Source organism: Atractosteus spatula, chromosome 10 (assembly GCF_055471065.1).
Source record: "Atractosteus spatula isolate fAtrSpa1 chromosome 10, fAtrSpa1.hap1, whole genome shotgun sequence".
NCBI classification, from domain to species: domain Eukaryota; kingdom Metazoa; phylum Chordata; class Actinopteri; order Semionotiformes; family Lepisosteidae; genus Atractosteus; species Atractosteus spatula.
Genome location: NC_142715.1, coordinates 20,630,790 through 20,691,231, shown reverse-complemented (window position 1 = coordinate 20,691,231; position 60,442 = coordinate 20,630,790). Strand labels below are relative to the sequence as shown.

Genomic DNA, 60,442 nt, shown 5'->3' with positions numbered 1-60,442 from the left:
CTTCGTGGTCGACTTCCTTCTCTTCAGACGGAGGTGGCATGAAATCTGTCTCGTTTCAAGGAGTATTGGACACGATGCTCCCCCTGCTATATCCCCGCCAACTGGTGGCACGCCGACGACGAGGGCTCTCGGCCTCAATCCGTCAACCACAAACTCTCCGGGATGAAAGAGAAGGACAGACTCTGTTCGTTCGTTTCGGTGGGGAGGAGGGAAAAAAACAAAAGCTAAAGATTTTTTTTAAAAACATTTTATTGATGCTTAACAAAAGAACAAAAATTACAATACAGATTAATGTCAAGGGTTTATTTAGTGCCCCCCCCCCCCCATCTTATGATCATCACAGGACCTTAAAATAATACAGGGTCATGCAGACGATCTGAGGACTCAGGTGGAGATAATGTGAAAGTTTTCCACAGTCCAGTCTGGGGTCCCTCAGCTTCAGTCCAGTCCAGTTTGGGGCCCCGCATCTTCAGTCCAGTCTGGGGCCCCTCAGCTTCAGTCCAGTGCAGTCTGAGGCCCCTCAGCTTCAGTCCAGTCCAGTCTGGTGTCCCTCAGCTCCAGTCCAATCCAGTCTGGTGTCTCTCAGCTCCAGTCCAGTCCAGTCTGGGGCCCCTCAGCTCCAGTCCAGTCCAGTCTGGGGCCCCTCAGCTCCAGTGCAGTCAAGACTGGGGTCCCTCAGCTTCGGTCCATCACAGTCTGGGGTCCCTCAGCTTCGGTCCAGCACAGACTGGGGTCCCTCAGCTTCGGTCCAGACTGGGGTCCCTCAGCTTTGGTCCAGTCCAGTCTGGGGTCCCTCAGCTCCAGTGCAGTCTAGTCTGATGTCCCTCAGCTCCGGTCCAGCACAGTCTGGGGCCCCTCAGCTTCGGTCCAGCACAAACTGGGGCCCCTCAGCTCCAGTCCAGTCCAGTCTGGTGTCCCTCAGCTCCAGTGCAGCCCAGTCTGGGGTCCCTCAGCTTCAGTCCAGCACAGTCTGGGGTCTCGCGGCTTCGGTCCAGCACAGACTGGGGTCCCTCGGCTTCGGTCCAGTCCAGTCTGGTGTCCCTTGGCTCCAGTCCAGTCCAGTCTAGTTCAGTCCAGTCCAGATCTTAGCTGGCACAGAACCAGGAAAGGAACCTGGAAAGAATATTGTTATTGCAGGTGTGAGGGACACAGACACAGACGTCACCATGACATCAAACTGCAAGAGGAGACTCCTCCTTGAATCACAGACACGACCGGGCGGCGCCCCCCTGTCTGCTCACCTGCACCTCCTCTTCTTCTTCTTGTCCTTCCCAGCAGCCTGCTCCTCCTCTCCCTCGCTCTTCCTCTCCTGACCCACGGTCTCCGCCGCCTCCATCGGCTCGTCCTGATCATCTGTCTCCACCGACACGCAGCTCAGGGAGTTTAAAAAGACGCACCAGCGCTTCTGAAGCAGAGACAGGAGAGTCACGTTAAGAGTCAGACTGGACACTCCAGGACATGAACACTGCACTGAGAGAGAGAGAGGGGTTCATACAGACACATGACTGGACACTCCAGTACATGAACACTGCACTAAGAGAGAGAGAGGGGTTCATACACACACACACTGACTGGACACTCCAGTACATGAACACTGCACTGAGAGAGAGAGGGGTTCATACAGACACACTGACTGGACACTCCAGTACATGAACACTGACCTGAGAGAGAGAGGGGTTCAACAGACACACTGACTGGACACTCCAGTACATGAACACTGCACTGAGAGAGAGAGGGGTTCATACAGACACACTGACTGGACACTGGATAGGAGTAAAGAGATGATCAGAGCATTACCCACCTTTTTTTTCTTCTGTCTCACAGGAGGTGGTGATTGGACCTCCTCCAGCTGGAGTCCGTGGAGGGAGAGAGGGGGCAGGAGAGGGACAGCACAGGGAGAGAGAGACAGGTGAGTCAAGTGTCCCAAGAGCACAGAGACTCTGCTGAGATCACACTCGCAGTGAGTGAGCCTGGGTGTAGCCCACTAATACTGACCCACTGGACACCACAGGACAGAGAGGAGGAGGAGGAGAGAGACACACTGCCTGGACACCACAGGACAGAGAGGAGGAGGAGAGAGACATACTGCCTGGACACCACAGGGCAGAGAGGAGGAGGAGAGAGACACACTGACTGGACACCACAGGACAGAGAGGAGGAGGAGAGAGACACACTGACTGGACACCACAGGACAGAGAGGAGGAGAAGAGAGACACACTGAGGACAGGGAGGAGGAGGAGAGAGACACTGACAGACAGGGCTGAAAGAGAGAGAGACACTGAGACCCAGGGACAGACAAGACGGCGAAACTCCACCACAGACAGGACAGGAGGCAGGGTGGGACCAGCACTGACCTCCTTTTTCTCTCCTGCCGGAGGAGCTGTCTCCACCTCCTCTTCTTCCTGCAAGTCAAGAGACAGGCTGAGAGAGAGACGGGCTGGCGGGACATCGGGGAACAGAGCTGAAGGCAGAGAGCCGGGGAGACAGGCCCAGCTGGGACAACGCAGGACAGACAGAGAGACAGACAGAAAGGAAGGAGAGAGAGAGACAAAGATGAAGGCACAGAAAGACAGCAGGCAAAGAGAAAGATTGAGATTGAGGGACAAACAAACCAAGAGAGAGAGAGAAAGGAGAGAGAGAGAGACAGAGATCGAGGGACAGACAGACTGACAGACGGGGCTGAAAGAGAGAGACAGAGAGGCAGGGACAGACAGACAGCAGATTGAGAGAGAGACAGAGATCGAGGGACAATAATTTGGTTTAGAAATTTATTCTGAAAATATACAATCATTCACTCCTGAAAAATATCGAGTTCAAATTATACATTATGTACAATATTGTAATCAACATATGGCTAATCATCAAAAATAAAAAAAACTGTACTGGGGGACACAGCTGGCTGTGCTGTTCTGGACAGAACACACTGAGGCCCAGTTTCCACCTCCTGCAGGATCAAACAGCACCTCCACTGGCTCTCCAGTGAACAGAGGGACAGACAGAGAGGCTTCAGGCTGCAGGGTGACAGTGTCTCTGTGAGCTGAAAGACAATCAGGACAGAGGATGATATAAGAACACACTCTGTCAAGAATATAGAGCCCTCTAGTGACCCTACTGTAGACCTGCTTACCACCCACAGTGACGATCACAGTGCTGATACTGCTTCCCTTAAGGTCCCTCTCTGTGTAGTTGCCCTGATCAGCTGGAGTGAGGGAGCGGAGTGTCAGAGAGCTGTTCTGCACTGACACTCACTGTTTGTACCTGGGGCCAGGGAGCCCTGCGCTGCTCAGTAAGACTATACGAGACTGGACAGATCCTGCAGGATCAAACAGCACCTCCACTGGACCAGCAGTGTGGAGGGAGAGAGTCAAAGAGGCACCAGGCTGCAGGCTATGGACTTCTGAGTGAGCTGAAAAGGGACAGGTAGAAACATGTTGAATATTTAGTTTTACAACAATACCTTGAGTTTGGACTGCGATCAGCTTCATTTTGTATTTCAGCTGTGAAAATGCAATTTCAAAAATGCACGCCCCAGTCATGTTAGGTTCAAGTTACAGTTGCATCACAACTCAATACATTTGCAATTCACTTCAAATGTTGTTTTTGTTTGATCCAGTCTGTCCTCACCTAAAGGAGATACTTACTTTTAACGCCTTTTATTTCTTCTGGGAGGTTAACTGGCTTCTGAGATAATTGTTCCTGGTGTTTGTGTTGTGTATGCCTTGCAATGGAGGGGTGAGAAATAATGGATTTATTACATTATAATGAATAATAATTGCTTACACTTATATAGTGCTTTTCTGGACACTCCACTCAAAACGCTTTGCAGGACATGGGGACTCCCCTCCACCACCACCAATGTGCAGCATCCACCTGGATGATGCGACGGCAGCCATAGTGCGCCAGAACGCTCCCCACACACCAGCTCTCAGTGGGGAGGAGAGCAGAGGGATGGAGCCAGTTCAGAGAGGGGGGTGATTAGGAGGCCATGATTGGTAAGGGTCAATGGGAAATTTGGCCAGGACACTGGGGTAAAACCCCTACTCTTTTCGAGAAACACCCTGGGATTTTTAATGAGCACAGAGAGTCAGGACCTCGGTTTTACGTCTCATCCGAAGGACGGCGCCAGTTTACAGTCCAGTGTCCCCATCACTAGACTGGGGCATTAGGACCCACACAGACCGCAGGGTGAGCACCCCCTGCTGGCCCCATTAACACCTCTTCCAGCAGCCACCTTAGTTATTATTGTCGAGAAGGAAAGAATATTAGGAACATGAAAAGGCTGAATGTCTTAAATGCATTTTTTATACTGAAACAGAGAGGCACACACACGTCATTACAAACACACACCCGCACAGAGACGTCCTCAAGCGCCTTGTTCACAATTATGGGCTCCAACAGGAACAAAAAACGCCAGCCTGACAACTCGAGCATTCAAACCAAGAACCCAACACGTACTCACGTTGGCAGCCTGTGCAGAAAAGCAAAAAGAACCACAAGCCTTCTCTATTGGGAGGAAAAACACACACTCCCTCTCTCACACTCCTGATTTCCTTAAATAGCTCATTCTTCATCTCTGGCTCCTACATACAGTATAGCAGCGCTCAGTCTGCTTTGAATGAGCCATAAATCCAAGATTTGTTTAATCTGTTCCTCTTGTCTAGGCCTAGAGCTGCTTTTCATAAAAGAGCTGTTTGCATAAATAGCTAGGGTTACAGCTGAAGACACCAGCTTCATCCCCCAGTGTGTTGTACGTCGAGAGCAAGAGAAGAGGGCCAGGCCGTGCCTTTTCATAGATTTTTCTTCTGAAAAGTCGGGTTCTCGGAGGCAGATTTAGCCCCTCATGCATTGTAGAGAGATAGACAGGCCCGCGCGCACACAGTTAGAGCTGCACCTTCACACAGAGTCAGACCCGCACAGACACGTCCTCTTGTTTAAACAAATACACAAACCTGACGGCGCTCACAATGATCCAGACACACACACACACACACACACACAAACACACACACACACACACACACACACATACACGACATCAGCAGTCACTCTCGCACCCTGGACCCCAGCTCAGTCCTCACCTCCAGCTCCTGCGAACCGCTTCGAACAAACTGCATTAAGAAAATTAGGTTGCGTTCCGGTAGCAGGCCATCCTGGGCACCAGTGTGAGTTACACACTCATTTGTAAAACCCTTCCGCATCGTCGGGCATGCTTCACAGTGCAGGACCTGGGGTGTGGGTGCTGTCTGTGTGGAGTTTGCATGTTCTCTCCCTGGTCTGTGGGGGTTTCCTCCAGGTGCTCCAGTTTCCACCCACAGTCCAGGAACAGGCTGCCACTTTCACTGAGCAGTGCACCGTCGCCGTGGCAGCATGGTGGGTCGGATCTGATTTCAGTCTTTATTTCCTTTTTTAGAGATCCTGTAACCAGGACCTGTTCACTGCCATGACAGACAGGGAAGCACGTCATCACTGGACATCCTCTTACCTCCTGTGGCAAAGGGCAGCTGATGAAGCTTTGTGCTCGCCAGATCATGGCAATCGCCACTCCACCCTGATCCTGGCTCAGCACAGGGCACCTGGGTTCACTCCCTTCAGACTAAAGAGACTCAGTTTCTTCAATCTGTCAGTGTGAGACACTCCCTTCAGACTAAAGAGACTCAGTTCCTCCGGCCTGTCAGTGTGAGACACTCCCTTCAGACTAAAGAGACTCAGTTTCTTCAATCTGTCAGTGTGGGACGCCTACACCAGCTTCGAACGCCTGTACACAATATCGCGGACCGCCTGCCAGACCAAATTCTGGGCTTACAGCAAACCACACATTACATACACCGGTGTCTTCCCCGGGCCAGAGGAATTCAGGAACTCACGTTTACTCTGTCATCTCGGGGGATTCTCGCAGGGAGCAGAGATTTCCCTATCGATCAGAGAGAGTCGGGACTTTTTTTTAAAAAAAAGAGGAGTCCATACCTCTTAGTAATGTGAGCGCTGACCGTCTCTCCTACCGATGGGAAGTTCTGCGCCTTCTGGAGCATCCGCCGACTAAGCCAAATTTGTTGTAACAGAAAGAATAAGGTTCTGGATCCCGAGATGAAGTAAAACAGATGAGTGTATTGCATGCAAGGAACAATAAAGCCGAAGTCTTGTTTCCCGCAAGAAACAACAAAACCGAAGTATTGTTCGATGTGCCGGTACAAACTTTTAGGTTATATAGTCCTTCCTTGCTGCTTCAGACGTCATTCGGTGTTCTGGTAAGGGGGGAGTCATGGTATTTGGCCAGTTAAGAGACCCTGGCCAAATGGTCAGTTTAAGATTATGCCCCCTCGCATCTGGAATCCTTATCAGTTAACCCCCTTTCCTGCCATAAACCCCTGTTGCTTAGAAGTCTAATTTTCAGGCAGAACTGACTTAAGTTAACCCTTTTTACATCTTGTCTCTTACTTCAGCCCTCTTCCATTTGCTAGTTCAAAGTTGTACAACCCATTTGTATCTGCTAAGCAGCGCAGTCATCGTGCACAAAGAACGCTTTGAAAAGCGTCAAAGGCAAGTCATTCTGAGTTGGTCGTTTGTGTTTTCCGTTCAGACGCGAAATGCTGAAATGATCTCTCGGCTCCTCGGTTGTCATTTCTGCTCCGTAAAGGGATCACAGCACGCGTCGCCTTCCAGCACGCTGGGTCGGGACACGATGCCGGGGGTCGGAGAGAAGGATGTCTTCCTTGTTAGTATAGTGGCAAGTATCCCTGCCTGTCACGCGCGAGACCGGGGTTCGATTCCTCGACGGGGAGTAGCTTTTCTTTCACCTCCTTAGAGAAAGGACTGCCTTTCACTTCTCTGTTTTCTTTCACAGCGTCGTGCACCTTTTCATTGCTCTCGCTTTCAGAGCCTCCGCACAGCACACGACTCGACATCAGGAAGCACATTGAAGTGAAAGCAGGAAGCGCTGCGACATGCACTGTGCAGATCCCGCCACACTAAGAGGTTCGATGCACAAAGAACGCTTTGAAAAGCCTCAAAGGCAAGTCATTCCGAGTTGATCGTTTGTGTTTTCCGTTCAGACTCGAAATGCTGAAATGATCTCTCTGCTCCTCGGTTGTCATTTCTGCTCCGTAAAGGAATCACAGCACGCGTCGGCTTCCAGCATGCTGGGTCGGGACACGATGCCGGGGGTCGGAGAGAGCGATGTCTTCCTCGTTAGTATAGGACCTGTCACCTGTCCCCACCTGTCACGCGGGAGACCGGGGTACATCAGGACGCGCATTGAAGTGAAAGCAGGATGCGCTGTGACATGCACTGTGCAGATCCCGCCACACTAAGAGGTGAGTGGGTCTGTTCGATCACAGTGCTAGGCGAATCCCCAATCCCCTTATGTGCCTGGCGACAAAAGATGTCTGTTTCCGCCCGGTTTCGAACCAGGGACCTTCCGCATGTGAGGCAAACGTGATAACCACTACACTACGGAAACGGTGGTAAGACGTGCCCAGCGGCCCAGCGCTGAGCTTCGCCAATGCGATTCAGCTGCTTCCAGTGCCTTTATTGGAGTGCGCTGATGGACCGTGCTCTCTCTCCAGAGACCAGCACGCCTGTCATGGACGGAGCAGGAAAGGCGGCGCCACATTCTACAGCCCTCTCCACGCAATCGACGAAATCGGGAGAAAATCGCCTCTCCAGAAAGTGTAAATATCATCTTGGAGACTAAAAATCCTATTGCCGAAGGTCAGCCCTGTCTACCAGAGTAACCCTCCCACAGCAATGATCAGCTCGTCTCACATGCGAGAAGTTTCGGTTGGAAACAAGTGCCCCCTCTTCTCGCACGTTTTGCACGTTCGAGTAGTTTTAATGCGGCTCTTTCGTACACGGTGCTGATCTTTTGGAAAGCAGGAGGCAAAACCGAGTCGAACCGCCTGGGTGAAAACCAGGAACCCTAACCGCTAGACTATATGGCAGCGAACAATCATGCTGTTCCCGGCATCATGCAAGCAAACTACATAAATATGAGAAAACACGCAAGAGAGTTGTCACTCAGAGTGTCGAAGGGTCGATGTATACTGGGGCTCAGTTGAAATGCAACGTCAGGACTGAATTATGTCACACGAAGAGAGCACAGCCCTTTCCGCCCTGCCACGTGTGTCTCGGTAACTCGCTGTGATCGTATAGTGATCAGTACTTTGCGTTATGGCCGCAACAACCCCGGTTCGAATCCGGGTCACGGCAGAATAGGGGCGTCTGCTTTTACTACTCGCACGACTGAAGGCAAAAAAAAGCCAATCGATGTGAACGAACGGCACTTTACAGAGGAGTACTGCCTGACTGGATGGTTGATGAACGACAGAGGCCACTCCGAGCTCTTCTCGGTTTTCTTCAATGACTTACTAAGGATCTTCTTCACATTCGCCCATGCAGGCGAAGCCAGTTACACCAAAGCAAACGCAGGAAAGTGCAATTCAAGCAGAGACCAGGAGGGACTTGTTTACACCGAGAGTGGTCGGAGAATGGAATAATGCGCTCAGCCCTGTTGCTGGAGCCGATTCTTGATGAGATCTTGGGCTCACTAAGAAGCCCCCGCTGGATGCTAATCTTTCTGTTGTTCTTGCAGGTCCTGCGCTGCTTTTGAGCCGACAGAGCTCGTCCTGGGCTGTCGGCACAGCCCAATTGCAAATGATCGGCTCCGCGTACAGAAGGAACGTGCGTTTGGTACAAGAGTGCATGAAGGCACCGGAAACACATTGGGAACAAATGACCGGTCGCTCAAGACCTCTGTGAAGTACAGGAGCGTGCAAAACGAGGCTGTTTCCACCCAGTCTCAAACCGGGAACATTTCGCAGGTTAGGCGAACGTGATAGCTGCTACACTACGGAAACCTGCAGGGACCGCTGCTGGTGTCTCGCTTGCGTTTCGGGCTGAGAAAGGGAAGCGTCACTTTAGGCAGGGGGCGCTGGAGAGAGGAACAAAGGGCGCGATGAAACAAAATGCCAAAACCCGGGATCGAACCAGGGACCTTTAGATCTTCAGTCTAACGCTCTCCCAACTGAGCAATTTCGGCGGTGCGCAGAGCCCACAGCCACCTGCTCCAGCCTTCCTGTGTTGCGGCATGAGCGCACCAAGAGTAGCGGGAGAGTGTTGCAGGAACGTCACTCAGAAGGAAAGCCACCCAGGTGCGCCCTCTGAGCTCTGTCCAGCGCATCTTCCTCGCATGGACTCCTGCCTCCGACGGGCAGGAAACAATTAGCAAGAACAGAACGACACCCCATGGGTGTCTCATGACCACACCTTAGGTTGTGACACGTGCAGGTGTGAGGGGTTGCCGGGCTACTTTGGAGCAGAGCTTGGGCGGAGGGGGGGCGGGATAGCAGACAAAGAGGTGACACCTCAAGGTCTGCACCATCACAGCTCTCCGCTGCCCCAGGCTTCCGCTCGATAAGCTACTGGACACACCCGCCCCTCCTCACACAGACTGTGGAAAAGCCCCCGCGTGGGAGGGCTCTCTCTTCCTCCCAGGAGCTCTTGGACACGACGCACAGACAGGGCGCGGGGAGCTGCCGCCTGCAAACACGGCTCCAGGCAGGACTCCACTCCGCAGGAGCCGCACAGCAGAGGAGATGGGGGCAGCTTAGCTGCTGTGCAGAGACCTGAGCTGTTGTTGCTGCGGACGCTGTCTTTTCTGCACTCGGGGTAGGAGTGAATGTTGAGTTGCCCTTAGAAATGAAGCAGAGCATTTCAACGGCACGGGTGTGTGTGTGTGCGTGCGCCCTGGTGATTCTGGGAGACAGATCGAACCTGGGCTAAAAGAGAGGGGGCACATTGAAGTGAAAGCAGGAAGCGCTGCGACATGCACTGTGCAGATCCCGCCACACTAAGAGGTGAGTGGGTCTGTTCGATGCACAAAGAACGCTTTGATAAGCGTCAAAGGCAAGTCATTCCGAGTTGGTCGTTTGTGTTTTCCGTTCAGACGCGTGTAAGAAAAAAACGGCTCAGGGACGCCAAACATGTAACTGAAGTGGCTCTCTGAAGGCACCAGTTCTGTAGGGTTTGGGCATTTACTGAGACAATTATTAATTGTAGCAGTAAATCACAAAGTTGATTCTTTTGATGGCTTTAGAATCCAACCATGCGACATACCTCAAACAAAGCACACACACAGGTACTAATACACGAGGATACATTTATTAATACATAGAATATCCATATAAAACTAACAGATCTTATCGAGAGGGTTATCAGAATACAAAAGGTATATATTCAGTCAGTTACAAAGAGTTACACATATCAAGAGGACATATGTTCAGTATATCATTCATTAAGATCGTTTCATAAATGAACTTGGTTATAACTTCTACATTAGATACTCAAAACAAGTACATAACTCTTAGGAATTCAATTGATATCAACTGGTTGCGATAACAATTGAATTCTCGAGCTGTAATGCATTGAAGTTGAATACTCATCCAATTTCTGGGGATTCAGATCTCCTGCAGACACAAGGAAATAGTTGCAGGCTGTTGCTGTCCAATCCGCGCTCTCTGGCTCGGTGCCAGGCTGTGCTGTGCGGCTTGCGACGGTGCGCTGCTGATGCTCACTGTTGGCTTTAACTAGCAATGTTTGTGCACAGGAGAAAAGATGACTGTGGGTCCCAGCAAGTCAGGAAGAGGACCGTTTCGTTCCTGATGAAGAGCTAGTTCTGAATAGTGAATTAGCTGTCCACAGTTCCGACCTGTTCACGAGGCCTGCTGCTGGTTACTCTCTGGCAACCTCCACTCTAGACTCTTAGAACAAAGGAAAGTTCTGGCACTCGGACACACTGGCCGTTCCGTGGTTGTCCGGGCTGAGTCTCAGGATGGTCAAGAGGCGCGCTGCGAGAATGTCCTGCCCTTGGGACCCTTCTGCTCCTGGGCCGTCTTGCCCTGGAATTCTCCTTTGAATTCCCTTTAGAACAGTCCACAGAATCCTCTCCAGAATCTTACTGAATCTCCTCTGAATCTTCCCTTTCTTGTTGAATCTCCCAGGCTCTCTGTGTTGCCTGTTTTTACCTGGAGGAACTTCAGCTCGTTGATTGGCTGAAAGTTCCATGGGCATCAGAGTCCCACGTGGGTTACTCGGCCCTACCAGTCCCTGATTGGTTGATCAAGGTGAGATATGAGTCACTTACTCCTGACACTTAGGAATGCAGTCCAGATGTCCAACTCGCACTCCCTAGACAGATAGGCACCAATGGATTACCATTGATCATGATAGCCAGGCTTAGTTAAGTGCATCCCCCTTTGGGAGCTGTCCTTATCAAAAGAAAACATCTTAAATCAGCCTGCATGAATAGTTTCTCTGCGGCTGCACCACAGAGATGAACAGAGAGATGAGGCCTAATTTGGGAAAGCTCAGAACACTTAATTCTTTCTTATTAATAAGCCTCGCCGCTACATATCCCCCCTTTTTGAAGGTCACGAGGTCCAGAGGCATTGTTGCCTTCAAAACAAAACAGAGTTAAGTGATGTCCCTTGCCATTAGAACTTTAACCTTAAATGTCCACATTACTCCTCGAGAATTCATAACGGAACCAGCATTGGATACAAACAGGATGAATAACATCTGGATATGTATAAACACGGTAGGAGACATTATCTCAGTCTAGGAATTAAACATCAGGAAGCTCACTGTCAATATCTGATACTTCTGTAGTAGATATTTGGGGAGAAGTCACTTCCTTTCTTTTGACATGCTACCTTTGACTCATTTGTGCTACCCGGAGTACATCTTGATGTGAGAGTACATCATTCAGAGTACACTGTCAGTCATGATCCAGCTACCTGGCAGTAGTGTTACAATAACAACAGTTCCTGTTCCCAGCCCCCGATAAACCACAACACCTGTGTTGGGTATCTGCTAGGGTGGTTTGGAGGTTTGTTCCATTAAAGCAAACTAACTACCTGTACCTCTTCAGGGCTTACTGTTTCTTGGATTTCTATCCAATTCAATAGTGTGGCACCTGAAGGCATCCATGACCTCAAGTTTGGTCTTATGTTGTCTGGTTCCAGACCGTACAGTATTAAGTTACCATGCTGTACTATGGCCTCCTCAGGAACTTACAGGAAAACTATTGGTTAGGTAGCTGCATTGTGGTAGCTGTATCATACCTGTCACAAGTCATAGTGTCAGTTAAATGTGGTGTGCTGACCAGCCATTTACTTCCCACCTGCTCTTCATGGGGTTCATTAACCTCCCTCTGCTCATTAGTAGCTTTACACCCTTCATTGGTGAATCGTTTAGACACAGCCAATGGATAGCTTTGGTAGCCATACCCATCTCAAGATTTGGAACCGAATTCAATCTTGGATTGCCTTCTGGGCGAGCTATGAACGATGGGGTTAACTGGGGTTAAAAGAGTGGAATCAAGTGGGTTTGGGAATTGTGCCATGGTTAGACTGGCTACAGTGGCACTAAACTCCCTTAACAGGTCTTGTGTCAACATTCTGGGCTATTGCACACAAGCATAAACCCACTGTATAACACCAACAATCATGTCCACTGGTTGGGGAATAAGGTTTAACCCTGTTGCACAGGAAGTTGCCTGTAGGGTTTTCCCTAAGCTTTCCAACTTTTGCTGCTGTCGATACAGTCTGTCACTACCCTCTGGCATCTCTGACACCTGCCTTCTTGGGGCAGTCAGGGTTAGAGTGCCAGTAGCAAACAAACCTACCAGAAATAGCAAATGCACAACAGTGGAGGCATCAGTCCTCCCAAAAGTCTTCTCGGGTGGCTAATCTCAGTCATCTCCTTCTGAGTGACTGTCGCCTTTCTAAGCTGGCGCAGCATGTACATGGTGTCTTTCTCAGTATGCCCTGTGGCATCTTGGGCACCAACATCCTGGAAATCTGGGGGAATCTGACGCAGCTGCTGATGCTGCTCCTCCTTTTCCAGGGCATCTGCTTTTTCGATTTCTTCATGCCTGTGCTCTAGGAACCCTGCAGGGGGCGGTGCAGCGGTGGAGCATGCCTGACCCTCGGCTGAGTGGTCATCTGGAGCACCTGAGTGATCTGGGATTGTTATCCCATTCTCACTGTTCAGGTCCACCCTGCACACCTCCTGATTGAGGAATCCCTCTATCGGGATGTTTACAACCGTTCGCTGGGGGTAGGTGTAGGACACCTGCTCACTCCCCCCTTCCCTCGCTAGGGGTTCAGGGAGCTGCCCCAGCACTGGGATAGCTAGTTCACAGTCTTTGAACTCACTATCACTCACCAGGCCCATGTCAGTGCAGGCAGGGATTCTGACATCCCTCTTTGCGATGTCCTGCACTGGCAGGCGGGTGACTTGACCATCCAGCTCCAGTCTGGGTGAACCACTGTTGGTCAGACTCAGACTGACAGACTGAGCTGGTGGCTTTAAGAAAACCAGCTCGGCTTTCATTCCCTGTCCCTTCTGGAGGACTGGGTGTGTTGGCAACCCTGCCGTTGAGGCAGGAACAATCAGGTCAGTCTCACTCACTACCTGGTAGTTGTGAGAAATAATGTTACCTGACCGCAGGTTCCCTGGGTCACAGCAGAGGGAATCGGCATCTGGGATCAGGTGTGTCCACAGCGCAGTAGTCTCAGCGTCCAGCTGGACCTCCTGTCTAACCTGTGAATGTTGCACCAGGGGCACCTGGTGGTGGCCCCATGACAGCTGCTCAAGCAGATCCTCACTAATAGAGGACCTCTCAGGGCTAAGGGTGAGGGCTACATCACCAACCTGCTCTCCTGCCATCTGGATCCCTTCCACCACTGCAGGGTGGTGGTCCTGACCCCTCTTGGGTGCCAGGGTGCACAGGGAAAGCTCCTTTTCATCGCCAGGTGGGGAGATCTGCTCCTCTTTAGGGATGTAAAAGGTGTGTGCTTTACCTGGTGGATCAGGCGGCCGCTTGGAGCACCGCTCCTGTGGCAGGGAGCCTGTTGGGACCTTGGCCGGGACACAACTTCCCTGTATATCCGGGGAACAAGGAAATATTTTTATTTCTTGTCCAGAGGGAACAGAAGGAATCTCCACCTGGGCTTCTGTGTTCGGTGGGCACTGTGTGAGCACAGTCTGCCTCTTGGCCCCCCTTTCCTTCTGTACAGAAGGCTTAGGAGCCTTGACCTGTTTCCACACCTTGCCTTTCTGGTGATCCACCAAAGGTTCCTCTCTGAGTCGCATGCCCTTTTCTTTTTCTACCCGTTTGAGCTTGCCGTGTGACATTAAACACCTCTCAACCTCAGTGTCAATCAGTGTCTCACTGTGTAAGACATCTCCCATGGCAGCCTCGAGGTAAAAGCTTCCTGCTTTTCCTCTGTGTTTTACTGCCTGCTCTGTGACTTCAGGGGTGGAGTCAGCACTCACTTGGGAGTGGCTGACCTCACCAGGCAGGAACCCTTCCGCTCAATCAGATAGACTGAGGGAGGGAGAGGGGGCGGGTCTCCGTCTCCTCCAGTGGAGAGTATCAGCTCATTCACGCTTCCGGCAGCCTTGGGGAGCGGTTGTCCCTGTCCTATTAAAGCTTGTTCAAGCCTGGCAAGGCGGGCGGCTACTGAATCCTTTTGTTCAGCTTTATCTAGCCCTTTCCCTCCCCCGGTGTTCTCATGGCACTTAGGACGCTGGGTGCTGTCCTGTTTGCGTGCTTTGGAACGGGGCTTAGCCGGCTCAGGTGCCTGTGCTCCTTCGAGCAGGGGGGAATTAACCCTGCTGGCTCTGACGGCGAACACAGTCACTTTAACAGCTTTTTGCTCAGAGCGACTTTGGACATCATACTCCCAGGCTTTCTGCACGAATCTCTTAATATCAGTCATTTTCATGGTCTGTGCATCTGTATGCATTAAGATCATCTTTCTGACTGACGGGTGGAGATTCGCAATGAATAAACCCTTGAAATGTGTGTTCGCCCTGCAAAATAAGTTCGTCTAAGTCTCTCGTAATATTCGCGAGGGGACTCTGCTCTCTCGTGCTTAATGTTAAGTGCGGCGTCTATCGCGACAGTCGGGTCAATAAACGCACTGTATTCTTCGATAAGTGCTTGACATAGCTGCTCAAAGTCATTACAGACTTCTTTCATCTGCCTAGCCATCCACTCATGTACAGCTCTGCTGGTAGTTTTCCTGACCTGAAACACTTTCTCCTGTTCTGTGGCGTTTGGCAGGTACTGCAGGGTATACCTGAGGTCTTGAATATAACTCTCGATATTATTCTCTGACACTGCGGGGTCAAATCTCTCTATGTCCTTCGCTAGCTCTCTCAGAGAATGGAGATTTATTCTAGCTTCTCCGCTGACGGAGATATGGCAGAGATCGTGGTCAGACCTGTCGCTGCTAGAGAGAGTGCTTAATAGCGACTCGAATTCAGACCCTTTAGCAACCATCGTTAAACTTAAAGAGTATTACTTTTAAGTACGAAATCACAGTTTTACCACAGAAAACCACAAGATCAAGTATGCAATCAACCCGGTAGATCGCAAAAGATCACAAAACAATCAAGCACTGCTTACAGAGCATTAAGGGGAACTTCCTTTCGGCTTTCAGCACACTGTATTGTCGTGTATGAAACCCGCGGCATTTTATATGAATTATTCCGCTTGGTTAACTCATTTCAGTCTTGCCACGCTCGTCCAGGGACGCCATAAATGTAAGAAAAAACCGGCTCAGGGACGCCAAATATGTAACTGTAGTGGCTCTCTGAAGGCACCCGGTTTCTGACCGGGGTAAAGTTAGCTTGAAGTTCGAAAACGATTTTGGCACGCCTGTAGAGCTTTCACGAAATCTCTTAGAGTTACAAAAACACTTGCTTTGTGTATAAAATACATTGTGGATGATTACTCAGCCTTTACTTTTTCGTTTTTATGACATTTCTTTGACCAAGCACGAATATTCTTTTGTCCATATCTCCGCAATGGAAGCACAGAACGCCTTCAAACCAAAAGCATTTTAAAGACCACGACTTCCGGATATTTCCACAGCCTTTACATCAAACTATCAGTGAGCTAATTATCTTTTTTTAAACCTCCGGTTTTTCATCGATGCGTAATTACGCACGAACTGGAACCCGTGGGGCCGCTGGTTTTATAACTTTGCTGTGCTTCCTGCATCATTTTCAGTGTTATAAAGTGGATGTAGAGGGAGCGATCACTGTAGAACAGTTGATAGGTTGGAGCTGTTCAGACTACTCTTGTTATTTCTCAAATGCTTCCATATTTTTTCTTTCACGGTACCACGCGAGTGTGTACGTGTTTGGTTTTCGTTTCACTGATTCTCATTTAATATTTCAGAATTAACGGCGAAAGAATCAGTTGCCTCGGAAAGCAGAAGCTTTGGTTCACAACGATCTTGAAGACACGCCCATGTAGTGCAGCGTGTGATATTTGTACTATAAAAGACCAAGTGCTCAAAGTGACGTCTGCGTTTACCGTTTAGACTTTTCATCTCGGGCGCACTTTTAGAAAGCAAAGATAGAGCAGTTGTGTTGAATCACGCTGTAATATCTATCAGCAGAGTGGCGCAGTGGAAGCGTGCTGGGCCCATAACCCAGAGGTCGATGGATCGAAACCATCCTCTGCTATACACACCGTCAGTTTAACGAAGTGAATTAGAACTGGTTTTTTCTCTCGTGTGTGTGCAAGCTTCACACTTACTGTATTCGTTAATCTTTACCAATAGCAGATGCCCAAATGTATCTTTGGTTGTTCTGAGATCCTTGATAGTTAACTCAAATCCTTCAAATGAACATCCATATCAAAGCAATTATGTTTATATTTATTACAATTAAGGTACATATACAAAATATCAACGCACATTTGTATAATGCTCATTTAATAATGATGGTCAAGTTCTCCAACAAATCTGTGTTCTAATTTTAAAATATCTTTGCTAAGGATACAACGGGTGTATAAATTAATTCTCCTGACAGCCAGTTGAAGATGAAATTCCACACGTGAAAATGGTTCTCTTGGACATTTACTGAGGTACTTAATTGTTTACTTGTAGTTCCACACAAGTAAAATGCAAATTTCCTGCAAAGTTCAAGAGGGTTTGCAAAGAAATCCCATCAATTTTAAACAGAGATTATGGTTACAGCAGAACAATCTGAAGCACATCCCTGAGTGGGTTTGAACCACCAGCCCTTTGTTTAACAACTGTACAGAAACACACTCCTGTTGCTTTTTGCCATTCACATGTTTGTAGTTAAAATAAAATACTGACATTTTCCTGCCAGCCAGCAGTATTTCTCCTGCACTGACCATGAATAACCAATAACTTTATTTAATCTTTCGCAGGCTGTAATCTACAGAAAAGGAAGTGAATACTTGTATTAAGCTAAATCAAGCCGACGGAAATGCACTGCCGTTGTTTTTCTCCACTTTTCGTTAAAAGGAGAAAAATCACTGGCATTTTCCTGCGGTATTTCTTCTGTCCTGATAAGCAAGACTTGTATTTTATCTTTCATAAGTTGTTTGAATTTCTTGAAGTTCAGAAACAACTTGTTCTAGAAGGGAAATGAACACTTGCTTCAAAGTAAATCAAGACATACTGTATGTCTCTCTAGCTGCGTGTGCTCTTATCTGTCCATCTCTCTCTCCTCTTCTCTCTGGCAGTCTGTGCAGAGTATCTGAAGGGGATGTAACACCACTTGGCAAAGAAGAAAAATTCTGAGGCAGAATAAAAAAAAAACATTATTCTCTTCTCAGTCAGATTCACAGCTTAGACTCACACTCAGACAGAAGCTCAACTCCGTACTGCTCTCTATCCTCACAATCCAGAACCAGAAGATATTCAGACAATCAGTGCTGCTACATGAACAATATCAGACAGAAAAGCCTGGACTCAAGTCACATCTCCCCCTTTTCTCCTTTCTCCCTGTCCTCTTAGAGACATAAAAGAGCTCCTGGTTCTCCTCTCTGTGAACTGGGCTCAGGGGTCACTGATCTGGCAGCTGTAGGCTCTGTTCCAGGTCAGAAGCAAGAAGCTTCTATTAACCCTTTCCAGGACTTCCAGCCCTTCAGTATAACTTTCTTTACTGTATATCAGCCTCCAAACACGTTTTTTAAGTGTTTTTTAACACAAGTGAGTGTGGAATTATATTAGTATTTATGTAATAAACACCAGTATTGACACTCTGATCAGTATATTGATTATTAGTAGCCAATGGGCAGATGGCCGTGACTACAATAGTGACCAGTTGACCAGTCTGTATCTCTGAGCAGTGCTCTGGTGATCCTACACCAGCCCTGGGATTCAGCTGCTCTCACAAGTGTCTCACAGACAGTCTTATAAATGTACAATTAGATGAAGTCTTGTAACAGTTATACAGTTAATTTAAATAATCAGACTACCTATAGAGCTGAGAGCTGGGTGGAAATAAAACCAGGATACACATTTTAACCTCCAGGAACATGAGTCTGATCCTCCTGGCTTCTATACTCTGAAGATTCGTGTAAAACCCTTAAAAGCGCTTATTTCAGGGACTCGTGCTCGTTCTCTACTGCTCCACATGGGTACGCTTTGTAACGCAATTAATCTGTGAAGTAAACTTTTTTTTTCTTTTTAATGAATTTCATTCCTCGGTTTGTCGCTCTCCTCCTCCAACTGTTATAAATCGCCTCTCTTCACAGCCCGTTTTTTTTTTTGGGGAGATGTTATATTTGTATGAAAAGCCCTCCAGACTCCGGACAGGAGTCTCCTCCAGCAGAGACGCGCTCTTTTTTTTATTAAACACATAGAATTTACACATATAACTACAACCAAAGGATCAGAAACAGGTACAAGAGAAAAAAACACAACAGAAAAAAAACATTTAACCACCAGAGGTAATGAAGTAAATTATGTGATCAAATTGTATTTTTACATATATGTTTTCCTGGCTTTATTATTTCTCAATTATTTATAGAATTTAGTGTTTCAACATGCATGCATTTCCTGTATAAAATAAAAATCAGCACTCACTTTTTTACAAAACGAAAAAGACGCTTTTCTTTTTGCAACATTTCGAGTACCTCTGGCATTCCTGAAAAAGACACACAAAAGCAGCAGAGACGCGCTATGTTCTGTCAGAATAAGCGCTGTGATGTCACAGACTCCAGCCAGAGAGCTGGGATCAGAGAGAGAAAGAGCGCGGAGGCGCACGGAGCGCACGGAGAAGAGTTATTGATCACTTATCTATCGACAACCAATTATTTCAACTGAAGAACCGTAGAAAAATCGATTAACTTCACTGATTGGTGAGTACTGATTCTTTTCTTGATCCTGTTTAAATATATAAAAAACAGTTAATAATAATAATAACAATAATTGCTTACACTTATATAGCGCTTTCTGGACAGTCCACTCAAAGCGCTTTACAGGTAATGGGGACTCCCCTCCACCACCACCAATGTGCAGCATCCACCTGGATGATGCAACGGCAGCCATAGTGCGCTAGAACACTCACCACACATCAGCTATCAGTGGGGAGGAGAGCAGAGTAATGTAGCCAGTTCATAGAGGGGGGAATATTAGGAGGCCATGATTGGTAAGGGCCAATGGGAAATTTGGCCAGGACGATAATGACTGTATTGACCAATTACCATAGTGCGTTTAGGGTTAATAATAATAATAATTGGTTACACTTCTATAGTGCTTTTCTGGATACTCCACTCAAAGCGCTTTACAGTAATGGGGACTCCCCTCCACCACCACCAATGTGCAGCCCCTCCTGGATGATGCGACGGCAGCCATGGTGCGCCAGAACGCTCCCCACACACCAGCTATCAGTGAGGAGGAGAGCAGAGGGATGAAGCCAGTTCAGAGATAGATAGGGTTAATAATGTTCAATCCGAAATTAAACAATGATTATTCATATTATTATTTAGTTAACTGTATCCTAGAGCTAGAAAATGATATTTCAAGTTTATAAATGTATGTAAGTAACAGTTTAAATGCATTTTTCCAGTGTTCATAAATCATAAGAATGGTAACCAAGGCGACAGGCGCTCCGTCACTGCTCGCGTTTAAGTGTCTCGCATTTGTCACAGAGAGCGGTGTGACGTCACGGGCAGCAACTAATACTAATATCAGTGTCTTCATGTTAATATTAGTGAGAGTACAACTGGTAGTTTTAATGCTAATGTTCATGTGAGTATTAATGACAGTGGCACTACTGATTGTTTTAGTTTTAATGTTCATATTCATGTTAATATTAATTATAATTCTAGTGTTACTGTTAGAGTATTAACACTAGTAGTAATGTTAGTTTTAGTAACAGCATTACTGTTATTATTAATAGTTTGTGTCAGGTTTAGTGATAGTGTTACTGTTGTGATTAGTAGTATTTATATTTGTTTTAGTTATTGTGTATCTGTGGATAAGTGTGTTTGTGGTATCTGTGCGTGTGTGGGTGCATGTCTGGAAGTGTGTGGTGTCTGTGCGTGTGTGGGCTGTTAGTGTGTGAGCGTGTAAGGTCTCTGAGTGTTTGGTGTCTATAAGTGTGTGTCTGTGAGTATGCGTAGTGTCTGTTTCTGTGAATGCATGCCTGTGAATGTGTGTGTATGGTGTGTGTCTGTGAGTGTGTGGTGTCTGTCAGTGTGTAGTTTTATATTTGTAAGTATATGTGTTGGTATGTCTGTTAGTGTGTGTAGTGCCTGCGTCTATGTGAGTATTAATGATGATAGCATGTGTGAGTGTATATATGTGAGTGTGTAAGTGTCTGATTGTGTGTATAAATGTGTGATGTGTCTGTGATTGTAAATGTTTGTGAGAGTGTAGGTGTACAGTATATCTATCAGTATGTGTGAATGTGTGTGTAGGTGGGCTTGGGTTCCACTGATGTGTCTGACAGAAGTGACCCATCAACAGGTGTTGAGTTCCAGAGCCGCTTGCAAATAAAAACATTTTCTAGAGTCCAGGCCAACATCCAGAGAGCTGTGAGTTCTCTGTTTTTATCAGTATTAGTAATAATGACAGAAGTAATTCCCACGCAAATGATTATTAACCAAGACAGACATCAGAAAATATCGCCTTTCCAATGATGTCACACCTCTTCTTCATAAATTTTCTTTAATGACAGGACATTTCTGTGTCTGAGTGTCTGCTGCAAATAGTGCGACAAGCCATTTCTCTCCAATATTTTCTGGTGCGGTTATTTATCACATACAAAATATTATTCTTATTAAGAATATTTTACCTGCAAAGTCACAGTGAAACTGCTATGGCGAATGAACTTTTTATGAGTGGAAAACATTCAGAAGACTTAATGGCTCCAGGGGAGGCTTGAACTTATAACCTCAGCATGCCTCCACTGTGCACAGCTATATAAGTAACACAGACTGACTGATTGTACCATTAGACCTGTGCAAGGCAGGCTTTTAAACAGATTGTAAAACTGGCACAAATGCAGGGTGAAACATGGGGTTTTGGATGTGGATACATCTCCACATGGGGGAAAGGGATAGTAAAATATCAAGGAAAATATAAGAGAAGAAAATGAAATATATGTGCTCACTGCAAAGTAGGAAGAGGTGGTTAGACAAGCAAAACAGCTTTGCAAATAATGTGAAGCGACATTGTTTTGTGTCTATCTGCTCACGGATTTCGCTTCATGTGCCTTAAGCTGTGCAATTTGTATGGTTGTTGAATGAGATTGGTTTCTTCAAAAGCCCGGTCAATTGCCAGTGGAGAGCTTGCCATGCACACCTTCATGAAGACTCCTTTAATTGTCAATGTGCCTCCTTTGCATAGAATAGTGAGTACCAACACTAACAGAAAGGATGAGTTGTCTTTTATTAAGCTATTGCAGTGTTTGTTTGACTGAGGATCCTTGTGTGCTGAACTGGCCTCTGAAGAAGTGTAGTGCAGTAAAGGAGAAGGTTTGTGTCACTCAAGACTGTCACAGAACAGAACAATACAATTATAATACTTTTATGAGAGTAAATATTACTGGTGAAACACAGTTTTTATAATGGTGAAAACAGGAGCACCTTCTCTATATTTTTGACTGAAATATTTAAACGACAAGAAATACTATCACTATGCAATTCATTAATGCAATTGAGCTCCTCTAAATGTTCTAGTCTGATGAAACAATGCATAGAATTAGGTGACAATATCGGAATTAATATCGGAAAGATAAAGTTTCAGCAACAAAAATGCGCTCGAAAATATTTTACAAATATTTTACAAGAAAGAAACCTTACATTCACCTTAAACCTTAGCAGAGAACAGTAGGACAGATAGTTAGTGTCACTGGACGCTGCGTCAGAGAGGCTGATCTCTTCTCCCTCATTATGCAGGCTTACCCACTCATGATGAACTGTCCTCCAGTGATAGTCAGCTGCCATCACAGACTCAGACTTCAGACTCAGTTCATGTACATATTATACCTTAATTGTACCTGCCACTGCATTACAATAATTTGATTAAAACAACTGCTAAACAAACAATTATCAAATATATCTTTCCTTCTTTTAGCAGATAAAAAAAGAAGTATTTATTCCTTTCCTCTCCTACCAGTCTTTGCAAGCCACCCAGTTTTCTCTGAGCCAGTGTGAGGTATGAGGCAGTCAAGGCTAACACAGCCGAGCACTCTAAAGAGCTGGATTAAAGCTCCAGACTCTTTGGGGACGTAAGTTGGAATCCCACTGCTGCCAAATATCTCCAACTATCTCTCTGTTAAGAAGCACTTAATTTTTTGTTGTTACATCCCTTTGATTTAAACCAATTTCAGACCAATACATTTAAATAACCACACTGTTCTTACAGCATGGCATTGTCTGGCAAAAAAAAATAACATGACACACACATTTTCTGCGGAGGGAAAAGGAGAACTTGTGCCATTCAACCTTATAGCGTGATGTCATTTTCTCACGCTCATTTTTAGATGCTTGTGATCGAATCTATGATCCTTATGAGTGCGCTCACCCTCCATAATGGTACCACAGATATAATGTGCCACGTTTTCAGAGAATCGCTTTAAATACAGGTCAGAAGAAGGCGACAAAATGTCCGCTAGGCAGTTCAGCGATGTCAACGGTGTTCTCTGTTGTTTAGGTGTAGAGTGCCAGCCGTTACAACCAGGAACCACACAGTTTCAGGCATCAAAAAGACTTCCCCAAACCCTGATCCTGTCCTTACTCCGATGATGGCATTCAGACATTTCCTGCAACAAAGCCATGATATGGTCTTCAACAACACACGTGAAAAGCTTGTTCCCTACCCCTGCAATCCTTCTCAAAGAAGGACCAAGTGTGCTCAGTGTTAAACTGTTCATTATTAATAATAACAATAAACTTTACTTTATATAGCGCCTTTAAAGGTGGCTTCTCAAAGCACTTAGCAGAATGACAACAATACAATGAAAAAATACACAAGATAAGCAGGATGAGAATACACAGTTAAAGGAGACAGTAGATGGTGGTACTAAATACAGTAGGAGCAAAGGGGTAAAGAATAGTTAATTAAAGGCTCTTCTAAAGAAGGAGGCTCTGAGTCTGGATTTGAAGGAATTTAGACAAGGTGACTCTCTGATATCCTTAGGGATAGAGATCCAGAGGTTGGGGGAATAACCGGAGGCCCTGTCACCCGTAGAGTGTAGACGGGCTTGGGGGACAGATAGGAGACCAGAATTAGAAGAGCCAAGGTTGCGATTAGGGGAGTAGGGCAATAAGAGCTCAGACAGGTACTGAGGTGCCAAGCCATGGAGAGGCTCATAGGTGAGCATGAGGATTTTGAAGTCGACATGAAACTTGACAGGAAACCAGTGCAAGGACTACAGGATAGGAATAATGCGATCACCGACCAGGTCCAGTGCTAATTTCTCCCTTGTGGCCGCTGGTTTATTTTCGCCTGTCGACTCATAAGAAGTCCTCTATTTGACTTGATCAACACCAACCCCTAGAGGATTTCGAAAGGCTGAATCAAAATAACATGTGACTCTGGGGGGACTCCAACCTACAACCTTTGAATGACTTCATTTTATTAACATCTAGAAGTCCAACACGCCCTCCATTGCACCACAGAGCCAACACTTGTGCTAAAACATAAAACACCTGCAGACCTGGACCTGGAATGAAATTTCACGCCTATAATAAAAAATCATAAAAATATTGAAAATAATAAGAATAAAAACCATTGCAATTGCTATAAAAAAACATAAGACACTGCTAGAGAGCCTTTATCTGCTGTTATGCAATGAAAAAAAACCTCAGAGTTGCCTTCTGGTGTGAAAAAAAGGACCACTGATAAAAAACTGATTACCCCTTCTGAGTCAATGATTGACAGCTAAAAATGCAGCCTGAAGCTTCTAGAGGAAGTCTCACCCCCTAAGGGCTCTGAATGGCTGAAAATACAATGAATGACAGCGGTTTTTACCAATCAAATCGCCTTATTTCTGGCGCTCGTTCTTCAAACATTTACTACGTAATCAGTAACGTTTACTAGTCTCTAGCTCTTGAGATAAACTAGTCTGGGTTATTTTGGATATATATCATGCTCCAGAATAAGGTAAAAACAAGGGATATATATATATATATTTGCTGGTTTTTGCTTTTGCGGTTTTGTTGGTAAAAATGTATGATATTGACATGCTGTGCTTGCTGGGTTGCTGTGTGTTTTTATTGGGATTCTGCTAGTTCATTAATTTATTGGTTTATTGCATAATAGTGTCATGTCTGTGGAAACAAACTTTATGGTTTTGTTGTGGTGATATTTGAGAATACGTGCATGTGAGAAAATTTGTGGAGCGGTTTCAAACAAACGCTGTTTATCTCGCGTTTATCTTAAAAATAAAAAGTGTCATCTGGGGAGACAGGAGTGGTCCTCGGTGACCGCGATCCGGACTAAGTGAGCTCCATAAATATTGGCAGTGATTGGCCTGGTGTTTATGAATAGATACCACTGGGATTCACACCCAGGATCTCTTGTTTTTTAGTCATGGCACCAAACATGCAAAATGTTATCTACAGCTTCAAACATCTGTGAGAAACAGGCAGCTTTGCAGTGTTACACCTGCTGGCTCAAAAGGTTAACCTTTTCAAAGATGAAGATCGGGAGAGGATTTCTTTGTCAATTCAATCAAACGTTTCAGAAATGCTGAAAGATTGGTGTGTCTCATGCGCAGCACAGGCTCTTGTTTGCTTACAAATAGAATTAATTTCTTACTCCAATCTACTCAACTTCAATTTTTGCTAATCATTTTGTTTAATTGCTTCCTACTGTATACTGCGCTGATTACTGCACTGTTCAATTTACCAGTTGATTTTCATTTCTTGTTTTGTAAGACAAAGAGGCTGTTCAAAACGTTACCTCACACTTCAGCCGCTCTTTTATTTCCAAAGGCGCAGAGAGAGATACTACAACAGGTAACACCCCGGGAGAAAAATCATGAGCATCTGTAAAACCTCTCTACCTGCAAACTCCCCACACTGACATGTGTGAGGAGGGTTTTAAAGGGACATTTTGAAGTGTAGAAACATTTTATCGTTCCCTAATTTTCTGTGCAGTTTGTTCCCCTTCAACTATGCCCAACAACAGAGCTAGTGTTTAATACGACAAGAGTAAAGGCACACTGCACATCTGCAAAAGATCACATCCGTGTTTAGTTACAGCAACATCAGAGATTGGAAGGTACAGTTGGTAGTTTCAGATCACGTTTTTATTCAAGTTTCAAGCAACCCTGAATACCTTCTCAAGAAAAATGTGAGAATCCCAGCTAAATCCAGTACGATAGCTGCACTGATCTACAGTATACAGTTAGAACACTGTTTGTGCGTTAAAAGAAGACACACCGCTCAGAGCATTTCTAAAACAGGAATTACACATTTCGGAATGCGTCCTACTTTATAAATTAAATAAAAGGTCCGAAGTCTGCTCCAAAGAAGAACTATATTCAGAGCTGCCAAAGAAGTTGAGATTTCACCAAGTGACAGGAAATATCTCATAAAACGAAGGTACAGTCGTTTCCATGTCGGGCAAGAGCTAAAGCCCAGTGTTCTTTGATCGAGTAATGTGAGGAAGGAATGTGCTGCAGAAGGTAGTGTGGCTGCGTTGTCTAAGGTGCTGGATTTTAGGCTCCAGTCTTTTTGGAGGCATGGGTTCAAATTCCGCTGCTGCCAGGTTCTTCTATGTTAAGACCTTGCTTCCGATGAGAATTTAATCAGTTAAGAATTTATTCGACAGTCTGTCGAGAGATTGCGATATCTTTCAAGATAGTTTTTGTCAGCTCAACAGGCAGAAAAAAGCTTTAATTTGTCATCTCAACAGAAATGCTCATTGACCCTTTCAGCTTCATGCGGGTAACAACAGCTGCCGAGATAACTTTTCAGTCAGTGCGAATCGTAGTGTGCTGTCTATTCCATTTAATATTGCTTTTGGCTTGCATTCAGCTTTTGTCAGTGAAACTCGAATGCTCTGCTTTTTCACACCGAATTGTCAGCAGGAGTACAGTTTATGAAATCTTTGCACACAGCGCTCCATCAAAAATACTTTGTCCAAGTTTAGAAGAAATTGTGGGATTCTCTGCATGCGTTCACAACACATACCTCAAACAACAACACCATTCAATGGGAAATTGATTCTGCTTCTTGCTGTTGTTCCTGTGCTTGCGGTAGTTATAAAGTTGAACGCTCTTCCACCTTCTGCTATAGTATTCACTGGGTCGGCTTCATCAATTGGCTCACAAAGGTCAACTGTCATTCAGGTCCGGAAAAAATCAGCAGCAGTGTCGTTATTTTGTCAGTGGGTATGGCTGTCTTTTAAAACACATGAAAAATACGAGTTTGTGGATTTCTCCAAATAGCAACGGCAAGTTTTAAACCTGCGATAAACATTCTTCCAGTTGAATAGTTTTCCTTCAAGGAAAAGGCAGCACAACAGGGATAGTCAATATTTAAAGACTTCAGCATCTGTATTGGATTGCTTGTATGTAGATATCGCTCAGAATCCCTAATATTATTCTCCCGAATTCAGTTGTGCAGTGCTTTAGCTGTTTCAGAGTTTCTTTTATTGACACTGCTGTATTAGAGAAGTGACATAATCACAAATGCAACCATTTGTGCTGGCTGTTTCACTATTAAGCTTTGTTAACTATCACATGATTTTAACTAATTTAACGTAATCTTCAGAAAGGCAAGAGAGCACTGCGCACTGAGTTGAAAGCTGTGTGAGCTCCTAACTGGGTGTCCTGTGCTGTTACATGCGCTCTCATGTAGACTATCTACTGTATCTGCAGCCCAGTGACAATAACACCTTGAACTTGTTTCGCATTTGAAAGAAAATGCTAAAGAGCCTGAAAAGATTGAACATTTAAAATATCCATGGCACAATTTGAAAAATTGAAGGACAATACATCAACTGTTTTGGGCGTTCACAAAAGCCTCAGAAACACAGCTACCCAAAAAGGTACTTAAAACCTGGACCCCCATATTGGAAATCTGATGCTTTACTGACTAAGATAAAGACACTACCTGCTAAGCGCTCTTCATAGTACATACAGATGCAGCCATTCAAAATGCACGGGCGATACCGCATTATTTTGCGGTACGCTGTACGCAGTCTACCGCGAGTTACCCGTAAATACCGCGAGTTACCGTAAATTCTCCTATAATACAGCAAGCAAAATAATAGTATCCAGAATTTCCGCAAGGTGGAGCTAATAAAGCTCACTCTCATGTTTTGAGCTGTCGCCATCAAAGTCTTTAACGAAGATATTACTAATAGTATTAATAATGAATGACCTTGGACAAGCTGTAAGTGTAAACTCAAAGTATTGCCCTGGTCAACATTCTTTTTTTCATTGACCGTCTTTGTAAAAGTAACACCACAGCATTTCGCAATCACGCATTTGTTTCCAATCATGCAAAGTACAGTGATTCACCATGCCTTTCACATGCTCATAAAAGAGATTGATTTAGGAACATAAACATATTACCGTATGCAAACTGTACTGTATACAGTATGTATATGTATATTTAATGTCTTAACTGTGCCCGTTTAAGTATTGAATATTCATATCTAATTTTACCACTGAAGGGAAATCTTAGTAGCTGAGCATAAAAAGAATAGGAGCATACTGCAACGCGTGTGAAGGCCATAAACGATATTAATTTTGGAACATAAACATACAGTATATGGCTGGTCTCGGTACTTTAAAGAAAACATACACAAAACATGGTTTCATTATGACCAGAATCGGTCTTGAGATATTTTTAACTTGATTTACAGTATTTGAGAGGTATGTCTTAAGACCGATACTACAGTGCTTAAGTACTGCTCACGTATATGTTTCTAGGTTTATATTATGCATTTCATACGGTCAAATTACTTTTGAGCAACTAATAAGAAGCGCGAAACGGTATGCGTTTTAGTTTCGTTTTGTGCTGGGGCCCGTGGATTGATTAGAGATATCAAGTACATACAAGTCATTTTTTAAATGTTGTAGTTCGTCTTGAAAAAATGTTACGAGTACATCATCTATCAACAATTACACAGGTTCTGTTTCCATATTGCGGATTTTGGTTACGTAATATTATTTTCTAGATTTCACGTTGTGAATATATGATTTGGGCAAACAGAGCCGCAAAGAAGTACATTATAGGTTGTTGGTTTTTTTTTGCAGTTTTATCTAGAACAAGCGATGCTTAAACCTTTGTCTGATTCTTGTGAAACTATCCACACGACAGTTACAGTACCTAGGAGTTGACTTCAGTGATGTCACTGATGGGATGTTTCTAAAAATCCATCCTCTGTAAAACGTCTTCTCTAGTTGTCCTGCATATGTATTCGCTAATGAAGCTGTGTGTTCTGAGCCTGGATCTCAACATTTCTGTATGAACCAGCTTAGAGGGCTAAAGACAGCTTGTGTTTAAATTGAGTGTAAGGCAATTTATGCTTCTAAAGTCATGGTCAGCATTTATTATTGTACTGTGCTGTAAACTTGTTCTGTGCCAAGTCACATTATTTTATAGCGTTTTTATAGCGTTATCGAATCCGGAGGCGCTGTGTGTTAGTTTCCTGACTCCCATGTCACATGGTCTGTGATTGAAACCTGTAAAACTGGTTTAATTCGTCACAGCCAGCACTCCGGTTGTAAAGTAGAAGCAGGCGAGATTTCTAGCGAAAAACACCTCCCCCTTCTTCAGGTGTGAGGGTCTTCTGCTCAGAATGAAACGCTAAAATGTAATGTAGGCTCTGAATGGGTTCAATTATGATTTGGGCTTGATTAAGGTCGCTGCCTTTCATCTAAAACCCTACTTGAATCCTTCTAAACTAAAAATCAGTGTTAGTGAGTTCTAAATAAAGAGGTATCCAGGTAACAGTGAAACGGGCGGACAGTCTGGGGAGATCGCCCGTTTTCCATGTAAATAGTTCCGCACCCCTTGGTGTTTCTCTTGCTCTCTCTCGGGTCACCTGATCATTAGCTCGAAAGATTTGAGTGCTTTGTGTATATTCTAATGGTAGTGGGGGCAGGGTGTGTGGGAACAGGTTTGGTTGAAATTGCATTGGAGATCTATGTTCTTCACACCTGAAACATTTTCTCTGAAAGCATTTTCTTCGCAGTTTAACCGATCTTGTTACAGCAGGTTACAGTTTACTATTATTAACCATATTAATTTTAAGTGCTTAATGTAAAATCTTGTAAAAATATATTTTAATTGTTCAAATATACATTAAGTCTGACTATCATATAATAAGTTAAATACAAAACTAAAGAAAAAATAGGGTTAAATATAATTCAAAATATTTTGCTAACAATGTTAACTGTTTATAAATAATAAATTGTATTAACTAAAGAGTAGGATGGCACAGTTGTTAGTATGCTTTTTTTTGTTTCTTTTTCATAAATACAACAGTAGTACCTCATGTCTCAGTGGCTTTCAAAATTAAATTATGCATGCAAACCTGTGAATTAGAAAGATAACTAAGATATCCATCCATTTATAATGGTGGCAAAGTGGTTAGCATTGCTATCTTGCAGCACTGGGGTCCTAGGTTCAGTTCCTGCCATCCTGTGTGTGTGGGGTTTGCATGTTCTCTCTGGGTTACATGGTTTTTCTCCATATGTGTGATATGACTCCCTCTTGCACTCCAAAACAGACTGGTAAGTTAATTGGTTTATGGGAAAACTGGCCCTGGTGTGTGTGTGTGTTTGTGTCTGTCTGTCCTGTGATGGACTGGCGCTATGTCCAGGGTGTATTCTGCCTTGTGTCCGTCGCTTACTGGGATAGGCTCCAAATCCTCTGTACTGGATAAAGAGATTAGAAATGGATGGAAGTAAAGGCACTGTGTGGATGGAACTATACACAGTGTTAGAAACCCACTATGAAATGGCAGCATCTCACTGAGAATAAAATATCTTATAGTGCTGGCTTAAGGAAACAGCCTTTCCACCTCTCTTGCACATCAGTATCCATACCTAGTTATTTAAACAAATTGCCTCTAATTATAAACATCTTAATATGCTGGCTCTGTGGATCCGCATCAGCCATGTTTGCCCATTCCTTCAATTCATGTGCATCCAACACACAGTTCAACGCTAGCAACTACACAAAATCTAAAATACAATCCTCATTTCAGTATCTATGTAAACATACAGTCTGTTAACTTCATCATCTTCATCAAAAGTATGCCTAACCCCATTAGGAAGTGTTCTTGTTATCAGTGTATTCCTCAGCTATCCCAAAATTATCTTCTTCTTACCAACATCTCTAGTCTTTTATCCTGCAATAACTCAGCCAACACTTAAATCTCCAAAAGCTGCTTGTGTTAATTTCTTGAAATCACAAATATCATGTGTAAATACTGGCCATGTAATACTCTGCATTGTGGAATAATAGTTTATTTTAAAGGGAACTAGAGAAACTAAGAACTAGAGAAATCAAGAAAGGCTTTTTTTTCCAGAATTAATAAATGCACATCCTGTTCACTGGGGAAATTAAATCCACACTGAGCAATCTTCAATATGTTCAGAATATGACAGCGAGAATCCTATCAGGGATGCATTACACCTGTTTTCAAGTCCTTGCATTGGTTATCTATCAGTTTTTTTTATTATTGTTATAGAGAAACATGATCAGTTTTCCCTGGTTCAGATAAAAAAATCTAAAGCATACTAGTTTGTCACTCTTCTCATTCCCTTTGCTAAATAACTTTTCATACTAATCTGATCAATCTAACTGCCTGTTTTCTGTGCTTTCTCTATCCTGCTAGATTTGCAATTATTCTGAAAATTTTCTTCTTGAAATAACTCATTTCTAAATACCCTTTTTCACTGTTAACATCTTGCAGCAACTCTGCGACAAAATATACACTTAGCACAGTTCATCCTGCTACCAACATTAAATAAAAAACAATCTTATGATTTCTATATTTATGTCTTTATTTAGTGGTTTCATTAGTGACAAAGGCTAAACTTTCTTGAAAAAATGTATTTTATGTGTTGCGGAAAAAACTGACTTGCTTTAACAAAGTATGTTTACAAATCCTCTCACCTGGCAATCTACCTGAATGCCCAACTATCTGAGAAGCCCTCCATGAAACCATGGTTGCTATTAATTCATTTAGGGCTCATTGACAGAATTGCTGTTTTTTATGCATGCTAATTTTCTGATCCCTCACTCTGCTTCATGTTTATAGATAAGACTTTATTGATCGCGAAGGGAAATTGATGTACATGTTCATGTACATGATGAACATGTTTGCATGTTCTTTTGTAACACACCTTTTTGTGATTTTTTTGTATATCTAAGCAAGTGTTCCTGCATCCCTCTTCTGCACTATAGGCATGGCTTTTTTTCTGTTTGCTCCATTTCTAAAATTTTTTGCTCATGTGCATTTTTGTATTTTTTTACACCTCTAGCACTTTAACGTCCTGAATTTTCATTTGCCTTAATTTGTAGAATGAATTTGAGTTTTAGCCTTAAAAATCTTAAGTTTTCACTATCTTTTGTTTCTTGTCCTATAACTGTTATTATTGATCACCGAATTATTGTACTTGACATGACTTCATTCAGCCTTTCCTGAACGTCTATGACAGGCAGAGAGAGTGCTGTTTCTGGTGCGATCTTTTGCAGCTGACATTTCACTGTTTTAAACGAACAAGACATTAGATTGCTCATAAATCACTTATCCTATATAAATACAGCGTAATTGCCCTCCGAAAATCCTCTTTTTCTTGTTCGTTTTAGAGACCTTGATCGAAACTGATTTTAGATGTCAGAAAGGATTTCTTTTCTCTGTATTTCCTACATTGCTTTGTCGAGATTTTAACTTTATATTTAGGCTCAGATTTCAACTATAAATCGTACAGTATTTAATAGCAGTAAATACTGATATTTTGCTCCCTCTTACCACAAAAATATATATGTTTTGTAGCTGGGATTAACTTTATTTCGTACGCGCAGCTACTACCATTCGGACACGAAGCGGTTAAAGATGGCGGCAAATCAGACACCCGGGGGGGGGGGGGCATCTTCTCGCCTCCATAACTAAAATGCCAAATAGGAGTGGCTTAAGCGACATACACAGTCGTGTAACTGACAGTTTGAGGTAGCCTATCGTGTAAATTTCGCTTTGTTGCTGATAGGTTAAGCTTTCGAAACTCTGCCCCAAAGTCATGTGACTGATTTTTCCCCCTGTTTCGTTGGTTAAACGCTATGATCACAAGCACCACCATGGTAACTGGGATGTGTAGTTTTTAATTCCGTTTGAATTATAACTGTACGTACTGTCTTCATATTTGGCCAGGGCTTTAAAGAGAAGGCGCGCCAAAAAATTTCGGTGCCGTCGTCTCCGCTTTAAAGGTACCCCCGTGCTGGAAGAATTTGACCTAGGAACGTTTGGCCAGCGTACTAATAGCTAGCAAGTGCTCCTAGTTAGTAAAGTTTTTTGTGTCCCTGCCTGTCACGCGGGAAACCGGGGTTTGATTACCGACGGGGAGACAGCTAGTTTTTTTATGATCAGATTCCAGTCTTTAATGCTGTGTGTGAGAGTTTACGTAACTTTCCTTTTCTCACATTTTCTGACGACTATTCCGAAGGAGCGCCCTGTCAACTCCTAATACTTTTCAAAAATCTGCCTGCATGTTTGATTAGTTTTGTTTTATTTAGAAAAAGTTCAATATTGATCATAACTAAAGAAAATTATGATCAGAAACAAAAAGAAAATGTTGAAGATGCAACTCGATCTTGAATCAGAGCTGGGTGACATGGGCTTCTGTTCTGATATGGTTGTACGAGAAACAGGAGGAATCTCTTCTCTCCTATGGAGCATGAGCTGAATCAGGAATGAGACATGTCATATATCAACGCATGACCTACATCGTAAAACTAAAACTAAATTAAAAACTAACATTAAGTTGTCAGAGACATTCATTTATATACAAACAAGAGACAGACAAAGCAATAATTCTACAATAACTTGTCCTGCACTGATCAGACTAATTGAAATGGTCTGATTCAGAGCCTGTGCAGCTCGTGCTAATACAACAACGCCAGTATTGAACCCTCAGCACCATACTGACTACTGAGCACAAGTTCAGCTGCTCTCCAGCTTTGTTACGCACATTTTTTTTATTGCAAATGGAGCTGATCTCCAGACAGTACAGTGTTAATTAGTCAGCAGCCTCTACTAGTAATACATCGCCCCTGTCCAAAATCTCTAGGTAAAAAAAACACATTTTATACATTTGTCTGTTTAAAGATATAATCTCTTTAAAAAAGACAAAGGGTTTGTGTGTCAACTGTTTCGATTAATTTCGAACGCAAAGAAAAGTAGTTTTCTTCCAAGAAATCACACATTTGTCGCATCCTCCATACTATACTTCTCTCTTGTAGTAGTAAAGCATTTTGATTTAAACTGAACAATATATTAAATGTTTCATCTATACACTTACGATTAACATAGGCAGCCTTGAACGGATTGCGGAAATCAAATACACAGATGGATTCAGAGTGTGCTTTCCAACTTTTGTGTAACATTTTCCTTTGATAGGGCGGAGTTGTTTTTAAAATCTGGATTAAATAAAAAGGAGTGACGTCAGTGTAAAACAGCTTTCCTTCATGGGGAACAACAGTTGTGTTCCATATTTCTAATTATTTTGGTTTCAAGATAGCAATTTAGTATGAAACATAAAAGCCAGCTAGATAAATCTGTTACACGTCATTTACAATGGTCTTTCAACTAATAGCCCGTGCAGGGATCAAACCCCAACTGTTGGTATGAGTTTCGTAAGGCTCTGCAACATGCAGATGAGAAACTAACCTCCGCTTCTTCATTATATACACAGTGAGCTATATATGCGGGCCTACTGCCCCCTACGGGCTCTGTATTTGATTGCGGTACAAGACCGGCCATGGAGAAATGAAGTGAAGAGGGTGTGTTCATTAAAAGGCTCATAGCGTCCCTGGGAGGTCTCAAACCACCACCCTTTTGGTTAACAACCGAGCCACAAAGACTCATGTACAGCTTAACACTTCTCGGTCTCAGTGAAAGTGATACACTCCGTAAACTTTCTGGAGAATCATTTGTCAATTTCCCTACGGGATTAATAAAGTATTATCTATCTATCTTAAAGGAAAATCGCCAACAGTGGCCGATATCTATTGGAGTTTTTTCATTCTATACTGCAATTTCTGAAGGTTACCCTGTGAAAATACGAGTTTTGACGAGAAGGGATGGACATATATGGTCAGCAGGCTTGGGGAATTGGACCTTATGGTGAAGGCTGCGGGCTCAGCATCAGCAGAACCTGATCAGTATCTGTTGACTCCGATATACTTTGACAACTTAACTTCTGGATTTTGAGACATTTATCTTAGTGTCGGTATACTAAGATGTTTTGGTAACGAGGAAGGAGGGACAAAGCAAATTGGCAGAATGTGTGCTATTTTGTATACTACAAGTCCTCACATGCCAGAGGGTCAATATATAAAAAAAAATGTAACAGTATAATCTCTTGTACTTCACAATGTAATAGTGTCTGTTACATTGTGTCTCACACCTCAGTGTCAGAATTGTGAGACGAGTTTGTAATCAGGAGGGAGGGCCATAGCAATTCAGCAGAAATTGCATTCACCTTTTCCCAATGCATTCTCACATGCCATTTTCTCACATGCCATGCTCAGAGGGTCATATTTTTAAAATGGTATCATAAAATGTCCTGAAGTTCAGGATTTTGACAGTCTGTTATATTGTGTCTCACACCTTGATGTCAGAAATATGAGACGATTTTAAAATCAGGAGGGAGGGCCCTAGCAATATAACAAACATTGCATTTACCATTTGACAATGTATTCTCTCATGCCATGTTCAGAGGGTCGTATTTAAAAAACGGTACAGTACAATGTCCTGAAGTTCAGCTTTTTTGATGCCAGTGAATTTACGTTTTGCCTTTGTCTTATTTACTCATGGTATAACATGCCAGTTTGTTTTATTGTGAGTTGTGTTTCTGAAATGTGTTTCATACAAAAATGCAATCTGGACAGTCTCTACTTACATATTCCCCTTTACTGAGGATATGTACAGTAATACATCCGGATAAGTATTTTTAAAAATGACTGTAGAGAGCCGTCTACAGGGGAAAGGCGGCATAACATCACAACAGCAGCATTTAAGATGGAACGAAAAACGCGAAGAAGCTGGCTAATAAGAAGCCAGCTTCAGCCTCGTTAATGCAATAGCATTAGGTGAGGTTAGGTGGAAAAATATTTCTTGCTCTGAATCTATAACATTTTTATGTTCTAGGACTTCTTGCCTCTGAAAAAAACTGCCAATACATCACTTATTTCTACTCTATCAATAGCAGCAGTGTTATCAGTACTGAGCCCTAAATCTAGGTCCTGTCATCATATAAAAAGTCAAAAGTATCGACTGCATTCAACTGATAAAATGTATCTTCTATGAAAGTTATAACTTTATCCAAAATACATTGGAAAGAAATTTGCAAGTTTTTTTTTTTCGGATCCTGAAGACTGAGACTCAAAACATGTTTTTTCTTCTTTCCAGGAGGAAGGATTATTCAGATGCAAACATTGTCCCAAAATCAATGTACTTTCCTATTGCTGTTGCTTCTTCAAATCCTTCATCTGAACGTTGATATTTAAATATTATATCATACAAATTGTGTTTTTCTTTTTAAGGCAAATTTTATGCTTCAAATTAAATAAATTGTATTTATTATGAATGTGCCTGAAATTTTTCAGTACTTTAGAGGGTTCTGCCATTTTAGATGTTATGCTGTTCCTGTCTGATTTATCAAATGTGTCATTTAAATCCCCCGTCATTTCTATATCACTCTTGCAGTAAAGATTGCAATTCATCCCAAAATGCAATTCATCCAAAAAAAGTTTCCCACTGGTGATACATACAAGGAAATGAATGTAAATTTTCCCCCCAAATCAACAAATGTAAAATCAAATACCTCCCTCATCTGCAGGTAGAGAGAATAATGTCGGAATAAATACAGGTTTAAAAGTCAGGAGCATTGGTAGTCCTATTTTAAAATGACAATAAAATGCTCACAATATATTAAAAAGCTCTGTAAAATAATAAAAAAATTAAAACAAGGTAAAAAGAAATAATACACAGTTATAAAGCTCAGGAATTATCAATGGGAAGTTACAATGGGTTGATATGATTTAAAAAATAAAATATGTGAAAAAATCCACTTACAATATGCTAAAAATGGCAAGAATACTTAAAACAGGTTTTAAAATAAAAAAAAATAAAACAAGTTAAAAATAAATACTAAATGGGTTTAAAATTCAGGAATGTAATTGGTCAGATCCAATTAAGTAGAATAATGAGAAATGGGCTCGAACCACTAACCTTTCAATTAACAGCTCCCAGAGACTCACGTGCATCCCTTTTCTCCATTTGCAAGCTTTTGGTAAAAAAAAAGACTTTATTCTTGCCAGCCTGTGATATTTGTTTTGCACTGATAAGCAAGATCTGTGTTTCATCTTTCGCAAGCTGTATGAATTTCATGAAAAGCAAGTTGTTCTACAAAGAAAATGAAAACTTGCATTTAACAAAATCAAGCCACACGTGATCATCCATAGTGATACATTCAATAAGACAAGACAGGAAGAAAGGCACCACTGGGATTTGAACTCAAGATCTCCTGTTTCATAGGAAAACACATTAACCAAATCAGCCAAAGTGCTGTCAGAGTATTAACATCATGTCTGATGTCAGTGATTGCAGCTGACTATCGCTGGAGGACAGTTCACTGTGAACAAGTCAGCCTGCATAATGAGGGGAAGAGACCAGCCTCTGTGATGCACTATAGAGTTACACTAACCTTCTGCCCTACTGTTCTCTGCTGCATTCTATCCTAGCAGATAAATATTGGTTTCCATGCGTGTAAGGTTTCTTTTTTTTGTCAAATATTTTCAAGCATATTTTTGCTGTTGAAAATAAGTTGTTTGTGGTTTTGAGTGTTGTGTTCCTCTTCCCTTAGTGTCACCCAAAGTGATACATTGTGCTTTGGCAATTCTTCAGGCCATAGTGTTTAGAGGAGCTCAGATGAAGTAGTTTGCGTAGATAAAGTATTTATTTTCCTTTTAATCTTTAAAACCATATTACATTGTCAATACATTGTATCTTTCTTCCTACTAATTGTTATCATTTTTCTTATGGCTTGATCTCATGATCAGATATTTCAGAATCTTCCTTAAAAACTAGCAAAAGAAGTGGGACAGATTCATGCACACTAAAAAATATGAAAGGGTAGCAGGACACAGTAACCACCAAACATCTCGTAGATTATGAATGTGCCTAAAATATTTCAGTACTTTAGAGGGTTCTGCCATTTTAGATGTTGTACTGTGCCTGTCTGATTTATCAAATGTGTCATTTAAATCTCCCGTCATTTCTATATCAGTCTTGCAGTAAAGATTGCAATTCATCCCAAAATGCCAAGTTTCCCACTGATGATACGTACAAAGAAATTAATGTACATTTTCCCCTAAAATCAACCAATTTAAAATCAAATGCATCCCTCCTCATCTGCAGTTGGAGAGAAAAATGTCAGAATAAATACAGGTTTTAGAAGTCAGGAGCATTGATAGTCCTATTTTAAAATTATGCTAAAATGCTCAATATATTAAAAAAGTTCTATAAAATGCAAAAATAATTAAAACATATTAAAACAAGGTAAAAAGAAATGATACACAGTTATAAAGATCAGGAATTATCAATTTGAAGTTACAATCCACTTACAATATGCCAAAAATGGCAAGGATATGTAAAACAGGTGTATACAATTTTTTAAAAATAAAACAAGTTAAAAATAAATACTAAATACTTTTAAAATTCAGGAATGTGATTGGTCAGATGCTTACGATGAGTGTTGTTGGTGTTTCGTGTGATTTAGCGAATTGAAAAAATATTCCATTTAAAAACGGCAATAGCTCGTATGAAAAAAATAGTTCGTAAGTATCTTTGTTGTAACAGCTGCGCCAGAACTAGTGTATTCATATACATCAGAAAAGTACCTGAACTTGACTGGTTTATATTCAGTTATGTGCATTGGGAACAAAAGGGAGACTTGCATGGATTTTATTAGGTTTTAGGAATCAGAAAATGTATTTTTGCACGTTTATGCATACGAGCAGAAATAACTTCCTGCTTTCAGCGCTTTTATTGTTTCTGCTTGTAACTTCGAACAGAGAAACCCAGTACCGACTCACAGAAAAGCCCCGGAGTTTCTGTGTTTCTGGGATTTAAGAGGGATGTACTGTATGTAGACAGTAAAGGGAGTTTTTTTTCCCGCTGTAGAGTATGAAGGCGATTTGATGAGTCTGGAGGGAGGAGACGCGCATTCCGCACGGGGAGCACAGAACGAGTTTCACCTGCAGCTCGCCGAGTCCTGTCCTATATAACCGCTGAGCCTGGGACACACTGAGTCTCTAACCAGTGTTGGAGATGTAAAGGGTTAAACCCAGAAGTCGAGAGTGGAGTTTTTGTATAAGTGTTTGATTAAGGGATTAGGGTTTCGGTTTAGGTTTAGTTTGCTTTTGACACATTTGTAACGGCCATGGCGGCCTATAGAGTCGGCATGCGCCGTTACTTTTGCGCACATTTGGTGTATAAGGGTGGTGAGGGTTCAGCTCACTCGGGTGATATTTCACGGTTGGACTTTTCAAGGAAGGTATTACAGAAAGAGTTAAGGATTAGGGCATTAGATGTCAATTGCTTAATTACTTTGCTGAAGGGAATTGGTTTTGACATCAGTTTCAAATCGGCAAAGTTACTGGAAGAATTTTGGAAGAAGAAGAGAAAAAAGATGTGGGCCTGATTAGAATGTTTAAATGGCAGAAGCTGATGGATCTTTCCAATAGGACTATGATTGTTTGCATATTTAATGAGATGGTGATGAAGGAAGATATTGTGACATGGTTGTCTAAGTATTGTTTAGTGAAAGGTGAGCCTCAGAAAGTCTGGGATGATGATGGCATCTGGAACTGTGCATGGAGAGTACCTGTTTCATTGCATGGAGATAAAAATGGTTATGGTGGATTTAAACACATTCCTTCTCTGAATGGATTAGGTGAAAATAGAGGCCTTGTGTTCTACCAAGGGCAGCCAAAACTGTGCAGGAGGTGTGGGGAGCTGGGTCACTTTGTGGATGCCATTACAAAGGTGGTGTGTGGTAAGTGCAAGGAAATTGGACATGCATATACTGAATATACAAGAGTGAGGAAATGCAATCTCTGTGAGTGTGAAGGTCATGTGTTTAAAGGCTGTCCAATTTCCTTTGCAAATAGAACAAAAATGCAAAAACAGTTTGAAGAAGCATTTTAGGGCTGGAGCAGTGGTTATAGATCAGGAACTGGATGTGGTTGAGGTTGAAGAAAGTGGTGAAAAGGAGAGCGAGGGTTCAGAATGGAGTGAAGGGAGTGAGGATGGGGTAGAAGAGAATGATAATGATGCAGAAAGATTTACATCTCTCCAATATATGTAATCCTACTGACCAAGCTTTAGAACCGGTGACTCAAGGAGGGCAGATGGAGAACTGTCCTGCGGATAGTGGGGGTGGTGGAGGAGGAGAGAAAGAAAGCAAAGGGGGGAGAAAGAAAAAGGCCTGTATAGTAGGTAGAGGTACGTCAGCACCTTGTAGTGAAACCAGCGAGAGCACTGGTGGTGTATCTGGGTTTCATGAATGTCTAATTTAAACTCTTAAATATATATTGTTGCTCACATGATGGATATGTCCTAATTCAGGAACTGAGTATATTTATTGGGATGGGAACCAGTGGTTTTAGCTGGGGATTTTAATTGCCTTTTAGAAAGAGAAGGCAGAATGAAGGGCGAGAGATGGGTCCAATTTCATACTTCATCAATATTATTGCAAACATGTAAAGATTTTAAACTGAAAGATGGCTTCAAACTTCATAGTCAGGGGAGGGCAGATTTCACATGGTACAAGTCTAATGGGACCCAAGCCTCACGCATAGATTTTGTTTTGATACTTGATTTTACTTTCACGACCGCAGGCTTAACCCCTGACCATTGTTTCTCTGACCATTGTTTACTGTCATGTACACTTTCTATTCCAACGGCTGTTACTGTGGGGAAGGGTGTGTGGAAGCTCAATATTTTGCTTCTGGAAGGTGAGGAAGTGATGCGCAGGTTCAGGGAAAGATATTAGGAATGGCAGTCTTTGTATGACCTGTTTGGCACAAGAGCACAGTGGCTGACCCTGTTCAATTAAAGGACAATAACCAGAAACACTGGTTCTCACACTGAACGCATTCTCCTTCAATCTTTTTTACCAACAGGTGAGTGGAGTTGCCATGGGCACCAGAATGGGACCCAGCTATGCCAATATCTTTGTTGGCTGGGTAGAAGAACTCTTATTCGCTTCCTACACTGGTTATGTCCCTGACCTCTACAAGCGATATATTGATGACTGCGTCGGTGCCGCCATATGCTCCGACGATCAGCTTAAGTGCTTCCTGCACCATTTCACCAACTTCCACCCGTCCCTCAAATATACGGTTAACATATCTTCCACTACTCTTCCGTTTCTAGACATCAACTACCCCAGACTCTCCACTTCAGTTTATTACAAACCCATGGATTCACACAGCTATCTCTTGTATAACTATTTTCACCCCAAACATACTAAAAACTCTCTCCCTTTTTCACAGTTCCTTCGGCTACAATGACTATGCAGGGACGACATTGACTTTGAGAACCAAGCCCTCAAAATGTACTCCCTTTTGATCAACAGAGGATACCCCAGCAATGTTATTGACGGGGCCCTTGCCCGAGCCAAAAACACCCCTCGGACCATCAACCGAATCAGGAACTCCTGCAGTAACAACCGCATTCCTTTGGTGCTTCCCTACCACCCTAACACACTTCCTATCCCCAGGACTGTAAACGACAACTTTCCATCCTACACGATGATCCCTCCATTGGGGCCCTCTTTTCTGACCGCCCCATCATCTCATATCGCCAATCACCTAATCTGCGCAACCTTCTTGTTCACAGCTCCCTTGACCGCCCTCCGCAACCATCCACACCAGGCACTTTCCCTTGCAACAGAGCTCACTGTATCACCTGCAAGTATACATCCAACACCACACTCATTCGAGGCCCCTCAGGACAATTCTGGATCACCCAGATGGCATCTTGTACCTCCAGCAACCTTATTTACTGTATCTCTTGTAGTAAATGCCCAGTTTCTCTCTACATTGGAGAAACATGAAGGAGACTTGGAGACCGCTTCAGAGAACATGTCAGGGCTGTGAAGATTAAAGATCTCTCCAAGCCCATTGTTTCTCATTTCACCTCTGATGGCCACGACCACTCTAATCTCTCCGTCTGTTTTCTCAAAAATGGTTTTCTGAACTCATACGTTAGAAAGACTACCGAAACCAAACTTATCCTGCAGCTAGGATCACACCTCCCCCTTCTCTAAACGACAGGCTGATCTACTAAATTTTCTCCATTCATTGGTAGTTTCATTTCACACCTCTCAACACCTATTCTAACTTCACATCTCTTGATTGGCCTCTCTTTCTGTCCCCTGCTCCTGCCTCTCACCCCTCCTCCCTCCCAGCCTTTGTTCTCCCACTATATTACCTTTGCCTACTGCCTTGTCTCTCTCACACCTGAAGAAGGCTCCACGGCTGAAACGTTTTCTCTCTTCTTTTTTTCAGCATGGAATAAATCTACTACTTGTTCCTTAACAACCGGAAACACTATCTTCGGTCTTTCCAGAGCTGTAAGTAGTCATTCCAAGTTTATTAACTTGTCTCTGTTTTGTATGTACTCTTCAATAGCCACTGATGTTATTTACAACAGCTATTTTTAAAAATAAATTTGCATTTTTGGGGACTTTTTAAAGAATTGGCACATTAGGTGGAGCGGTGGCTCTGTGGCTAAGGATCTGCAACTGTGCCTGGAAGGTTGCTGGTTTACATCCCACGGTCGGCAGAGGAATCCTACTCCGTTGGGCTCCTGAACAAGGCCCTTAACCCCAGCTGCTCCAGGGGTGCCGTATAAATGGCTAACCCTGCACTCTGACCCCCAGCTTCACTCCCTGTCTGTGTGTTCATGGAGAGCAAGCTGAGGTATGCAAAATAGGAATTCCTAATGCAAGAAATTGTATATGGTCAATACAGTGATCATATCTTATTGGCACATGGTAATCTCCAAGGAACACGTAATAGGTTTATTCCATGCTGAAAAAAGAAGAAAGAAAACACAATGTTTTGACCATGGAGCCTTCTTCAGTTATGATTTGATTTTTTACAATCATACCTACACAAACTTTGCAGTTTTTAAAAATCTTGCACACACAACCCAGATATGTTGACTTTTTTTAAATTTGGGGGTAAGTTTAAGAAACACGTAGTTCTTTTCTAGTTTTGTTTACGTGGTGACTATCAGGAATCCTCAGTGAAAAGGTATGCAGATCCTGTGCAGATGCAGGAGCAAGTAATTATTGAGACAGTCGAACAATCCAGAACGTCAGATGAGGTCCAAGGTCGAGAGGCAAAAGGGAGTTCAGTAACCAGTAAGCAAGATTCAGAGTAAACGCGAGGTAGAGCTCTCAAAGAGAAGACTCAATACTGAGTAGCAGGAAGCGGGTTTGGATGGTTAAAAAAGTGCTGCAGAGCGTGTGCTGATGGATTAACACATGTTATTATTAACCCGCTGCTGGTACTGGTTAGTTCTTTTGTGAGTTGATCCCCGGTGGTTGTGACAGTGACAGAATGCCGTTTTGTGATTGATGCTATATCAAAATATAGGGCCCGTAAAATTAAGCACAGAAATAAAAACATTTAATGGACTTGTACATCTGTCGCACTCCTACACTATTAACATCTAGTGGGAGTTGAATTTCACTTATGTTTCCACTTCATTCAGCTGTGTTTTCTATTTTCTCAGATTGTTGGCAATGGCACATGTTAAAGAAGGACAGAGGTGTAGGAGGCCAGACCTGTGGTCAAGGGTTGGTGGAGTAGGGAATGTGATCAAAGAATTTCTGAAGTTTTCTAAGATAGAAAAAAAAAATAGGTGGCATGACAATATGTGGTCAACACTGTCAAACAGAGTCCTTGGAGAGGATTGATCCAGCAACAGGAAATGGTTATCAGTGATTTGGCATGAAGATAGATAAAAAGTAAGAACCCAAGTGCTTAGGGCGCAGAAGGGGGTGAGTATTGGTAGGGATTCCAAACCAGATGACAGTACACAATCTATAGTCAATATTTCAAGTCAATGTGAGGGATGTAGTTTGGAAGGCGACACAGAGCTCAGAAGTTCATCAGAAGATACAGACGATGCACAGGCAGCACAAACAGTGGTGACATGTTAGAGGGAGAAACAAAATCTGTGTAGAATCAGAAAAAAAGCCTGAAGAGCACAGTGAATATTCCCAGGGGGCAAGCTTGTCTGGGACGTCACCTCAGGATAAAAGTGGATTAAGAAAGATTATGTCTGTGCCTAAAACTTTCAAAGTATGTCTAAAGGCTGAACAATGGAGAAAAATACCACCTCTTAAAGGTACATCTAAACTAAGATAACCATGGACCCATATCTTATATAGCAAGTTCAGGAAGATAAATCCTTGCTGTCAATAGCCTTCAAATACCAATACATCAGGAAAGAGAATTCTAATGATTAAAGCAGTCTGTACTTTCAGTTCCTACCTTCAGTACCTTCAGTTCAGTACCTTCAGTTCCTGTAATGTAAAATACATAATGACAACAAGACACAAACCAATGGGCAATGATGACATCACAATTGATGTTGTACGAGTAGGGCAATTACAACACAGTGAAAGGGAAACAAAATTTCGACAGGCACGCCAGCCTTATCGTTGAAAGATTGCCCGTGCCCTCACAAAAGGAATCAGCAATGTGTACTACAGGCAGCTGAGCAGAACTCCACTTGCTGAAATTGCAGCAGGCAATTTATCTAAGGCTCACAAGCAAGTATTAAACAATTCAGCATTTACTATTCGAATACCACACTTTGTCAAAACAATGCCGCTTCTTAAGCTAATAAGTAAGGGTTTTTGAGCACGCATTGTGTTGTTAATGCTTATATTAAAAAAACATAAATTCACATAATGGAATTTGGACTGAACAAAGTAGTCCAGCCCCTTTACAACATTACATACCCACTGATTAAAGCTTAAAACTACAGCAGCAGGAGTAACAATAATGGCAACAACATGTTTGGAGTTCGGCATTTCATTTATTCTGCGGAAACATCATATCGGAATGAACTGCCCGAGATAAAAGAGTAATTGCGGCTTCAGATCGTTTTTACAGAGCATTGCGTTGTTCTGTTCATGCTGACTACACGCTTTAAATTTGTCATTTACTGCAAGCGTTGCTTTTCCGGGTTTTTCTGAAATTCCTCGCATTTGAGCCAGCACTAAAATATTTCATTCCCGTCGCTGAATACATCGTGGAAACGGTATGTGCAACGGAATGCTGTCACATACAGTATGAAACCTTTTTGTTATTCGGTTCTGAAGTTTGAAAATGAAAATAAAACGGGGGTCACTTCATAGGCTTGAAAGAAGTCCAAGCAGCATAAAAACCCACGAATTCTCAGAAACTGCATTGTGCTGCACCTTTTATAAATCAGCCTTAAACATTTGAATGCATACCTTACTGCTGCTAATCACATTCACGTGTTTACGAAGCTTTTTTCTGTCCGTTATGTTTTTGCTAAGTACTGTAGTTTCTCCGTTTTCCTCATACTGTGATTGTCAGCGAGCACAACAAGACTGAAACAGTGTAAAGGCAGGTAAAAAAGACAGGGTAAAACGCCTGACTGTCGGGAGTGGGATTTGAACCCGTGCCTCTATTTGGAGAGTGAAACACAAAGCTTAAAAGACACGAAGCTGTGAATCTGCTGTTTTAAACTGCTCGACTATCCTGAAGAAATAGGTTCTGATTGCACCAGTTGCATCGGATTTTCCATAACTTTAGGACGATTGATACGACTGGACGAACACAATTTGTGGCGCTTAGCATGACATGGAAAACAGTACCGGAGCATTCGGGTCCGGACTACCAGATTTAGAAACAGTCTTTACCCCCACACTATCAAACTCTTAAACTCACAGCCTCTCTCACTCTCACCCCACCTCTCACCTATGATCTGAACCTCACAGTTCCTTCTTTCTTACCAAAAACCCAAACACACATTGAAAATCTTCCTCTACCATACATGTCAAAAGCTCACTCCCCATCATTTCTATCCCTTTATTTCATTCTTTTGATGCTTGTTTTTGCACATAACCTGTTACCTTTTTGTTGTTTTGCACACTGCCTGTTGTTGTTTTTTGCACATCGGCTGTTGTCTCTGTCTTTCTTTTGTTATACAAATGTATTGTTGTGTTTTTTTTCTTTGTACTACTTATGTCCGAGAGCTAGCTAAATAGCATTTCGTTATACCATATACCTGTGTATGAGTATAATGACAATGAACTTGAACTTGAACTTGACATAGTCTTGCAGGCAGTATATTATTTTATCATTTACTCGTTTAAAAAAACATGGTCTTCTCGTTCCTAAGTCCGATTTTTAGTGCTTTCGAACGTTACTTCCAACCTGGACTGACAGCTCACCTGATCCGTTTGTGATCAGACCATGAAGTGGGGGGCTGTACCAAGTGCACGTTCCTTCCCAATGCTGAGGCGATCATTCGGAAGATGGGTGTGAAGAGAGACAAGCTTTGTCGACTAAAAAACAAGGCAGGATATGCAAGAATACTAATCACTGGCGACAGTTATGTTCTCTTACTATTGAGACTCCTACATTGCGAGTTTTTTGAAGACTTTGAAACTAAAGGAAAGCAGTGACAAATGAAACAGGCACGGGAGGGGCTTGAACACACGATCTTCGGTTTACAAGACCGACGCCTTACCACTTGGCCACCACGCCTTCAAGTAAACATGGGAATAATGTTGTTCAAATTATTTTTTTCTGAATCTGGTTTACATCGCCTGGAGGCAGCAACAACAATAAAAGGGATACTTAACAAGGCGATACACTGTAGCAGTGTGACTCCAACAGATGCTCCTGAAGAGACTGGAGGTTTAAGCCAGCTCCTTAGAGCGCTTGGCCGCGTTACTATCACCAGCGGCTCTTCACCTCTTGTTGTTTGACCTAGTGGTTTTATAAAGCGTGGAAACGACCGCAACTTCGTTTTCTGAGATGCTTTCTCTCACGTGGTGAAATCTCGACCTCTTTGGCATCTCTGGCTATAGTTCTTCTGTAGAGCAGGCTTTCACACCTCTGCTTATAGTGCCCTTGAAGTCATTTTATTTTTACATGAAGACGCATTCCCTAACGATCTCTCCTGTTTTAGAAATGCTTCATAAGGCGTGTTTGATTCAGGACAAACAGTATACTAATTGTACAATGCAGATTTATGCGGCATTCGTACTGGATTTGAGTGGGATTCTGAAATACTTCTTGCAAAGGTATTCAGACTTTCTTGAACCTATAATAAAAACACAGACCTGAAACTCCCTAGCTTCCAATCTCTGATGTTGCTGTCCTTAAACTCGGACGTGATGTTCTGCAGACGTGTGCATAATGTCCTGTTTTTTTACAGTGTAGACATCTTGCTGTTCACGCTCCGCATTCATCTGCTTTGTGCATTGTTAGTCCGCACCTGTAACATGTAATGTCAGCCGTCCCCTGTTCTTCTATATCTCTAGCATGACTGCGTCCTGCTGTTGGGCTTTTGTTTGTAAAGTTTGAGCGAGCGCCCCGTTCAGTGTCACTTTGTCACTGTGGTCAGAAAGCATTCTTGATTCTGCTTGAGCTGCTTCATGAATTCTAGCGACTGTAAGAGCTCTTTCTAAAGTCAGCCCTTCCTCATTCAGCAATTTATAGTCTCTTATGTGCACATTTTTCCACAAGTTGATCTCTTAACATGTCAGTTTCCAATACTCCAAAGTCACACGATTTAGCCAGTTCTCTTAGTGCATTCACAAAAGCATCAACAGATTCGTCCTGAGACTAAGTTCTCTGCCTACAGATGCAGCCATTCAAAATGGGTGAGGTATTTCGCGGCATACCCCGGTAGGCGTGTCACGGTATCACGCAGTTCACGTGTGTCACGTACTAACTATCCGGCGTCGCCTTGTAAAACCGCCAGGGGGAGCTTAACCTCTCATGTACAGCATTTGAGCCTTTAATTTTGAACTGTGTATTACAGCATGTTAATCATCAGTCATTAAAATGTTGGTATATTTTATGAAAGCAAGATTGCTCAGTTGGACAAAAGTACACAACCTACCTTTATCAGAAATATTTATGCATCAAAGCCTTTACTGAAGATATTACTAATAGTATTAATAATGGATGACTTTGGACAAGCTGTATACTCAAAGTATAATTTCTTTAGCACATTTGTACAAGCACTTGGAATCTGTCCAAGCCATACTTTGTCAGGCATTTTGTTTTACTTCAACGGGCATAAAAACTTCCTTGCTTTTAACAGGGCGTTTCATAATTTCTAGCTACGAAAATGATTTAAAATGCGACACCTATCATTCAACTAGAGCTTAAAATATCACAAGGAAAAATACACACCGGTATTCCATTTCTCCCTAAACATTGTAAGCTTCGAAGTCTTTAACTAACGTGATACCGGAGTCAACAAGCATACTTTTAGAATTTGATTAAAAGGGAATATAATATGGAATCGCGTATCTAAAGAATTTAATAACGGTATGATTATATCCGTGTACTGCGACAGGGCTGTGTAGGGCTGTTTCGCCTGCCTGATCATGCAAGCTGTCTTGTAGCCTACTGGTCTAGGTGCGTGACTACCAACTGGCAGGTTGTGTGTTCGAATCCAGCTGGTGCTGGACTTTTCTTTTAACAAACATTTCTTCGAAAAAATAGGTAAGCGATATTATGGACAATCAATTGACTTTTATATTTCAAAATATCGCAACATGATCGATATTTGCGATATTTTGAACATATCTTCCCTTCTGACAGCGGTTCCTGCTTCTATTGTGTGTGTGTGTGTGTGTGTGTTCAACAGTAAATTTTTATAGAGAAATGGAGGCTGGACAGTATGCGTTACAATATAAACATTTATATTGATTTAAATCGTGTTCTGATTTAAATCGCAAACGCGTGTTTAATTATGTGTTTTTTAATCATAATCAGGCTAATGCATTTCTACATTTTCTGTATGAACCAGCTTAGAGGTTCATACAGAAAGACAGCTTGTGTTTAAATTGAGTGTAAGGTAATTTATGCTTCTAAAGTCATGGTCAGTATTATTGTACTGTGCTGTACTGTGTCACATTATTTTATAGCGTTTTTATTGCGTTATTAAATCCGGTGGCGCTGTGTTAGTTTCCTGACTCACATTATTTAAACTGCGACACTGATCATTCATCTCTAAATAAACTTTATTTTATATAGCGTTTTAAGCGAATAGGTAATTAGATTCCTCATAAACCTAATCACTTTTTCTACATAAACACAGCGTGATAGCTCTCTGAAAATGCTTTTCCTTTATTTTTAAATTAGGCTCAGATTTCAACTATAGATCGTATTATTATAAACTTTCTTGGAAAAATGTATTTTATGTAAACCATGTTTGCTATTAATTCATTTAGGGCTAAAATACGTTCATTGTCTTCCAATCGAGTCGAGTTGACATTGGAAGCCTGCCACACCCGGACTGTTAAACCAACGCATTAGCACGTCAAAGCCCATTGAGCCAGTATTGGCTTTAGTATTCCCCCCTTCTCCCCTCAATTCAATTCAATTCAAGGTGTTTTATTTGCATGACAGATGGGTACAAGCAGTGTTGGGTATGTATATTGTAACGCTTACGGCAGACAGGCACTGTGTAGGAGCCGACGCACCAGAGCAGCGCACCGAGGGAGCGTCTGCATTTATAACTTAGTTTTTAAAATTAGTCAAGCAATACGAAGCATCTCCTTTTACTTAGTGCCTGAGCATACTGCAACGCGTGTGAAGCCCATAAACGATATTAATTTTGGAACTTAAACATACAGTATATGGCTGGTCTCGGTAGAAAAAAATACACACCAGTATTCCATTTCTCCCTAAACATTTTAAGCATCGAAGTCTTTAACTAACGCGATACCGGAGTCAACAAGCATACTTTTAGAATTTGATTAAAAGGGAATATAATATGGAATCACGTATCTCAAGAATTTAAAGACCAGACAATCGCAAACTCGTTTTCAATAAAATTATTTTATTCATTCAGCAGTTTGTGAGAGGGACATCCAGCAGGAAGAGACACACACACCGGTTTTCATTGACAAAATTGTTTTTTTTCAATTCCTCTTGTCTAACAGGAATGTTTTGTTTGTGGACAAACTGTTAGACAAGAGGAAAAGACCGCCTCCTCCTACGAAGCATTTCGTTGATCCGATCACGAATTCTTTTCCAGTCGTACGCAGCAAGGGTTGAGAATCTCCGATTCACCATCGTACTAATGGTTTCCCGGAGATTGCAAGGCAAGGCACTTTTGCCTCTGGACCCATCGAAATTTACAGACGTGGTCCACCCCCAGTAAATTTCAAAAGTCACAAGATTTCGAAACACGAGGGCGGCGTAGCGGTCGGCTCTTGCTTTCCCGTCTATGCCGATGCACTGCAAGTACAACCCCCCCTCCATCTCCTGGGTGATGGGTAGCAGCTGGACATCTGGGAGAATTATTCGTCCCACTGGCATCTGTGAATTCCGCTGTGCTTCCTGGGGGGAGATAGCTGGCGGGGACAGCATCAACAGATTCCTGCGCGGTGGTGAACTGAGAGGCCGGGATGGAGTGTCCTGAGGCGGTGTGTGCTCTGCAGGGGGCAGAGCTTCCGCCAGGCATTGCAGCCTGCGTGGCGGGGAGAGGCACTTTTCGGGAGACAGCTGCTCAACTGTTTGACTGCTGGAACTCTAGCCTCCCAATCCTCCCCAGTAATGCATTGTAATGCTCCCGCTGCTGCCGAAATGTCTCCATACAGGTGCTGCTTCTACAGGTTGGCACCCTGGCCAGTGGCCGAGAGCAGAGACCCACGGCCTGTGGCAAAATAACATAATTCATGTAAGAAATAAAGTCACACAGTAGTATTCATCAGTCGCGGAACAGAAGTCAAAATAAACTTTTCTTTTTTTCCGTCTTACCGCTTTCTTTTTTACTGTCCTGGTGGTAGATCATTTCGCCCGTGCAGTGTTTTCTTGAAGAACAGGCTACGAAGAAATAATTATAATTGAATTTAAAATTCAAAACGGCAATAATACCTTGTAATATGCGCTTTAATCGCGTATTTCAGATGAAGTCTGCTGTATTTGCTTACCCTTCGCTCTTTGGAAGCTGGGGCGGCAGAAGCACCCCGTCTCTTCCCGTAAAACGCCTTGGTCTCCATACTGTACTATGGTCGCTGTAGTGCAGGTTCGCAGTTTTTTTTTTTGTGATGGGAGCTCACCCAATCCCTTGGTGTCCTTTATGCGTCACACATACTGTATTTCAGCGCCATATATTTAATGGATATTATGGAATATAATGGATGGATATCTTAGTTATCTTTCTAGTTCACAGGTTTGCATGCATAATTTAATTTTGAAAGCCACTGAGACATCAGGTACTACTGTTGTATTTATGAAAAAGAAACAAAACAAAAAACATACTAACAACTGTGCCATCCTACTCCTTAGTTAATACATTTTATTATTCATAAACAGTTAACATTGTTAGCAAAATATTTTGAATTATATTTAACCCTATTTTTTCTTTAGTTTTGTATTTAACTTATTATATGATAGTCAGACTTAATGTATATTTGAACAATGAAAATATATTTTTACAAGATTTTACATTAAGCACTTAAAATTAATATGGTTAATAATAGTAAACTGTAACATGCTGTAACAAGATCGGTTAAACTGCGAAGAAAATGCTTTCAGAGAAAATGTTTCAGGTGTGAAGAACATAGATCTCCAATGCAATTTCAACCAAACCTGTTCCCACACACCCTGCCCCCACTACCATTAGAATATACACAAACATTTTAGCGTTTCATTCTGAGCAGAAGACCCTCACACCTGAAGAGTGCTGGCTGTGACGAATTAAACCGGTTTTACAGGTTTCAATCACAGACCATGTGACATGGGACTCAGTAAACTAAAACACAGTGCCACTGGATTTGATAATACTGTAAGAGGACACGGGGAAGGGTCATCTCTAACAGGTACTTCCGAAACGAAACGCTGAAAATGCTAGAGATGGACCTTAGCGAGATGGCGGACAAAAAGAATCAGCTGACCAGTAGATGGAAAGGGTCTACCTTAAGAGACAACGAGACACAGCTGAGACGCATCAGGAACCGGGATATAAGTGGCCCGGAGGCAGTGAACAGCGCGGAAGCCGGTAAGGTGAATGCGTTTTGGAGGAAAAGAGTGGAAAGAGGTGGATGTTAAGGATCGGGCTAACGAACGACTGCAAGGAGAAAGGTTTATGATTTTGGATTACGGACACTGGTTTAGGATACATCGCGGATTGTCTTTATTACGAGCTTTTGGAACTCGGAACGAATCAGGACTAAGGGAACGGATTACGGACTGTATTAGGAAGACAGTTGTTGGAAGAAACGCCACGGATCGGAGGACAGTAAAGTGTGGTGTAAGTACGACCTTCGTTTACATAAACTATTCCCCCGGAGACACCACATACCTAACCAAAATCCGCAATATGGAAACAGAACCTGTGTAATTGTTGATAGATGATGTACTCGTAACATTTTTTCAAGACGAACTACAACATTTAAAAAATGACTTGTATGTACTTGATATGTCTTATCAATCCACGGGTTCCAGCACAAAACGAAACTAAAACGCATACCGTTTTGCGCTTCTTATTAGTTGCTCAAAAGTAATTTGACCGTATGAAATGCATAATATAAACCTAGAAACATATACGTGAGCAGTACTTAAGCACTGTAGTATCGGTGTTAAGACATACCTCTCAAATACTGTAAATCAAGTTAAAAATATCTCAAGACCGATTCTGGTCGTAATGAAACCATGTTTCGTGTATGTTTTCTTTTTCATCTTGAAATAACTCATTTCTAAATACCTTTTTCACTGTTAACATATAAAATATACACTCTGACAGTTCATCCTGCTACCAACATTAAATAAAACAAATCTTAAGATTTCTATATTTATGTCTTTATTTAGTGGTTTCATTTGAAGCTTACAATGTTTAGGGAGAAATGGAATACTGGTGTGTATTTTTTTCTTTAAAGTACCGAGACCAGCCATATACTGTATGTTTATGTTGATTTCCCTTCAGTGGTAAACTTAGATATAAATATTCAATACTTAAACGGGCACAGTTAAGACATTAAATATACATATACATATTGTATACAGTTGTAGTTCAGGTGGGTAGCTGCTTCAGCATGCGTAGGCTGCAAAGGAACAAGTAATAGGTTTATTCCATGCTGAAAAAAAGAAGAAAGAGAACACAACGTTTCGGCCGTGGAGCCTTCTTCAGGTGTGCCTTCTTCACACCTGAAGAAGGCTCCACGGCCGAAACGTTGTGTTCTCTTTCTTCTTTTTTTCAGCATGGAATAAACCTATTACTTGTTCCTACATATTGTATACAGTACAGTTTGCATACGGTAATATGTTTATGTTACGCGATTAAAAAATAAATAAATAAAACTGAAAGGTCCAGCACCAGCTGGATTCGAACACACAACCTGCCAGTTGGTAGTCATGCACCTAGACCAGTAGGCTACAAGACAGCTCGCATGACCAGGCAGGCGAAACAGCCCTACACAGCCCTGCCGCAGAACACGGATATAATCATACCGTTATTAAATTCTTGAGATACGCGATTCCATATTATATTCCCTTTTAATCAAATTCTAAAAGTATGCTTGTTGACTCTGGTAATCACGTTAGTTAAAGACTTCGAAGCTTACAATGTTTTGGGAGAAATGGAATACTGCTGTGTATTTTTTTCTTTAAAGTACCAAGACCAGCTATATACTGTATGTTTACGTTCCAAAATTAATATCGTTTATGGCCTTCACACGCGTTACAGTATGCTCCTATTCTTTTTATGCTCAGCTACTAAGATTTCCCTTCAGTGGTAAAATTCAATATCTACAACGGGCACAGTAAAGACATTTACAGTAAGTCTTTCTACGACAGACCAACGGATCACGAGTGCCCCTGTCGGTCAACCAATCACGCACCGCGGTACCCCGTGTCATCTTACCTGCGGTACGTGTCTGTACCGCACACTTTGAATGGCTGCATCTGTAAATTTATGCCGTCCCAAAACCACATTTCTCCGCGGTGTAAAGTAAGCGTCTAAGGCAGCTACAGTCTGTTCATATGTACCTTTTTCTCCAGGGAGGTTGGCGAAAATCCGCTGCACGGGAGCCCCGATACAGTGCAATAATGTAGAACGTCTCACGCCATCCTGAGCTTCTGAAGATCCACCGGCTATTTAAAACAATCTGTACGACTCCATCCATATCTTGTATTCCGTATACAAATCCGGAGCTCCGAGGTTCAGTAGAAGCGGTGGAAAAAGCTGGGCATAACCAAAGCTTCTCGGCGCGGCTGCCATATCTTCCATGGCGCAAACTAAACGAAAAGTCTGAAAATTCAGAAGTTCGTTTCTACCAGCAAGAGAACTAAAATCTGCAGTGTTCTGCTCGCTTTGAGTCCGTCAAGCACTCATCTCTCGTCGCCATAAATGTTGTGTATCTAAATTAAGAGACGTTTTTATATTATTTTAACTATTTTGTTAACTACACAGATCACGCCCTTACACCAATATTCCCGCTTTCTACTCTCTCGTTCTGTTGTCTCGCAATGTCTACTCACTATACTACATTTAGCATGACTTCTTGTTGCAGTTGAGCTCAAAGCTGGAGATGATCTCCATATTCTACCGCACTAACTAGTCCGAAACGTAGTATACTTTTTAAGTGAAGTCAGGTTGTTCAAAAATTAAACCAGCGCCCTGTCACAGAAACGTACCCCGGTCTCCCGTGCAACAAGCGGGGGTACTCGGCACTATACTAACGAGGAGCGCTTGTCTGCAGCTGAGCGTCAGCTCTGTTTACTGTCAGCAGTCATTGCCTCATTTCCAAAGACTTGCGACCCGAACGCAACGCCTTAGACCACCAGCCATCTTGCCTGTGGTACTTTTAATGAAGTATATATTTTAGTTCTTTCTACTCGTTGATAAGAAAAAAAGTGAAATTATCTAATTAGCGATATGTCTTTTTTTCATGGGGAAAACTAGCCCGAGCAAATGTAAAGTTTAGAACAGCGCTCAATAAAAATGATCAGAAACCGAAAGCGCTTCTCATGCGGATCAGTATATTCCGATACCACTGGTTCTGCAGAAGAAATAAGAAAAGCCGAACTCAAAGCACTGTGTTGCCATTACGGGTACTCTGTCTGCAGGTACTTTAAGATCTACTCACACCGTGATGCCATTAAGGGTACCTAGTTAAAAAAAACTTATCGTCACCTTTTTGAACGTGATTATTAGACACCCGTTAAATCTCAACCGAGGTTTCTTGAGAGATCGTTCAGCGAGCGAGTATTAAAAAAACTACATCGCTTCCAACCTCTGCTGTCACTGTAAACTCGGACGTGATGTTCTGCAGATGTGCAGTGTGCCTTTCCTCTTGTTGTTTTCAAGAGCACTCACTGTGTGAGCTCCTCACTGCGTGTTCTGTACTCTACTGTGATTTAATTTAGATGATTATGTGGTTCAACATTTTCGGTTTGAGAAATGAAACACTAAATACACTACTGTAAATACAAGTAATGGACATTTAAAATAACCACAGTACAGCTAGAAGAGTGAAAGATAAAAGACTATTTAGAATGATATTCACAATAGACTTAAAAACAGCACAACCGCCCAAACAGGGACTTGAACGCTGGGACCCTCAGATTAAAAGCCTGATGCTCTACCGACTGAGCTATCCGGGGTCTGAAAGAAAGTCAACACTGTCAGGATCCTGGCAAGTCACGTGTCTCTTGTGCCGAAGAGCAGTCATACCTGACCTGTCTGGAATGACCACTGACAGACATTATCCAGAAGCGACGGCACCACTCACAGTAGAATGAGTGAGAAATACAGCATGACATGGGTAGTTAAGGGGCTCCCACAATCCATCTTTCCTCACATTACTGATTTTTTCACTAACATTTTGACCTTTTCACAGTCAGATTTTTTTCACATTTAATACAATCTTTTAATCAACAACATTAAAAAGAAAACAAATGGAACGTTTTTTGGAACAATAATTAAAAAAACTTTCAATGCCTTGGTTGTATACGTGTGCACACCCTTTATGAAGGGAGTTGCAACAGTGCTGAAATTTAAAGAGCATTTCTGTAGAGAAAACAGCATTTTTTGTGCCTTGATGTTAAGCTTAGGGAGCCTGTCTTTTCTAAATTATATTTCTTAACACCTTGCACAGCCTCCCGACAGACTAACAAATATTTTTTGGAGAAATTGGCTCACACACCGGAAGACACTAACGTTTATTTACGTTAGAGTATGTAAAACTCAGGCTTTCACACCTCTGCTTATAGAGCCCTTCAAGTCATTTTATTTTTACAGGAAGACGCATTCCCTAACAATCTCTCCTATTTTAGAAATGCTTCATAAGGCGTGTTTGATTCAACGGACAAACAGTATACTAATTGTACAATGCAGATCTATGCGGCATTCGTACTGGATTTGAGTGGGATTCTGAAATACTTCTTGCAAAGGTATTCAGACTTTCTTGAACCTATAATAAAAACACAGACCTGAAACTCCCTAGCTTCCAATCTCTGATGTTGCTGTCCTTAAACTCGGACGTGATGTTCTGCAGACGTGCAGTGTCCCTTTACTCTCATTGTTTTCAAAACGACCTCCGTTGTCGGGTGAAGTTGAAGTGGAACTGGCCTGACTGCACAGAAAAGTACTGATGATGAGGAATGATAAAATGTTTCTACGGCTCAAAATGTCTCTTTAGACCCTCGTCATGTCTCTGTGAGGAACGGGCAGGTAGAGAGGTTTAACAGATGTTCATGATGTTTCACACGGGGTGTTACCTGTTGTAGTGTTTCAAAAGATGTGTTAGCGGACCACAAATTATCTTCAAAAGATTTGGGTTTGTACTGGCTGGGATTCAAACCCGACTCAATTATTTGGAAGGCGCCTGTACCACCAACAAACTTCCGAGAAGCACCTGCAAATTATCACAATCCTCTCACTCACCTTCAAAGTTATGGAGACACAGACGTCCAATGAAAACTAATTTTATTCACTCAAGGCTCCACTCTTTTGTTGTGATGTCATTTTAATTAATATTAGCTTTGATAAGGTGTCGTTTTTGCCTCTTAAAGTTAGTCTGCTCCTTTCTTCCTGGTATAGAAATAGCATGTTCCATCTTTGTTTAAAAACACCACTAAAAGTAAATTATTCAGCTCTAACGCCTGTGTGCATTGACAAGACATCTCAAAAGGACTTATCAAATAAGAACACGATCCTTCCTGTTACCATTCCTGTGGTTGGGGCATTGTTTCACCCTTTTATGTTCTTCTACAATATTTGCAGACAGGGCTTTATCACTCGAGTTGTACAGAACAAGTGTGCATCGGTCAATGAAAATCATCAGTAGTGCTGTTTGTCTATGCATAGTTTAATCAAGAGCACTTAAAAGATGCAAAAAGCTTTCAAATAAAACAGAATTGAAAGACAGTCGAGTAAGGGGGTAGAAAAAAAGCTCTCCCTCATCTGGGAATTAACCACCGTCGCACGTGTGACTGGATACAAAAATAATAGATTAATTTTTGCCCAGTCTCTTGAAGCTTCAATGCGATTAATTTTCCTTCCTTATTTCTTCATTCCCATTAATTTACTCAGAGGAAACTCGAAAGTGGGAAACTGCAGGCATTTTTTGTGAGTGGTGGATTGTGATCAGTGAGCATCTGCACATCTCTAAGTCTGTTCCATTACCTTTGCCATCGGGGATGTAGCTCAGTGGTAGAGTGCATACTTTGCATGTAGTAGGTCCCAGGTACAATCCCTGGCATCTCTAGGTGCTTTGTATTCCAGGTCTCACATCGCAATCTTCTGTTGAGTGAGAACTCTTTGCTCGTGTTCAGAGAGAGCCAGGTTTACACAATTAAATGCAGGCACACTTGACGTGCTGCAGAGTTGCTCTGCTGTTTTAAATGTACCTCATTTAGTTCTGTTAAATCCTAAATTATTTGAACTAATAATTTAGTTCAAATTCAGGAAATCCTGAGATTGCTTCACACTTGTCGTGGCTGTTGCAGAAAACACCTGTTGAATCTCACCTGGGATTTTTTGAGAGATCATTCAGCGAGCGAATCCTCCTTCTGAACTCCGCACTAAACTGAAAGCTTCACGAGCTCCTCACTGTGTGTCCTGTACTGTTACAAATAATAATAATAATAATAATAATAATAATAATAATAATAATAATAATTGCTTACACTTATATAGCGCTTTTCTGGACACTCCACTCAAAGTGCTTTACAGGTAATGGGGTCTCCCCTCCACCACCACCAAGTGCTCTCTTGTAGATGTGAAGCACAGACATAAACACACTTTGAAATTGTTCAGTTTGTAAAGGAAAATGCAAAAGATCATGACAAGTATTGATCGTATAAAATATCCATGGTACAACTCGAGAAAGTACTGAAGGACTACACATCGACTTTGGATGATTACAAGAGATTCAAGAAACACAACCGTCTGCACCTGGGTTTGGATCCTGAACGTTAGAGTTAAAAGAACAAAAGCGACGGATAAGACCTACAAACTCTCTTAATTGTCTTATAGTTTATGAAATAAAATAATTTCTTACTGTTGATAGACGATTTATTGAATTTTAACAAAATCAGAATTACAAACTTTTTCGGTTAAACTGTTATTCATATACTCTAACGCAGATAAACGTTAGTGTCTTCGGTTGTGTGAGCCCATTTCTCAAAAAATATATATTTTTAGTCTCTCTGGAGGCTGCGCAAGGCGTTTAGAGAGAGAATTTCTAAAAGACAGGCTCTCTAAGCTTAACATCAAGGCAGAAAAAAATGTTTTGTTTTCTCAACAGAAATGCTTTTTGGAACTTTCAGCCTTACGTAGGGAGCAACGTCTGCCGAGATCACTGATGAGCCAGTGCACATGGTGGTGTGCCTGCAAGTATGTTTAATATTGGCTGTGGTGGCGAGCTGCTTTTGTCTGTGAAACTTTAACTTCTTCATGCTGAATCATCGGCAGGAGTAGAGCTTATTGAATCTTTGCGCATACGCTTCATCAGAAATTCCTTGTTCCAATGTCCATGTTCAAAAGAGATTAGGGGATTTACTTCATACTTTCACAAAGCATACCTTACACGAAAGACTTAAATGGGGAATTGATTGTGCTAATTTACGTTGTTCCTGTGGTTGCCTTGGTTACAAAGCTGAACATTCTTCCACGTTCTGCTAGAGTATCCTCTGGGTGAGCTTTATCAGTTCGCTCGGATAGGTCATCAGTGCTCAGTCTCTGGAAAATAATCAGCACTGTCGTTTATTTCTGTGCATATGGCCGTGTTTTAAAGCATATAATCACGAGTTCATTGATTTCTCCAAATAACAACAATACATTTAACCCCGCGGTAAGAATTCCTTCAATCCGATAGTTTAACTCCGAGTAAAAACTATAGCAGCACTATATATAATGAGGTGATATTCAAAGATTTCAACGTTCTTATTGAATCGCCTGTTTGAGATATCGGTCAGAATTCCTAAAATGATTTTATAATTCAGTTTTGCTTTACTATTATGATCCATAATCAGACGCGTTACCCATAGCGCTCCTGGCCCTCGAGTCACATTCTCCAACTCAACCACATTGATCTCAGAGCTGCGACTAGTAACACTGCCCCGGTCAAACTTTTCTCAATTAGATACAATGTCATTCATTTTGTCTGTTTACCCGTCGCGCTGAAATTCACACATGAGGGAAGTCACACGAAAGAAATCACAGAAAAGATATATCGCTTTAAAAAGAATTCCAGAGTGGAGACGCTGACGATTGAAAACTGAGCCTCGTACACACGATGCATGTGCTCTACCAATGAACTAAACTCCCAATTGGTACTTTTGCTTGAGGCTCTTTAATTGTGTTAGGAAGAGTGAGGAGTCGACAGTACATTTTAAAGGTCACAGCAAGACAATAAGACGCGATAATTCAGAACATGACCCTCTGCTTCATTGTATACTGAGCTTTCGATTAACATCTAAGTGAAAGACAAACTCACTTTTTGATTAAAGAACACTTTTATCACATGTTCTGCACTCCTGATGGTGTTTAGCTCTTTTCTACACTCAGTTTTTGAAGATCCCCAGCTAAAATATTCTAAAAAGTATTGAATAGCATTTTCGTTTATGTTTATATTAAAATTCCCAGTGATATTGACTTAGGTACTCAAATATTTACTTTTTGTAGTTTGAGTCGCGCCAAAAGTTTAAAATCTCTGCAAATATCAGGATGGTTGAGAATGTGCAAAGAAACCCAATCACATTTAGAGAAGGTGATGTTTAGATCAGATTAATTTGAAGTGTGTCTCTGGGTGCGTTTGATCTACCAATGATGTGTTTAACTGAAGGACATCCTGCTTGATTGTGCCATAGAAACTAAGACGTCGTATTTTTTCTACTTTCACAGATTTTTGGCTAGAGACAAAGAAAATCGTTGTCGTTTTCTTGCCAGCTGGCAGTAGTTTTTCTGCACTAATAAGAAAGATGAGAATGTTATCTTTCGCAATGTGTGGGTTTCTTGAATAAAAAGTTGTGCAAAAAATGAAATGAACACTTCCATTAAACTTATTGCAGAAGCATGTTGATGGCTATAACGATAAACAGTGTGAGAAAACAGGAAGAAAGGCACCACTGGAACACAGGATCTGTTTACTA

The 60,442-nt window shown here is 42.3% G+C and overlaps 2 non-coding genes across 2 annotated transcripts; one reads left to right on the top strand and one right to left on the bottom strand.

The window, feature by feature from the left end:
• The first annotated feature begins 16,467 nt into the window (after positions 1-16,467).
• On the top strand, positions 16,468-16,539 carry trnam-cau (transfer RNA methionine (anticodon CAU)). The gene has a single exon. It is a non-coding gene; the product is annotated as a tRNA-Met (tRNA).
• Positions 16,540-46,291: 29,752 nt separating this feature from the next.
• On the bottom strand, positions 46,292-46,363 carry trnat-ugu (transfer RNA threonine (anticodon UGU)). Its single transcript has one exon. It is a non-coding gene; the product is annotated as a tRNA-Thr (tRNA).
• Positions 46,364-60,442: the final 14,079 nt, after the last annotated feature.